Here is a 72,089-nt window from a genome sequence, read left to right on the forward strand (position 1 = left end):
ATGGAGGGACGGGTACAGGAACAGTAAGCAGGTATATGGGGGGGATGGGTACAGGAACAGTAAGCCGGTATATGGGGGGATGGGTACAGGAACAGTAAGCATGTACATGTGAGGATGTGTACAGGAACAGTAAGTCGGTATATGGGGGTTACAGGAACAGTAAGCAGGTATATGGGGGGATACAGAAACAGTAAGCAGGTATATGGGGGGATACAGAAACAGTAAGCAGGTATATGGGGGATGGGTACAGGAACAGTAAGCAGGTATATGGGGGGTACAGGAACAGTAAGCAGATATATGGGGGGACGAGTAAAGGAACAGTAAGCTGGTATATGGGGGGATGGGTACAGGAACAGTAAGTGGGTATATGGGGGTTACAGGAACAGTAAGCAGGTATATGGGGGGATACAGAAACAGTAAGCAGGTATATGGAGGGACGGGTACAGGAACAGTAAGCAGGTATATGGGGGGGATGGGTACAGGAACAGTAAGCCGGTATATGGGGGGATGGGTACAGGAACAGTAAGCATGTACATGTGAGGATGTGTACAGGAACAGGAAGTGGGTATATGGGGGTGTTACAGTAATAGTAAGCAGGTATATGGGGGGGTACAGGACCAGTAAGCAGGTTTATGGGGGGAACAGGAACAGTAAGCAGGTATATGGGAGGGTGTGTACAGGAACAGTAAGTGGGTATTTGGGCGGGTACAGGAACGGTGAGCAGGTATATGGGGGGACGGGTACAGGAACAGTAAGCATGTACATGGGAGGATGTGTACAGGAACAGTAAGTGGATAGAATGGGGGGTTACAGGAACAGTAAGCAGGGATACGGTGGGGTACAGGAACAGTAAGCAGGTGTATGGGTGGTATAGGAACAGTAGGCAGGTATATGGGGAGAACAGGACCAGTACGCAGGTTTATGGGGGAATCAGGAATAGTAAGCCAGTATATTGGGGGACAGGTACAGTAACAGTAAGCAAGTATATGGGAGGATGTGTACAGGAACAGTAAGTGGGTATATGGGGGGGGGGGGGGCACAGGAACAGTAAGCAGATATATGGGGGGACGAGTAAAGGAACAGTAAGCTGGTATATGGGGGGATGGGTACAGGAACAGTAAGTGGGTATATGGGGGTTACAGGAACAGTAAGCAGGTATATGGGGGGATACAGAAACAGTAAGCAGGTATATGGAGGGACGAGTACAGGAACAGTAAGCAGGTATATGGGGGGGATGGGTACAGGAACAGTAAGCCGGTATATGGGGGGATGGGTACAGGAACAGTAAGCATGTACATGGGAGGATGTGTACAGGAACAGTAAGTGGGTATATGGGGGTTACAGGAACAGTAAGCAGGTATATGGGGGGATACAGAAACAGTAAGCAGGTATATGGGGGGATACAGAAACAGTAAGCAGGTATATGGGGGATGGGTACAGGAACAGTAAGCAGGTATATGGGGGGTACAGGAATAGTAAGCAGGTATATGAGGGGTACAGGAATAGTAAGCAGGTATATGAGGGGTACAGGAATAGTAAGCAGGTATAAGGGTGGTTACAGAAACAGTAAACAGGTATATGGTGGGGGGGGACGGGTACAGGAAAAGTAAGCAGGTATATGGGGGGGTTACAGGAACAGTAAGCAGGTACATGGGGGGGGGTTACAGGAACAGTAAACAGGTATATGGAGAGTTACAGGAACAGTAAACAGGTTTATGGGGGGGTACAGGAACAGTAAGCAGGTATATGGGGGCTTACAGGAACAGTAAGCAGGTATATGGGGGGTTACAGGAACAGGAAACAGGTATATGGGGGTTACAGGAACAGTAAGCAGGTATATGGGGGGGTACAGGAACAGTAAGCAGGTATATGGGGGGGTACAGGAACAGTAAGCAGGTATATGGGGGGTTACAGGAACAGTAAGCAGGTATATGGGGGGTTACAGGAACAGTAAGCAGGTATATGGGGGGTTACAGGAACAGTAAAATGGCATATGGGGGTGGAATAGGAAGAGTAAGCAGTTATATGGGGGGATACAGGAACAATAAGCAGGTATATGGGAGTTACGGATGCAGGAACAGTAAGCAGGTTTCTGGGAGGATGTGTACAGGAACAGGAAGTGGGTATATGGGGTGTTACAGGAACTTTAAGCAGGTAAATGGGGGTGTTACAGTAACAGTAAGCAGGTATATGGGGGGTACAGGACCAGTAAGCAGGTTTATGGGGGGAACAGGATCAGTAAGCAGGTATATGGGAGGATGTGTACAGGAACAGTAAGTGGGTATTCGGGCGGATACAGGAATGGTGAGCAGGTATATGGGGGGGACGGGTACAGGAACAGTAAGCAGGTATATGGGGGGATGGGTACAGTAACAGTAAGCAGGAATAAGACGGGGTACAGGAACAGTAAGCAGGTATATGACAGGGTACAGGAAGAGGAAGAAGGTATATGGGGGGGGTACAGGAACAGTTAGCAGGTATATGGGGGGGGGGTCACAGGAACAGTAAGCAGGTATATGGGGGGGTCACAGGAACAGTAAGCAGGTATATGGGGGGGTCACAGGAACAGTAAGCAGGTATATGGGGGGGTCACAGGAACAGTAAGCAGGTATATGGGAGGTACAGGAACAGTAAGCAGGTACATGGGGGGTACAGGAACAGTAAGCAGGTATATGGGGGTGGTATAGGAAGAGTAAGCAGGTATATGGGGGGATACAGGAACAATAAGCAGGTATATGGCGGTTACGGATGCAGAACAGTAGGCAAGTTTCTGGGAGGATGTGTACAGGAACAGGAAGCGGGTATATGGGGGTGTTACAGTAACAGTAAGCAGGTATATGGGGGGTACAGGACCAGTAAGCAGGTTTATGGGGGGAACAGGAACAGTAAGCAGTATATGGGGGACGGGTACAGGAACAGTAAGCGGGTATATCGGGCGGTCGGGTACAGGAACACTAAGCGGGTATATCGGGGGGACGCGTACAGGAACCGTAAGCAGGTATATGGGGGGACGGGTACAGGTACATTAAGCAGGTATATGGGGGGACAGGAACAATAAACAGGCATATTGAGGGGGTACAGGAACATTAAACATGAATATGGGGGTACAGGTACAGTAAACAGGTATATCTGGGGAGTACAGGAACATTCATCAGTTATACTGGTGATACAGGAAAAGTAAGTAGGTATATGTAGGGGTACAGGAACAGTAAGCAGGTATACGGGCGGGTACAGGAACAGTAAGCAGGCGCATAGTGGAGTACAGAAACAGTCAGCAGGTATATAGGGGGGTACAGGAACAGTATGCAGGTATATCGGGGGGGGGCAGTACAGGAACAGTAACAGGTATATGAGGGGATACAGAAACAGTAAGCAGGTAAATGGGGAGTACAGGAACAGTACGCAGGTGTCTGGGGGGACGGGTACAGTAATAGTAAGCAGGTATATGGGTGGTATAGGAACAGTAGGCAGGTATATGGGAAGAACAGGAACAGTAAGCAGGTGTATGGGGGGACAGATACAGGAACAGTAAGCATGTACATGGGGTATGGGAACAGGAACAGTAAGCAAGTATATGGGAGGATGTGTACAGGAACAGGAAGTGGGTATATGAGGGTTACAGGAACAGTAAGCAGGTACATGGGGGCATACAGGAACAGTAAGCAGGTATATGGGGGTGTACAGGAACAGTAAGCAGGTACATGGGGGTGTACAGGAACAGTAAGCAGGTGTATGACGGGGTACAGGAACAGTAACCAGGCATATGGGGGGGGGTACAGAAACAGTAAGCAGATATATGGGGGGGGGGGGGGGGGGAGAACGAGTAATGGAGCAGTAAGCAGGTATATGGGGGGGTTACAGGAACAGTAAACAGGTATATGGGGGGGGGGTACAGGAACAGTAAGCAGGTATATGGGGGGGTTACAGGAACAGTAAACAGGTATATGGGAGGGTACAGGAACAGTAAACAGGTATATGAGGGGTTACAGGAACAGTAAGCAGGTATATAGGTGGGGGTACAGGAACAGTAAGCAAGTATATGGGGGGTTACAGGAACAGTAAGCAGATATATGGGGGGGACGGGTACAGGAACAGGAAGCAGGTATATGGGGGGACGTGTACAGGAACAGTAAATAGGTATCTGGGGGGGATAGGTACAGGAACAGCAAGCAGGTATATGGAGGGCTACAGGAATAGTAAGCCGGTATATGGGGGGTTACAGGAACAGTAAACAGGTGTATAGGGGGAGTACAGGTACAATAAGCAGGTATATGGGGAGTACCGGAACAGTAAGCAGGTAAATGGGGGGAACGGGTACAGGAAAAGTAAGCAGATATATGTGGGGGTACAGGAACAGTAAGCAGGTATACGGGCGGGTACAGGAACAGTAAGCTGGTATATGGGGGGACGGGTACAGGAACAGCAAGCTGGTATATGGGGGGAGGGGGGGTACAGGAACAGTAAGCCAGTATATGGGGGGTTATATGAACAGTAAGCAGGTATATCGGGGTGGTACAGGAGCAGGAAGCAGATGTATGGTGGGACGGGTACGGCAACAGTAAGCAGGTATACAGGGGGTACAGGAACAATAAGCAGGTATATGGGGACGCAGGTACTGGAACAGTAGCAGTTATATAGGGGAATACAGAAACAGTAAGCAGGTATATGGGGAGAACAGGAACAGTACGCAGGAATCTGGGGGGACAGGTACAGTAATAGTAAGCAGGTATATGACGGCGTACTGGAACAGTAAGCAGGTATATGACAGGGTACAGGAACTGTAAGCAGGTATATGGGTAGGGAACAGGAACAGTAAGCAGGTATATGGGGGGATGGGTACAGGAACAGTAAGCAGGTATATGGGGGGTTACAGGAACAGTAAATAGGTAACTTGGGGGGGACAGGTACAGTAAGCAGGTATATGGGGGCTACCGTAACAGTAAGCAGGTACATGGGGGAAAGGGTACAGGAAAAGTAAGCAGGTATATGTGGGGGTACAGGAACAGTAAGCAGGTAAACTGGCAGGTACAGGAACAGTAAGCAGGTATATGGGGGGACGGATACAGGAACAGCAAGCTGGTATATGGGGGGAGGGGGGGTACAGGAACAGTAAGCCAGTACATGGGGGGTTATATGAACAGTAAGCCAGTACATGGGGGGTTATATGAACAGTAAGCAGGTATATCGGGGTGGTACAGGAACAGTAAGCAGGTATATGGTGGGATGAGTACAGCAACAGTTAGCAGGTATACGGGGGGTACAGGAAGAATAAGCAGGTATATGGGGGCGCGGGTCCAGGAACAGTAGCAGTTATATGGGGGAATACAGAAACAGTATGCAGGTATATGGGGGTTACAGGAACAGTCAGCAAGTATATGGGGGGACAGGTACAGGAACAGTAAGCAGCTATATGGGGGGGTACAGGACTAGTAAGCAGGTACATGGGGGGGATGGGTACAGGAACAGTAAGCAGGTATTTGGGGGCACGGGTACAGGAACAGTAAAAAGGTATATGTCGGGTACAGGAACAGTCGGCAGGTATATGGGGGGGACGGGTACAGGAAGAGTAAGCAGGTATATGGGGGGAACGGGTACAGGAAAAGTAAGCAGGTATATGTGGGGGTACAGGAACAGTAAGCAGGTATACGGGCGGCTACAGGAACAGTAAGCAGGTATATGGGGGGACGGTACAGGAACAGCAAGCTGCTATATGGGGAGAGGGGGGTACAGGAACAGGAAGCAGGTAAATGGTGGGACGGGTACGGCAACAGTAAGCAGGTATACAGGGGGTACAGGAATAATAAGCAGGTATATGGGGACGCAGGTACAGGAACAGTAGCAGTTATATGGGGAGACACAGAAACAGTAAGCAGGTATATGGGGAGAACAGGAACAGTACGCAGGTATCTGGTGGGACAGGTACAGTAACAGTAAGCAGGTATATGACAGGGTACAGGAACTGTAATCAGGTATATGGGTAGGGAACAGGAACAGTAAGCAGGTATATGGGGGGTTACAGGAACAGTAAATAGGTAACTTGGGGGGGACAGGAACCGTAAGCAGGTATATGGGGGCTACCGTAACAGTAAGCAGGTACATGGGGGGAACGAGTACAGGAAAAGTAAGCAGGTATACGGGCAGGTACAGGAACAGTAAGCAGGTAAATGGGGGGATGGGTACAGGAACAGCAAGCTGGTATATGGGGGGAGGGGGGGGGGGGGTACAGGAACAGTAAGCCAGTACATGGGGGGTTATATGAACAGTAAGCAGGTATATGTGGGGGTACAGGAACAGTAATCAGGTATATGGTGGGACGAGTACAGCAACAGTTAGCAGGTATACGGGGAGTACAGGAAGAATAAGCAGGTATATGGGGGCGCGGGTCCAGGAACAGTAGCAGTTATATGGGGGAATACAGAAACAGTAAGCAGGTATATGGGGGGGCATGGGTACAGGAACAGTAAGCAGGTATATGGCAGGGTACAGGAACAGGTGGGGGGGGGGTACAGGAACAGTAAACAGGTATATGGGGGATGGGTACAGGAACAGTAAGCAGATATATGGATGGTTACAGGAGCAGTAAACAGGTATGTGTGGGGGACGGGTACAGGAAAGTAAGCAGGTATATGGGGTGATGGGTACAGGAACAGTAAGCAAGTATATGGGGCGTTACAGGAACAGTAAACATGTATATGGGGGGGTTACAGGAACAGTAAACAGGTTTCTGGGGGGTACAGGAACAGTAAGCAGGTATATGGGGGGACGGGTACAGGAAGAGTAAACAGGTATATGGGGGGTACAGGAACAGTAAGAAGGTATATGTGGGGTACAGGAACAGTATGCAGGTATATGGGGGGCGGGTACAGGAACAGTAGGCAGGTATATGGGGGGGGTACAGGAACAGTCAGCAGGTATATGGGGGGACAGGTACAGGAACAGTAGGCAGGTATATGGGGGCCGTGTACAGGAACAGTATGCAGGTATATGGGGGGGTACAGGAACAGTAAGCAGGTATATTGGGGGACGGGTACAGGAACAGTTAGCAGGTATATGGGGGTACAGGAGCAGTCAGCAGGTATATGGGGGACGGGTACAGGAACAGTATGCAGGTATATGGGGGTTACAGATACAGTTAGCAGGTATATGGGGGGACGGGTACAGGAACAGTAAGCAGCTATATGGGGGGGGGGTACAGGAACAGTAAGCAGGTATTTGGGGGCACAGGTACAGGAACAGTAAAAAGGTATATGTGGGGTACAGGAACATTGGGCAGGTATATGGGGGTGGACAGGTACAGGAAGAGTAAGCAGGTATATGGGGTGATGGGCACAGGAACATTAAGCGGGTATATGGGGGGACAGGTACAGGAACAGTAAGCAGGTATATGGGGAGACGGGTACAGGAAAAGTAAGCAGGTATTTGGGGGCGGACAGGAACAGTAAGCAGTTTTTTGGGGGGGCGGGTACAGCAACAGTAAACAGGCAGATGGGGGGTTATAGGAACAGTAAACAGGTATGTGGGGATTACAGGAACAGTAAACAGGTATATGGGTGGTACAGGAACAGTAAGCAAGTATATGGGGGGACGGGTACAGGAACAGTAAACAGGTATATGGGGGGACGGGTACAGGAACAGCAGGCAGGTATATGGGGGTTACAGGAACAGTAAGCAGGTATATGGGTGGTACAGGAACAGTAAACAAGTATATGGGGGGACGGGTACAGGAACAGTAAACAGGTATATGGGGGGACGAGTACAGGAACAGCAGGCAGGTATATGGGGGAGTACAGGAACAGTAAGCAGGTATATGGGTGGTACAGGAACAGTAAGCAAGTATATGGGGGGATGGGTACAGGAACAGTGAACAGGTATATGGGGGACGGGTACAGGTATATCCCGCTTCGGCGGGTCGGTGTGGACTTGTTGGGCCGAAGGGCCTGTTTCCACACTGTAATCTAATCTAATCTAATCTATATGGGGGGACGGGTACAGGAACAGTAAGCAGGTATATGGGGGGACGGGTACAGGAACAGTAAGCAGGTATATGGGGGGACGGGTACAGGAACAGCAGGCAGGTATATGGGGGGTTACAGGAACAGTAAGCAGGTATATGGGTGGTACAGGAACAGTAAGCAAGTATATGGGGGGATGGGTACAGGAACAGTGAACAGGTATATGGGGGACGGGTACAGGAACAGCAGGCAGGTATATGGGGGAGTACAGGAACAGTAAGGAGGTATATGGGCGGGACGGGTACAGGAACAGTAAGCAGGTATATGGGGGGACGGTACAGGAACAGTAAGCAGGTATATGGGGGTTACAGGAACAGGAAACAGGTATTTGGGGGGTTACAGGAACAGGAAACAGGTATCAGGGTGGTACAGGTACAGTAAGCAAGTATATGGGGGGATGGGTACAGGAACAGTAAACAGGTATATGGCGGGTACAGGAACAGCAGGCAGGTATATGTGGGAATGGGTACAGGAACAGTAAGCAGCTCTTTGGTGGGGGGGGGGTACAGGACTAGTAAGCAGGTACATGGGGTGGATGGGTACAGGAACAGTACGCAGGTGTCTGGGGGGACGGGTACAGGAACAGTAAGCAGGTATATGGGGGGACGGGTACAGTAACAGTAAGCAGCTCTTTGGTGGGGTGGGGGGGTACAGGACTAGTAAGCAGGTACATGGGGTGGATGGGTACAGGAACAGTTAGCAGGTACATGGGGTGGATGGGTACAGGAACAGTAAGCAGGTATATGGGGGATACAGGAACAGTAGGACTCTTTGACAAGGAGGTTGAGTGAAGTGATTACACCACAGTTGAAGAGGGTGAAGACATGACTGCCTAGCTGGTTCAGTGCGCTACGTGCTTGATGTGGGAGGTCAACGACTCTGGTGTGTCTGGCTCATATATGTGTGGAAAGTGTGTGCACATTCAGCAATTGACCGAGCATATTGCAGCGCTGACGAAAGAACTCGAAGACCTTAGGCTCATCCGAGACAACGAGATTTTTCTGGACAAGACCTTCAGCGATGTTATTACACCAATCATGCCAGAAGAGAGCAGAAGAGAGCAAATGATGAGGAAGGCAGAGAGGAGACAGGTGCAAGAGACCCCGGGAGAAGTACCTGTCAGGAACAAGTTGAAGCTTTTGGAAGCAGAGACTGATGACACTGCCAGTTCGCAAGGCGGCCACGTTTGTCAATCAAAAGTTGCCGCAGAGGCAGAGCGGAAGAGTCGGACATCGCACAGAGCCGTGGTAATAGGGGACTCCATCGTGAGAGGAAGTGACCGGGGTTTTTGTGGCAGCAGACGGGATTTAAGGATGGTGTGTTGCTTTCCTGGTGCTAGAGTGAAAGACATCGCAGACAGGGTGCAGGAAATCCTCAAGGATGAGGGTGAAGAGCCAGAGGTGGTGGTACATGTCGGCACAAATGATGTCGGGAAGAAGAGGAGGAACATACTACAGCGAGACTTCGGAGAACTAGGAAGAAGGCTGAAAAGCACGACGTCCAAGGTGGTTATCTCCGGTTTGCTTCCAGTTCCTCGGGCTAGTGTGGCCAGAAACAGGGAGATAATGGACTTGAACGTGTGGTTGGGGAACTGGTGCAGGAAGCAAGGATTCAAGTTCTTGGATCACTGGGGTATACTTTGAGGTAAACATAAATTCTACAAGAGAGACGGCTTGCACCTAAATAGGTTAGGGACCAGTATTCTGGCAGGCAGGTTTTCTACTGCAACACCGCTAGATTTAAACTAAGTAGCGGGGGGGAGGGGACAAGCTGGATGTTTAAAAAGGAAATTGAAGGGAAAGTTAGAACAAGAGAAGTCAAGAAAGACAACTGTATTAATGAGGCAGAAAACTCAGAAAGGCATCATGCTGTAAGGTTGAGTGAAATAAGGGTTGATGGGAAGGGTGAGAGCAGTAACAAATTAAAAATACTATACATGAATGCACGAAGCATTAGACATAAGATGGATGAGCTTGAGGCTCTTTTGGAAATTGGCAGATACGATATTGTGGGGATAACTGAGACGTGGCTTCAAGTGGACAGGGCCTGGGAAATGAATATTCAAGGATACACGTGTTATCGTAAGGACAGACTGACGGGCAAAGGGGGTGGGGTGGCCTTGTTAGTAAGGGATGATATTCATGTCCCTTGCGCGGGGGGGACCTAGAGTCAGGAGATGTAGAGTCAGTGTGGATAGAGCTTCGAAATACCAAGGGTAAAAAGACCCTCTTGGGAGTCATCTACAGGCCCCCAAACAGTAGTCTGGATGTCGGATGTAAGTTAAATCAGGAGTTGAAATTGGCCGGTCGCAAAGATGTCACTACAGTTGTTATGGGGGATTTTAACATCAGGTAGACTGGGAGAATCAGGATGGTATTGGGCCACAAGAAAGAGACTTTGTGGAGTGCCTCAGAGATGGATTCTTAGAGCAGCTGGTGCTGGAGCCGACCAGGAAGAAGGCAATTCTGGATCTGGTATTGTGTAACGAACCAGAATTGGTCAGAGACCTCGAAGTGAAGGAGCCATTGGGAAGTAGTGACCATAATACAATAAGCTTCAATCTGCAATTTGAGAGGGAGAGGGTACAGTCGGAAGTGACAGTACTTCTGTTGAATAAAGGGAATTATGGAGCTATGAGGGAGGAGCTGGCCAAAGTTCAATGGTGTAATACCTTAGCAGGGATGACCGTGGAGGAACAATGGCGGATATTTCTGTGTATAATGCAGAAGTTGCAGGATCAGTTCATTCCTAAAAGGAAGAAAGATCCCAGGAGGAGGCATGGGCGGCCGTGGCTGACAAGGGAAGTAAAGAAACATATAAAGTTAAAAGAGAAAAAGTATAACATAGCTAAGATAAGTGGGAAAACTGAGGACTGGGAAGCTTTTAAAGAGCAACAGAGGATTACTAAGAAGGAAATACGCAGAGGAAAAATGAGGTACAAAGGTAAACTGGCCAAGAATATTAAAGAGGATAGTAAAAGCTTTTTTAGGTATATGCAAGGCAAAAAAATGGTTAGGTCAAAAATTGGGCCCTTGAAGACAGAAACAGGGGAATATATTACGAGGAACAAAGAAATGGCAGAGGAATTAAATGGGTACTTCAGATCTGTGTTCACTTGGGAAGACACAAGCAATCTCCCTGAGGTAACAGTGGCTGAAGGACCTGAACTGAAGGGAATTTATATTTGCCAGGAATTGGTGTTGGAGAAGCTGTTAGGTCTGAAGGTTGATAAGTCTCCGGGGCCTGATGGTCTGCATCCCAGGGTACTGAAGGAGGTGGCTCGGGAAATCGTGGATGCGTTGGTGATTATTTTCCAGAGTTCAATAGATTCGGGGTCGGTTCCTGAGGATTAGAGGGTGGCAAATGTTATACCACTTTTTAAGAAAGGTGGGCGAGAGAAAGCAGGAAATTATAGACCAGTTAGTCTGACCTCAGTGGTGGGAAAGATGCTGGAGTCTATTATAAAGGATGAAATTACTGCACATCTGGATAGTAGCAACAGGATAGTAGTAACAGGATAGGACAGATAGGATTTATGAAGGGGAAATCATGCTTGACTAATCTTCTTGAATTTTTTGAGGATGTAACTATGAAGTTGGACGAGGGAAATCCAGTAGATATAGTGTACCTGGACTTTCAGAAAGCTTTTGATAAAATCCCACACAGGAGGTTAGTGAGTAAAATTAGGGTGCATGGTATTGGGGGCAAAGTACTAGATTGGATTGAAAATTGGTTGGCTAATAGGAAACAAAGGGTAGTGATAAACGGCTCCATTTCGGAATGGCAGGCAGTGACCAGTGGGGTACCGCAGGGATCCGTGCTGGGACCACAGCTTTTTACAATATATGTTAATGATATACAAGATGATATCGGCAATAACATTAGCAAATTTGCTGATGATACAAAGCTGGGTGGCAGGGTGAAAAGTGATGAGGATATTAGGAGATTACAGGGTGACCTGGACAAGTTAGGTGAGTGGGCAGATGCATGGCAGATGCAGTTTAATGTGGATAAATGTATGGTTATCCACTTTGTTAGCAAGAACAGGAAGGCAGACTACTACCTCAATGGAATCAAGTTATGTAAAGGGTCAGTACTGAGAGATCTGGGTGTTCTTGTACACCAGTCAATGAAGGTAAGCATGCAGGTACCACAGGTAATGAAGAAGGCTAATAGCATGCTGGCCTTCATAACAAGAGGAATTGAGTATAGAAGCAAAGAGGTGCTTCTGCAGCTGTACAGGGCCCTGGTGAGACCACACCTGGAGTACTGTGTGCAGATCTGGTCTCCAAATTTGAGAAAAGACATTCTGGCTATTGAGGGAGTGCAGCGTAGGTTCACGAGGTCAATTCCTGGAATGGCAGGATTACCTTACACTGAAAGACTGAAGCGACTGGGCTTGTATACCCTTGAGTTTCGAAGATTGAGAGGGGATCTGATTGAGACGTATAAGATTATGAAAGGATTGGACACTCTGGCAGTAGGAAACATATTTCCACTGATGGGTGAGTGCCGAACCAGAGGACACAGCTTAAAAATACGGGGTAGACCATTTAGGACAGAGATGAGGAGAAACTTCTTCACCCAGAGAGTGGTGGCTGTGTGGAATGCTCTGCCCCAGGGGGCAGCGGAGGCCCACTCTCTGGATTCATTTAAGAATGAGTTGGATAGAGCTCTCAAAGATAGTGGAATCAAGGGTTATGGAGATAAGGCACGAACAGGATACTGATTAGGAATGATCAGCCATGATTATATTGAATGGTGGTGCTGGCTCGAAGGGCTGAATGGCCTACTCCTGCACCTATTGTCTATTGTCTATTGTATATGGGGGGAACAGGTACAGGAACAGTAAGCAGGTATATGGGGGGGTACAGGAACAGTAGCAGGTATATGGGGGGACGGGTACAGAAACAGTAAGCAGGTATATGGGGGGACGGGTACAGGAACAGTAAGCAGGTATATGGGGGGACGGGTACAGGAACAGTAAGCAGGTATATGGGGGGATGGGTACAGGAACAGTAAGCAGGTATATGGGGGGTTACAGGAACAGTAAGCAGGTATATGGGGGGTTACAGGAACAGTAAGCAGGTATATGGGGGGTTACAGGAACAGGAAACAGGTATCGGGGGGGGGGGGATACAGGAACAGTAAGCAGGTATATGGAGGGACGGGTACAGGAACAGTAAGCAGGTATATGGGGGGTTACAGGAACAGTAAGCAGGTATATGGGGGGTTACAGGAACAGGAAACAGGTATATGGGGGGTTACAGGAACAGGAAACATGTATCGGGGGGTACAGGAACAGAAAGCAGGTATATGGAGGGATGGGTACAGGAACAGTAAGCAGGTATATGGGGGGATGGGTACAGGAACAGTAAGCAGGTATATGGGGGGTTGGGTACAGGAACAGTAAACAGGTATATGGGGGGGTACAGGAAGAGTAAGCAGGTATATGGGGGGCGGGTACAGGAACAGTAAACAGGTATATGGGGGGGTACAGGAACAGTAAGCAGGTATATGGGGGGGTACAGGAAGAGTAAGCAGGTATATGGTGCGACGGGTACAGGAACAGTAAACAGGTATATGGGGGGGGGGTACAGGAACAGTAAACAGGTATATGGGGGTGTACAGGAACAGTAAGCAGGTATATTGGGGGACGGGTACAGGAACAGTAAACAGGTATATGGGGGGTACAGGAACAGTAAGCAGGTATATGGGGGTGTACAGGAACAGTAGGCAGGTATATGGGGGGACGGGTACAGGAATATTAAACAGGTATATGGGGGGTACAGGAACAGTAAACAGGTATATGGGGGAACGGGTACAGGAACACTAAGCAGGTATATGGGGGGACGCTGACAGGAACAGTAAGCAGGTATATGCGGGGTTACATGAACAGTAAACAGGTATATGGAGTGTTACAGGAACAGTAAACAGGTATATGGGGGGGTACAGGAAGAGTAAGCAGGTATATGGTGCGACGGGTACAGGAACAGTAAACAGGTATATGGGGGGGGGTACAGGAACTGTAAGCAGGTATATGGGGGTGTACAGGAACAGTAAGCAGGTATATGGGGGGACGGGTACAGGACCAGTAAACAGGTATATGGGGGGTACAGGAACAGTAAACAGGTATATGGGGGAACGGGTACAGGAACACTAAGCAGGTATATGGGGGGACGCTGACAGGAACAGTAAGCAGGTATATGCGGGGTTACAGGAACAGTAAACAGGTATCTGGGGGGTACAGGAATAGTAAGCAAGTATATGGGGGGGATGGGTACAGGAACATTAAGCAGGTATATGGGGGAATGGGTACAGGAACATTAAGCAGGTATATGGGGGAATGGGTACAGGAACACTAAGCAGGTATATGGGAGTACAGGGACAGTAAGCAAGTATATGGGGGGCGGGTACAGGAACAGTAAGCAGGTATTTGGGGGGACTGGTACAGGATCGGGAAGCAGGTATATGGGAGGTACAGGAACAGTTAGCAGGTATATGGGGGTGGTACAGGAACAGTAAGCAGGTATATGGCGGTGGTACAGGAGCAGTAAGCAGGTATATGGGTGTGGTATAGGAAGAGTAAGCAGGTATATGGGGGGTTACAGGAACAGTAAGCAGGTATATGGGGGGATACAGGAACAATAAGCAGGTATATTGGGGTTACGGATGCAGGAACAGTAAGCAGGTTTCTAGGAGGATGTGTACAGGAACAGGAAGCGGGTATATGGGGTGTTACAGGAACTGTAAGCAGGTATATGGAGGTGTTACAGTAACAGTAAGCAGGTATATGGGGGGTACAGGAACAGTAAGCAGGTATATGGGGGGAACAGGAACAGTAAGCAGGTATATGGGAGGATGTGTACAGGAACAGTAAGTGGGTATTCGGGCGGGTACAGGAACAGTGAGCAGGTATATGGGGGGGACGGGTACAGGAACAGTAAACACGTGTATGGGGGGGATGGATACAAGAACAGTAAGCATGTACATGGGGTACGGGTACAGGAACAGTAAGCAGGTATATGGGAGGATGTGTACAGGAACAGTAAGTGGGTAGAATGGGGGGTTACTGGAACAGTAAGCAAATATATGGGGGTTGTACAGGAACAGTAAGCAACTATATGGGAGGATGGGTGCAGAAACAGTAAGCAGGTATATGGGGGGCACAGGAACAGTAAGCAGATATATGGGGGTGGAACGATAAAAGGAGCAGTAAGCAGGTATATGGGGGGATGAGTACAGGAACAGTAAGCAGGGACATGGGAGGGTTACAGGAACAGTAAGCAGGTACATGGGGGGTGGTACAGGCACAATAACCAGGTATATGACAGCGTACTGGAACAGTAAGCAGGTATATGACAGGGTACAGGAGCAGTAAGCAGGTATACGGGGGGGGGGGGTACAGGAACAGTAAGCAGGTATATGGGGGATGGGTACAGGAACAGTAAACAGGTACATGGGGAGGTACAGGAACAGTAAGCAGGTATATAGGGGGTTACAGGAACAGTAAACAGGTACATGGGAGGGTTACAGGAACAGTAAGCAGGTATATGGGGGGGTACAGGAACAGTAAGCAGGTATATGGGGGGTTACAGGAACAGTAAACAGGTACATGGGGGGGTACAGGAACAGTAAGCAGGTATATGGGGGGGTACAGGAACAGTAAGCAGATATATGGGGGGTACAGGAACAGTAAGCAGGTATATGGGGGGTTACAGGAACAGTAAGCAGGTATATGGGGAGGTACAGGCACAGTATGCAGGTATATGACAGCGTACTGGAACAGTAAGCAGATATATGGGGGGTTACAGGAACAGTAAACAGGTACATGGGGGGGTACAGGAACAGTAAGCAGGTATATGGAGGGTTACAGGAACAGGAAGCAGGTAAATGGGGGGATACAGGAACACTAAGCAGGTATATGGGGGGGGGGGTACAGGAACAGTAGCTGGTATTTGGGGGGTACAGGAACAGTAAGCAAATATATGGGGGGAGTACAGGAACAGTAGCTGGTATATGGGGGGGTACAGGAACAGTAAGCAGGTATATGGGGGGGGTGTACAGGAACAGTAAGCAGGTATATGGGGGGAGGGGTACAGGAACAGTAAGCAGGTATATGGGGGCATACAGGAACAGTATTCCAGTATATGGGGGGGGGTAGAGGAACAGTAAGAGCAAATATATGGGGGCCAATGTTCCTCATTGTTCAGAGACTGTGGAGTGCAGCTTCTCTGCGGAGACTCTGCCACGTCAACCCTCACAGCTGGCTGCCCTCAAACTCCATAATGCGACTCCTGACTCTCCTACCCACAGCAGCTACCCGACTCCCATCCCCCTGCCTCCCACACCTTCCTTTCCCCTGTGTTTCTGTGCACAGTCTGACAGAGTGGCCATTTGTCACCCCTTAAAAGACTCCATAACCGGACAATGCCAGGCAAGAGTTGCCCAGAACCTTGACTGTACCTCTCCCCAGCTATGTTCATACGTCCCTCTCTGGACTGACTGCTAATGGAGTTATCGACTGATCGTGAAGCCTCTCCCAGGGCACCATAGACATGCACTCCCTGACCAAAAATACCTCAAGTGGATTCCTGACTGCATCCTGAACCAATAACATTGAAACTCAGAAACCCAATTCAAGAATCAGTGGACAGATTATTTTCTGTGATTATTCTCACAACCTACCCCACTTCTCTAGTTTGTAACAGCCTGGGCTGCTATTGCAGGCTGCCCTATACGCGCTCTGCTGAAACCTCTGACTGACAACTCCACTCAGATGGAGACCTGGCTTTCTGCTTACTGCACACTCAGTGTGTAAGCTGCTGGCCCTGGGGCAGGTGTGAGATTGATGCAGCACACTGCTGTACAGCAAGATGCACAGCCCTTAGACTGAGGATTGCTGGCCACCAAGATAAGCTGACTGATTGCCTGAGTGCTCTGTGAATCAAGACAATGTCTGTTCACAGTGTGCATCCAGGGTAGGTGAGTGAGTGAGTGCTGAGAGAACATGCAAACAGCCCAGATACAACGTGTGAGCCTCTGCAGGCAAAGTCCTTGTTGCAGCCTTTCAATGCAAGTTCCTGGTGTACCTTGCAATGCAACCCTGCGCTTCCTAATTCTCCTGGATTGGAGGATCTTGAGGGGTTTCCCGGTATCAGATGCCACTGTCCATGGATGAGGGGTGTGTGCAGCCTGGTGTCTGTGGAGTATACCCTAAGACACTGTGTTTGGTGACCAATATTGGAGGCTCTTTGCAGCCAATAGTGAGCTGATGTAATCAGGCTCTCGCTATAACTGAATTTATTTACAGGGTATTCATTTAATAAGGAAAATAACAGTACAATTGGAATGCACACATTTTAAATGGCTTGGCCATCTTGGGTGATATTTTCCAATGATGTTGACAGGGAAAGGACCAGTTCTGCAGTCAAGATTTGAACAGTGAGACAGGAGTCTCACAGGTGAGCAACAAGAGGCCTGTTTGCCTCTATTTGCCTGTGTTAGAATAGTATTACTCCCTAATCTGGCTTTATTGAAGTGCAGTTTCCCATTCTCACAGCTGCTGGACACAAATCAGACTGTGAACATTCTCATGGAGGTCAGAGTGGCTACATCGTAACTCCAGCTCTCTGCTTGGCTCTCCAGGCTTCACCTAGGTTAGCTGATCCCAACATCTCAGGGCACACGCCATGGGCAGTGATTCCTGGTGCTCCTCTTCCAAGACATTGGCATCAGACACATGCCAGCCGCTCTGCACCCTCATGACACGTCTCCAATCTGCATGGCATACGGTGCTGCACTTACATTGCACATTGGAGCTAATTGGCATCTTGCAGTGTAATGTTGCTGCCAGGGCACTTTGAGCATTGGGACGGGCACCCAGATCCTCAATTGCACCAGGAAGTGCCTCAGGTTCATTGCATGCTGTCTTGGTGCTCACTCACTTCATGCTAAATTAAATGTTCATAGCATTTTGCCACAAGCCTTTTTGTACTTTGACCCCTCAGCCAGATCTTAAAGGTTCAGAATTCTTCCATCTTTCTGTGCTGTTTGGTTCAGCCAGAGAGCCAGGCTGATGGTTGTGGTTGACATGGTGATCAGTCAATGGAGTGAACATGTTGTTGGAGGGCACCATTAATCTCACACCTCCACTCTAAGACAGAGGAGCAAAGATTAGGCCATTCAGCCCATCGAGACTACTTCACCATTCAATCATGGCTGATAAGTTTCTCAACCTCATTCTCCTGCTTTCTCCCTGTAACCCTTGATCCCCTTAATACTCAAGAACTTATCTATCTCAGTCTTAAACATTTATTGACCTGGCTTCCACAGCCTTGTGGCAATGAATTCCATAGATTCACCATTTTCTGGCTGAAGAGGTTTCTCCTTATCTCCATTCTAAAAGGTTTCCCTTTACTCTAAGGCTGTGCCCTCGGGTCCTAATCTCTCCTACCAATGGAAACGTTTTCCCATCATCCAGTCTGTCCAGGCCATTCAATATTCTGTATGTATCAATTAGATTCCCCCTTCATCCTTCTAAACTCCATCCAGAGTCCTCAAACGTGCCTCATATGTTACGTGCCAGCAACGCCCACAGCAAACCCCCTGCATCTGCTTCAACTGAATGGTCACGTCTCAAAGTCTACAGGGAGTCATCCTCAGTCAGGCCAAGGCAGACAGCCTTCAGACAGGGGGTCCCAGCACAGTCCGGGTGGGGGGTGGGGGCTGAACCTGTACAGGGTGTGGGCCACACTTAGTTCTGCAGGACCAATCTACAGAGTTACTCAGGTACATCACTCAGGGAGCTACACAGAGAGCAGTAAGGGATCCAGTTAGTTATCAGACAGACCCCTGTCCATCCTAGTCTGCCCAACCCAGGGAGTTGGGGCATGGTCAGCTCTGGGAGTCAGCTCAATCAAAGCTAATGAGTGGTTATCTGAGACCACTGCCCCTGGTGGGGAAGTTATTTCCTGATGAAGAGTTTATGCTGCCTGACCTGCTGTGCTTTTCCAGCACCACACTTTTTGACTCTGATCTCCAGCATCTGCAGTTCTTACTTTCTCCTAGGGATGTTAGGGAGTCAATTCTGATGTCTTCAAGCAGCATGCTGGGGTGCAAAGTGAATAATACTTGTGAACAGGGCAAGTCAACAGATAAATGGGGGGGGGGGGGGGCGAGATGATAATGCATTGGAAAGAATGGGTTACTACAGAAAGTGGAGTCACTAATGGTCACAAACACTCTGGCTCCAATGGGTAAGTGCAGCACAATGGTGGGCAGATCCAAGATATAGCCTACACTGGGTAAAGAGTAGCACTTCCTTAGACAGGGTATGAAGATGGATAACACTAAGGCCAGGTAACCTGTGTAGCTTGGTCCTTAAATAGAAACACTTTTGTGAATTTGCTGTTGTATGTACACTAAATGTCAGCTGTGCCATCTATGTGCCCTGAAAAGTGTATCTTTTTGGTTGCCCTCTCACAATGGTGAAGGACACCTCTTGACTGGCAATGTTTGACTGGGCACATGGCAGCGGCACTGGGAATCCTAGGAGGTCTGGGCCAGGGGGAAGATCAGGCTGTCAGAGAGACATAGTACATAAAGTGATGAGGCAAATTTGGACAATAACTCGATAAATCATGCTGAGGCTGAGAGAGAGAAAACCCGTCCATGAAACTCGTCAAAATGGACTCTTTACTGATTCTGGTCAAATGTAGAACCTTGTTTCTTGATATGAATGCATGGGCACTGCCAACAACCCTGTACCACCCTCCCTACCTCTAGGTGTCCACTTGGATCATTTAGTATCATGGTCCTTTCTGAGGTCAAAGGTTATAGGTTTCATCACTGTTCAAGATGGTGACTATGTAGTACCTCCACATTAAAGTGTTAAACCAAGAGGTTGACTGAACAGAATCACACAGTCATACAGCACGGAAACATACCGTTCAGTCCAACCCCTCCAAGATTCCCAAACCAAACCAGCCCCATTTGCCCGAGTTTAGCCCATATCCCTCTAAACCTTTCCGATCCATGATACCTGTCCAAATATCTTTGAAATGTTGTAACAGTTCCTGCATCTACCACTTCTGCCAGTTCATTCCACACCCTCTGTGTTAAAAAGCTGCCCCCCAGGTCCCTTTTAAATCTTTCCCCTCTCACCTTAAATCTATGTCCTCTAATTTTGAATTTGCTTACCCTATGGAAAAGATCTTCGTATTCACCTTATCCATGCCCCTCATGATTTTATTAACCTTTATAAGTTAACCCCTCAACTTCCTGCATTCCAAGGGGAAATATCCCAGCCTTTCCAGCCTCTCCCTATAACTCAAACTCTCCAGTCTCGGTAACATCCTAGTAAATCATTTCTACACCCTTTTCAATTTAATAATATCTTCCAATAGCAGAACTGTATACAATGCTCTAAAAGTGGACATTCCCCTCAAGCACTGACCAACATCCCACACCAACCCCATCCAACACCCCTCATCCTGATTGACCTTGTTGTATGGAAGAGGTCAGCGATGTTAATCCATGACAATGACTACACATCAAAGAACTCCATACAAGACATGGTGGGGTTCTGGTATCAGCTCCCATGTGATTCTGGACAGTGACTATGGTGGTGGGGCCGTCTTTATGTGGCGGTCACTTATACATACAATCAGTTCTGATATAACATGGTAGTTCCATTCTTGTGTAACCCCACGTTTGAATAAAACCATGTAATAGCTATGCCATTTAAACTAATGGGGCTGGAATCGCATTCTAGCCAATACAGGTAAGTATGGTTCCACAAATAACATTCTAAATTCCTCAATCACATTAAAGCCAAATTGTGCTGAAAAACATCCATTTACAGCAGAACCAACTGTACTGTCCAGCAGGACTCTCTGGTTTCCAATCAGGAACCCAACCCAGCTTGACTTTTCTTTCCCATCACTGAGCTACAGGCGCTGAGGCCAATTCTGGCTTCACCAATGAGGCTGGCTAACTCAATCCACATTCTCCAAGGTCCAAACTGAGGACGCGCAGCCACAGAAGATGTTCGAAGGAACTTATAGTTGATAATTGCTTCATCCATCCTTCCAACCCTCACCCCCAACCTGTCCAATGTGCGCACACCTTACTTACCCTGCCTGAGCCAGGTTAAACCGGGCGGGGCATGTGATTTGGTGAAAGGCCCTATACAAATGGCACGGCAGGCAGTGACTTGGATAGGTTTTGTTTTGGATTGGCTTTTTGTTTCTCTCCTAGCCCGCCCCCCAGCGGAAGTAGGTTGAACGCCTCCTTGTCACATTGCTGTTTGTGGGATCTCGGTGTGCGCGCGTCGCATATCCCCCATACACACGGGTGGCCAGGACGCGTTGGGGAGGGAATCCCCGGACGGTGGAAAAGGCGCTAGAAGAATGCAACTCGACCACGTCCAGAAAACATGTCCCTTTTGTCCGATCTCTGTAAATATTGTTGGTTGGTTGTGTTTCGACCCACTGTCGGAGGGGAATTTAAAACCCTGCGGTAGATATGATCCCTTATCAATGCAATCTATCACCTAAAGCTGTGTGTGTATGTGTAAATGTGGGAAGGTTGTGGAACGGGACTGACTTTCTCTTCTCCCCCGTGTCCTGCTGGATTTACTGTTCCCAGTTGTCCTGAAGGTGCCTCGCAGTTCCCTCCTCTAGTCATCTCTCTCTCTGACTGCCTGCTATCTCTCTCTCTCACTGCCTGCTATCTCTTTCTCTCTCTCTCTCTGACTGCCTGCTATCTCTCTCTCTGACTGACTGCTATCTCTCTCTCTCTCACTGCCTGCTATCTCTCTCTCTCTCTCTGACTGCCTGCTATCTCTCTCTCTGACTGACTGCTATCTCTCTCTCTCTGACTGACTGCTATCTCTGTCTCTCTCTCTCTGACTGCCTGCTATCTCTCTCTCTGACTGCCTGCTATCTCTCTCTCTCTCTGACTGCCTGCTATCTCTCTCTCTGACTGCCTGCTATCTCTGTCTCTCTCTCTGACTGACTGCTAGCTCTCTCTGCCTGCTAGCTCTCTCTCTGACTGCCTGCTATCTCTGTTTCTCTCTCTGACTGCCTGCTATCTCTCTCTCTCTGACTGCCTGCTAGCTCTCTCTCTGACTGCCTGCTAGCTCTCTCTCTGACTGCCTGCTATCTCTGTTTCTCTCTCTGACTGCCTGCTATCTCTCTCTCTCTCTCTCTGACTGCCTGCTATCTCTCTCTGTCTCTCTCTGACTACCTGCTATCTCTCTCTGTTTCTCTCTGACTGCCTGCTATCTCTCTCTCTCTGACTGCCTGCTATCTCTGTCTCTCTCTCTGACTGCCTGCTGTCTCTCTGACTGCCTGCTATCTCTCTCTCTGACTGCCTGCTATCTCTCTCTCTGACTGCCTGCTATCTCCCTCTCTCTCTGACTGCCTATCTCTGTCTCTGTCTCTCTGACCCTGCTATCTCTCTCTCTCTGACTGCCTGCTATCTCTGTCTCTCTCTCTCTGACTGCCTGCTATCTCTGTCTCTCTCTCTCTCTCTGACTGCCTGCTAGCTCTCTCTCTCTGACTACCTGCTATCTCTGTTTCTCTCTCTGACTGCCTGCTATCTCTCTCTCTGACTGCCTGCTATCTCTCTCTCTCTGACTGCCTGCTATCTCTCTCTCTCTCTCTCTGACTGCCGGCTATCTCTCTCTCTCTGACTGCCTGCTATCTCTCTCTCTCTGATCCAATCTCTCGCTATTTGATCTGACCATGCAGAGTGCAGCACTGCCTGCACTCCCTCAGCATGACCCAGGCGCTGCCAGTGCTGTGTGCCACCCTGCCATGCCTTCATGCCTTGCTTTGTACCTGCTGCCCCTCCTCTTGCTGTGTTTGCCCGTGGTCAGGGGCTGCCCAGGGGGCTGTGTTTGCAGGGATAGCCACACCATAGACTGCAGAGACCTGGGACTCTCGGAGCTTCCAGGAGGCGCCTTCCCGCTGGTGATCAGGAAGATCCTGATGAGCAACAACCGGATTCGGGAGATCCCCACCGACTTCTTCATGTATCACCGGGACCTGGTCTACCTGGACCTCAGCAACAACTCGCTGTCGAGTATCTCCCAGGGCACCTTCAGCAGCACCAACCTCATCTACCTGGACCTCAGCTACAACAACTTCGCTCAGCTAGCGCCGGGAGCGTTCAGCTCGGCGCAGCGCCTCATCATGCTGCGCCTGGGCAACAACCCCGGCCTGAGGAAGGTCGAAGACGGAGCCTTCCTCCACCTCAACCTGCTGCAGGTGCTGGAGCTGAACGACAACGCGCTGGAGGCCCTGAGTGTGGCCACCCTCCGCTCCCTCCCCTCCCTCCGCACCGTCCGCCTGGAGGGCAACCCCTGGCTCTGCAATTGCACCTTCGCCCAGCTCTTCCTGTGGCTCAGGGCGAACGCTGAAATCCTCGCCACCGGTGAGTGCCGTCTGACTGTCCTCTTCCCCCCCAGGTGCCCCTCCTTCCTTCCCAGGAATGCCCATGATCCAAAGCAAGGAAGTGGAGGAATCCACTGGGAATGCACCCTTCCTGGATCACAAGGCTGGAGCGTTTTCTTTGTTTGAGGTTAGATCAGGGTAGATACCAGCCCCAAGATTCCTAATGAAGGGCTTTTGCCCAAAACGTTGGTTTTCCTGCTCCTCAGATGCTGCCTGACCTGCTGTGCTTTTCCAGCACCACTCTAATCTTGACTCTAATCTCCAGCATCTGCAGTCCTCACTTTCGCCTAGATACCAGCCCCAGGCTCCTGGTCTACCGGCAGCCCATGCACATGTGCTTGGACAGGGCAGAGGGCCTTCTCCTGCCTCTGCTCCTGGGCTTGGTCATACACAGGTCTAGGCAGTGGGTAGTGGAGGGGGTCACTGTATCTGACTGTCTGCCCCTCTTTCATGGTTACGTCTGTGCTCAGGTGTCCCTGGAAAGTTCACTGGCCCGGTAAAGACCTTTCGAGACCGGTGGGTACCGCAGGGGCTGGAGTGCATCATCACCTGGCACGGTGGCTCAGTGGTTAGCACTGCTGCCTCCCAGCACCAGAGACCCGGGTTCAGTTCCCGCCTCGGGCAACTGTCTGTGTGGAGTTTGCACATTCTCCCCGTGTCTGCGTGGGTTTCCTCCGGGTGCTTCAGTTTCCTCCCACAGTCCAAAAAAAAATGTGCAGGTCAGGTGAATTGGCTATGCTAAATTGCCCATAGTGTTAGGTGAAGGGGTAAATGGGTGAGTTGCCGTTCAGAGGGTCGGTATGGACTTGTTGGGCCGAAGGGCCAATTTCCACACTGTAAGTAATCTAAAAAAACCCAGACTGCTTACTTCAATGTTGTACATTTCCACTTCCTGATGTAAGTTTCTGTTCAACTTATTTCATTATAGTGCCCCATCTGCACAACAGGGCAGGGAAGGCCATTTAGTGGCTCAGTGTCCATTCCTCTCAGTTAGCTCAGTTGGCTGGAAGGCTGGTTTGTGATGCCAACAGCGCGGGTTCAATTCCCAGCCCAGCTGAGGTCACCCACGAAGGGTCAACATAGTGACCCTCAGGTTAAAGTCATCTGTCTCTGATGAGAGCGTGGGACTATATCGACTTCACGTTTTATTCCTGGGCCAGGAGCTTTGAGTTCGATTCAGTCACATTAAGGCAGGACAGGTTTTAAACCTATCTCTCAGAAGGCAGAGGTCACACTCACTGGACAGGTAGGGTCCTCAGCTTAGGATGAATTAGAACTTGAATTTGAATTGAATTTATTGTCACGTGTACTGAGGCACAGTGAAAAGCTTTGTCTTGTGAGCAATACAGGCAGATCACAGAGTTAAGTAGCATAGATAGTAAATAATAGGTAAACAGCGGCAAAAACAACAATACAAGTACAGGCGAATGTTAAGAGTTTGTGAGTCCATTCAGTATTCTAACACAGTCGGGTTGAAGCTGTTTCGAAACTGGCTGGTGTGTGTGTGTGTGTGTGTGTGTTCAGGCTTCTGTACCTTCTCCCCGATGGTAGAGGTTGTAGAAAAACATTGCCAGGGTGGGATGGATCTTTGAGAATGCTGGCGGCCTTTCCCTGACAGCGGGCCTGGTAGATGGATTCTACAGATGGGAGGTTGGCCTTTGTGATTGTCCGGGCCGAGTTCACCACTCTCTGTGAAATAGATGCCCTTTAGTTCCCCCTGGAACAAGAAGGCGCAAATGAGAACGCATGCTGCATTCCACAAGTCCATTGGAAGAAGTTTAACAATTATAGATAGTCCTTGATTAATCTGACAGTTAAATTCCTGAAAATCGTTGTGTTAATTGAAACTGCACTATTCTCATAGATAGCCCTGTAAATATTCAAGTTTACCAGAATATCAAATGAGTACAAGGATGTTGCCAGGGTTGGAGGATTTGAGGTACAGGGAGAGGCTGAATAGGCTGGGGCTGTTTTCCCTGGAGCGTCCGAGGCTGAGGGGTGACCTTATAGAGGCTTATAAAATCATGAGGGGCATGGATAGGATAAACAGGCAAGATCTTTTCCCTGGGGTGGGTGAGTCCAGAACTAGAGGGCATAGGTTTAGGGTGAGAGGGGAAAAATTTAAAAGGGACCAAAGGGGCAACTTTTTCACGCAGAGGGTGGTGCATGTATGGAATGAGCTGCCAGAGGAAGTGGTGGAGGCTGGTACGATTACAACATTTAAGAGGCATCTGGTTGGGTATATGAATAGGAAGGGTTTATAGGGATATGGACCGGGTGCTGGCAGGTGGGACTAGATTGGGTTGGGATATCTGGTCGGCATGGACTGGTTGGACCGAAGGGTCTGCTTCCGTGCTGTACATCTCTATGACTCTATGACTCTATGACTCTAAATCCTTGTAAGTTGAAGACTACTTACAGAAACATCAATTCATAGATGTCCCCATCAGCAACATTGGGATCAGTAGTATAACTAAAAAAATCAATCTTAATGAACTAATATTCACTAAACCATTAGAGGTTGGGAATTCACCAGAGGTGCTGGGGAAAATCAGGTTATTATTAAATGCTTATTAAATATTGAAGGCAATGTCACCTGTGTCCACCTGTTTTAGCTAGGTGAGGATTAAGGAGACAAATCTGACCTGCCACTCACTTCACCTGTCTGAGTTCTTGATATGTTCTTTGGAGATTCCCAGATGGTTTGATTGCAGTACAAGGTTCAGTGGCTCAGTGGAAGGTTAGGTCTCAATTCTCTTGCCGCGCTACCTAATTTGGAGACAAGAATGGGAGTAGGGTTATTTACTTTGGACTCAGCACCTTTGGTTTGAGAGGTGGTGAGGGCACATGGGTGGTAACCAGGGTTCATGGTGACCACCTCCAACCCCACTGAGTGCATGCACATATGCATGTGTATATGTGTGTAGGTCTCTGTTTGTGTGTGTGTATGTGTGTACATACGTGTACTTCGAGTGAGGACATGGTCAGATTCAACTATGGTACTTCCCAGAGCTACCTAGCCTGCTTGTTCTTACTGGCAAAATTCACAGAATGGCTTCAGGCACTTGACCAGTTTCAATAAGACAATAAGATAAAGGAGCAGAATTAGGTTGTTCGGTCCATTGAATCTGCTCCACCATTCGATCATGGCTGGTATGTTTCTCAATCCCATTCTCCTGCCTTCTCCCCATAACCCGTGATCCCCTTACTGATTAAGAACCTGTCCATCTCTGTCTTTAATATACTCAGTGACTTGTCTCTGCAGCTTTCTAGGCAAAAGTGAGGACTGCAGATGCTGGAGATTGGAGTTGAGAGTGTAGTGCTGGAAAAGCACAGCAGGTCAGGCAGCATCCGAGGCGCAGGAGAATCGATGTTTCGGGCAAACGCCCTTTATCAGGAATGAAGAGTTTATGCCTGAAATGTTGATTCTCCTGCTCATCGGATGCTACCTGACCTGCTGTGCTTTTCCAGCACCACACTCTTGACTCTGCAGCTTTCTGCCATGGAAATGTATCTCAGCAGCTTCAAGCTTTGAACCGGGTTCCTGTTTGACTGCAAAACACATTCAGCCAACTGAACAATGTGGCCATTGGCTTACCCTGAACTTTCTGACCCAGCCCTTCAACCCATTTCGGGAAATAAATGCCCAGGTCTCCAATACTGCCGAGGGCACCAAGATAAAAGGTTTCTACAGGTTTGTCCAGGTACTTTGAAAGAATGAGGCACAGGGTTAAAACCGAATGCTTTACAGGATTTGGATAATATTTCCGGTCAAAGTGCAGAGTAATGGGAATGTTATTGGACTAGTAATCCAGAAAAAGGCAGTGGAAATTAATTTCAGTCAATAAATCAAGAATTATAAGATGAGTCTCAGTAAAAGTAGCCATCAAACTATGATCCATTGTCACAAATATCCAGTCACTGATGTCCTTTTAGGGAAGGAAATCTGCCATCCTTACCTGTTCTGTCCTATGTGTGACTCCAAATTCACACCAATCTGCTTCACCCTTACGTGCCCTCTGAAAAGGTCTGGAGAGCCATTCAGTTCAAGGGCAATTAGGGATGGACAACAAATGCTGGCCTTGTCAATGACACCTACATCCCATGAAAGGGTTTTTAAAAATGAGTTGGAGTTCTAGGATGTTAATCTGGTGTTAACATTTTTTCCCCTCGTTCTTGCTCTTTACTAACTATAGTGGCAGTGCACATATATGTTAACATGGCTATTCTTTCCCCCATTCACCCTTCTTAGGGGGAGGGTAAAATGCTAGTGCGCAGTTACTTATCCATGTGAGGCAGGAGGGTTGCTATCAGCCTTATTGGATTCAGGAAATCAGCCAGAGTTCTTGTTCCTGATTGTTAACTAGTGATCAGCTGGAAAGTGATTGTGTGTGTGGGTATGGAGCAAGAACAGGATCAGGCTCAATGTGATGCAGTCCCCAGGTGACCATCCTGTTGATGTTCACGGCCTAGACACATATGCAAAGATTAGACATTTGGCTAAGATAACCCTATACACCAGCAAGTTTCCAGCTTCTCACACAGTGAGACACCCACCAACCATTGGCTAAATGCTGTAATAGTGGAATGAGTCCCTTGGTATGTGTTTGGTCCACTCACCGCATTGCTAGCTGGGCCAGCATTTATTATCCATTCCTATTTGCCTTTGAGAAGGTGGTGGTGAGCTGTTTTCTCGAACTACTGCAGTCCACCTGCTGTGGGTTGACAAACAATGCCCTGAGGGAGGGAATTCCAGAATTTTGACCCAATGACACTGAAAGAACGACAGAATATTTTCAGGTCAGGATGGTGAGTGGCTTGGAGGGGAATTTGCAGTTAGTGGTGTTCCCATGTACATGCCGCCATTGTCCTTTGAGATGGAAGTGGAAATAGGTCTGGAAGGTGCTGTGTGAGCAGCCTGGGTAAATTTCTGCAGTACATCTTGCAGATAGTACACGCTGCTGCTACTGAACCTCAGTGGGAGTTGGAATGGATGTTTGTGGATGTGGAGGCAATCAAGCGGGCTGCTTTGTCCTGGATGGTGTCAAGCCTCCTGAGTGTTATTGAAGCTGCATGCATCGAAGGAGGTGGGGATTTTTTAATCACAGTCCTCAACTTGAGCCCTGTAGATGGTGGACAGGCTTTGGTGGGTAAGGGAGGTGAGTTACTCACTGCAACTTTCATAGCCTCTGACCTGCTCTTGCAGCCACTGTGTTTATATAGTGAGTCCAGTTCAGTTACTGTTCAATGGTAACCCCCAGGATGTTGATAGTGGGGGGGATTCAGTGATGATAATACCACTGAATGTCAAGGAGTGACAGTTAGATTGTCTCTTCTTGGAGATGGTCAATGCCAGGCAGTTGCTTGGTGTGAATGTTACATTCATTGCTCTCTTGGGATGCTAAATTGACAGGGAGATGGGAAGGCTGGCCCTGAGTCATCCCATAGACTAAATAAAGGCAGAGGAGGGGAGGTAGCAGGGTCATCATCCATAATCTCCCCCCCCCCAGTCTTCCCCCACCTAATTAAATACCCCTACCAAAACCTGTCTCAAAGGGAGGGCTTTAGATTCCATCCCATGCTCATTTTGGATGTTCTGAGATGGGCTAAAATTGGAGCAATTCCTAAAATAACATTGTACGGATTGCAGTCTTCTTAGAGTGAAAGGAATTTGTTAATGGTTATTAATGAAGGAACTCCAGAATTAGAAGAGAGAGCTGGGGTGAAGGGTGGTGTGTGTATTCCAAACCAGGTTTTTAGTGAATGAGTCACCCAGCTTACACGGTTCCTGAATTCACTGGAAAGGGGGAACAGGTTAAGTATACAAGGGGCTCACCAGCACTTTGATCAAAGACTAACTGCAGCCCCCAAGTGCAGGCAGAAATGAAAGGAGCCACCGTAATGCAATCCAGCCTTTGCTCACCATCTATATTTTTGAGCAGAAGTCCGAGGATACTGAGACCTTCTTCAGTGGTCTTGCTGCTGTCCTGAATGAGACAACTCAACTCAAATCAATGGGGAGCAAACTCCACACTCTGTCCTGTGTGGCCCGGTGACTTACCCTTCTGAACAGCTGACATCCTGAGTGGACGTTTGCTCAGCACTTTGCAAGCACTCACACACTATATGTAGCTCCAGGGAAAAAAGAAAGGTAATAGTAGAAAATGTGTGGACTGTCATTTAATATTTTCAATAACAAAGCACAGTAATGGATGCAAGAGAACATTTATCTTGTCTAGACAACGACCTGAATGAATAATGAGACATTAAACAGCAACATTTAGTGGAGCAGTTAATGGATTGATGCTTGGATGAGTGAAATGAGAGTCAATTAACTGGATGAGAGTCCACAAGGGTATACACATTCTAACAGGATAATCAATAAGGAGATAAATGACTTTATCATTACCATTTTACATTGATCAAGGTGAAGAAGGGTGTCAGTCCTGGGGACATGAGGATTTCCAATTTAAGACACACTCTTTAAAATAAGCACATCAAAACAACAACTTGCAATTATGTAGAGTATTTAATAGAATAAAGCATTCCAAGGCGTCTCAGAAGCACTGTAAAACAACTTTTGACTCTAAATCATTTAAGGAGTTATTAGGACCAGTGACCAAAAGCTCCATTAGGTGGTCTTCAGGTGTCGTTAAAGAAAGACAAAGACAGAACCCCAGATGTTAGTGTTCTGGGAGCTGAAGACATGGCCATTACTGTTTGAGCAATTAAGATCAAGGATGTTCAGGCAGATGTAACTGAATGATTGTAGGTGCCTCCGGGATATTGCAGGGCTGGAGGAGGTTACAATGATAGTGACAGGTGGGACAGTGGAGAGCCTTTAGAATGAGAGTGACAATTTTAAAATCGGGACATTACCAGGCAGGGAGCCTGTGGGTCAGTGAGCACAGGGGTGAGGGATCTCTGGGACTTGCTCTAAGTTAGAAGCTGCAGAGTTCTGTAAGAGCTCATGAAGGTGAGAGGCCAATCAGAACCACATTGAAACAATCAGGTGGGATCTTGTGGAGGTGACAGAGTGAGCTGCCATCTGGGAAACTGTTGAGAGACTCACATTACTGCCTTTGGGGAAGACCTTCCAGAACCACAATCCAATCAGGCAGTAGAGAGGCCGCCCTTGACCCTGTAGGGGATGGGGGTTGGGGGGAGTGGAGTAGGGAAGGGGGTAGTGTGCTGCAGAGGTAACCCCCAACTGAGAGCTTTAGGCCAATTAGAAGCCAGAGCTGCAGAGGTGCTGGTGGCTGGTGCTGGAATGTCAACCACGTCCAATATACCTGAAATTTAGACTTAGACTGGACAGGCACAATTTCAGGAGGCAGCCCCTCATGTACGGAGGATTTTACAGAGCCCGCTGTCTCTGAGAAATGGTCAGGTGCGAGCACTCCCATGATTCTAATGGCCCCCCTGCAGCAATTTGATGCTGGACCCAATGTTAATTGCTTTAGCCTTTTGCCTTCACTCATGTCAAATGTGCCCCAAGTAACCATTCTCTTGTGTGATGTTTAGAAAATAAACATCCCTCAGCTGCTTGGTCATGGTGGGAGTGGGGGGTTGGGTCACATGTAATACCCACTGATTGGGCAAAGGGGGCTGGTTAGCAATGTTGGGTGTGTGGTTGGCTTGTGATACAGAGCAATCCCAACAGCTTGGGTTCAATTCCTGCATTGGCTGAGAGTACCAGGAAGGAATCTCCCTCTCCCCTCACCAGAGGTGTGGTAGCCCTCACCACCAGTTGATTCTTTTTCCTCCATTGTGTACAATTTTGGTACAAGAAGAATGTGGAAGCTACATAAACAACTTACCAGTATGTTGCCTGACTTGGAGGGTATTAGCTGTGAGGAGAGCTTGGTTGGTTTTCACTTGAAGGGTGATAACTGATAGAATTTTACAAAATTATGAGAGGCCTGGATAGACAGAGAGTCTTTTTCCCAGGGTGAAAAAGTCGATTACTATGGGGGCATAGGTTTAAGGTAAAAGGGAGTAAGTTTAAAGGAGATGTGAGAGGCAAGTTTTTTGCCCAGAGGGTGGTAAGTGCCCAGAATATGGTGCCAGAGGAGGTGGTGGAGGTGGAATCAATGTCAATGTTTCAGAGGCATCTTGACAGATACATGAATAGGCAGGGAATAGAGGGATATAGATTGTGTGGAGGCAAAAAGCTTTTCGTTTAGAAAGGCATCATGGGTCAGCACTGTCTTGGTGGGCCGAAGGGCCTATTCCTGTGCTGTATTGTTCTTTGTTCTTTTCTTTAGTTACTGAATGAAAAAAAGCCTCTATCCTGTTGCCATGTCCAGGTGTTTAGAGTATCTGATGGTGGGAACAATGCACTGGTTTGTTTTTCCATTGAATGTGATTCTCCTAACCTGACACTTTGTGTGTTCACATTGGAAAATGTCAGAATTAGACTCAATTAAGAGTCAGTCAACACTTGTTGGCAGATCAGCTTTCACTGAAGCGATGCCTTTAACCTCTTCAGATACAGGCGCAATTGAGAAAGGTTTTCCCAGTACCCTGTCCCACATTTTCCACTTAACTTTCTCATTTTTTTAATATGCTCCATAAACAATCAAATTTGCAAATATAAATATTTACCCAGAAAATTAACTTTCTGATCACTTTAATGATGATGTAATGCAATTGATGTGAGAGAGAGGTACCTCCCATGGGCAGCACGGTAGCTCAGTGGGGTTAGCACTGCTGCCTCACAGCGCCAGCGACTTGGGTTCAATTCCAGCTTGGGCGACTGTCTGTGTGGAGTTTGCACATTCTCCCCGTGTTTGCGTGGGATTCCTCTGGGTGCTCTGGTTTCCTCCCACAATCCAAAGATGTACAGGCCAGGTGAATTGGCCATGCTAAAATTGCCCATATTGTTTTCAGGGATATGTAGGTTAGGTGCATTAATCAGGGGTAAATACGGAATAATTGGGGAATGAGTCTGGGTGGGATACTCTTCGGTGGGTCGGTGTGGACTTGTTCGGACGAAAGGTCTATCGTGCAGGGTTCCCTGATTTGAGTAATATACTCAGTGCCATATTACTAGCATTGAGCAATAAAAGATCGTAGAAAACTGCCCAGACCTGTCTCTATAGACCCAAGACAATGGAGAATGGCTTGGATACAAATCAAACTTACTACCTTTATGAGCCTTCATGAGGAAATATCTCCCTCCCCTTCCTGGACCTCCCTGTCTCCATTTCCGGTGACTGACTCTACACGGACATCTACTTCAAACCCACCTCTGCCCACACCCTTTCTGTAAAAACACTATTCCTTACTCCCAATTCCTCCACCTCCGCCGTATTTGCTCCCAGGAGTAGCAATTCCACTCCAGAACTTCCCAGATGGCCTCCTATTTCAAGGACTGTAATTTCCCCTCCCATGTGGTCAACAATGCCCTCCACTTCCCACACCTCCACCCTTGAACCCCACCCCTCCAACTACAACGAGGATAGAATTCCCCGGTTCTCACCTTCCACCAAACCAATCTCCAGATACAGCACATCATCCTCTGCCATTTCTGCCACCTACAGTCAGATCCCACCACCAGAGATATATTTCCCTCCCCACCCCTATCTGCATTCCGCAGAGACCATTCCCTCCACAACACCGTTAGGTCCACGCCCCCCCACCAACCCACCCTCCACTCCCGACACCTTCTCTTGCTGCTGCAAGAGGTGTAAAAACTGCGCCCACCACCTCCCTCCTCCCCACCTCCGTCCAAGGCCCCAAAGGAATTTTCCACATCCAACAGAGATTTTCCAGCACATCTAAACACCTCATCGACTGTGTCGGTTGCTCTTGATGTGGTCTCCTCTATATTGGGGAGACAAGACACCTACACACGGAATGTTTCAGGGAACATCTCTGGGACGCACACACCCAACAACCCTAACGCCCTGTGGCTGTCCACTTCAACTCCCTCTCCCGCTCCACCAAGGACATGCAAGTCCTGGCCCTTCTCCACCACCAAATCCAAGTCACCCGATGTCTGGAGGAAGAACACCTCATCTTCCGCCATGGGACTCTTGAACCATATAGTGTCAACATCAATTTCACCAGTTTCATCTCCCATCCACTCACCTCATCCAAGATCCAACTGTCCAACTCGGCACCACCCTCTTGAACTGTCCTACCTGCCCATCTTCCTTCCCACCTATCCGCTCTACCCTCCGCTCCAACTTACCACCATCAGCCCCCACCTGCATCTATCTATCGCCTTCCAAGCTACCTTCCTCCCAGCCCCACTCTCCCTTCCTATAAATCTCTCAGCCCCCCTCACTCCCCACATTCCTGGTGAAAGGCTTATGCCCAAAAAACGATTCTCCTGCTCCTCGGATGCTGCCTGACCTGCTGTGCTTTTCCAGCACCACACGTTTCGACTCTGATCTCCAGCATCTGCAGTCCTCACTTTCTCCTGAGTATTAATGCAGTTAGATGAGAGTGGGTGAACCATCCCCCATTCTATCCTTCTCTGAGATGGTTTCACACGTACTTGGAAATTTAAAAGTCACAAGTGCCAATTTGCTATCTTTTGGATCAGGTCCTAATTTCCTGTTCTCAAGAAGCCATGAAGGTGGGAGTTTTGAGCTTTGTTATTGACACAATAATAAAGTTAGTGTGTTTGGGAGGGAGGAGGTATTAGAAATGAGGGCTGTTAGTGAACATCTGGTGTGGGAGAGTCAGGAGCCAGGGAGTGGGTGGGCTCAGATACACTCCCTGGGCAATTCTCGGGACACAAGGGATTGAGGGCAGATTTGCTGCGTTGCTGACATTTTGCTTGCTATATAAAAAATATCTATATTCATTTCTTCAAGGCTTTGATGCAATCCAATGTTCCTTGCCCAGGGATATGAGGAAGATTACACTCAACGAGTTATCCGACAACAGTTTCACAGAGTGCGAGTTCTCACTGACTCTGACAGACTACTTGATTATCTTTTTCTCTGGAGTTTGTGTCTCCATCACTGCCATTACAACGAGCTTCTTCTTGGCCAATATTGTTCAATGCTTCCAGAGACTGGGATTATTCAAGGAAAGTGATGATGAAGAAGAGGATCATTAATAGAAAGAAACAGACACCAAATGAACACTCATCATTTTATTCCTACGTTTTTCATTTGCAAAGGAATTGTGATTTTACTTAAATATACAGTTGCACATTATATAATGCATTGATTAGTAAGATATATGCATCTGTTGATAAAGATGAAAATATTAAAATGAATTTGTTTTTCTAGTTGAGGTTGCCCTCCATATATTTGAATGTAGGAACAAGATTAGGCTATTCAGCTTCTTAAGCCAGTTCCTCTAACAGATTAATGGAATAATGGCCTTTATTATCTACAAGACTAGACAACAAGGGAATAAAAGTCATGTTTCCACCAAGCAGACCCCTAGTATGTTGATACATGGAGTACCATGAACAACTCCGAGTGCTACATTTAGGAAGGACTATATTGTCCATGACAGATTGGTCCTGACTGGGTCAGGAACACAAACGTGGAATATTTCCTGGCTCCACCTGACAACAAATTTCCTGGGAGGTTGGATTTAGGGTGCCCTGGGAGACAGATTAGGTAACCTCAGGGTGGAAGCTGCTGACTGTGGGTGGTGGTTGGGCACAGGATCTGCCTGTATGCACTGGTACTAGCTAGAAGATTACCCGAAAAAACCTGATGAAACCAAAATCTTCCCTCCAGTCCTGATTTCTAATATCTCCTCCCTCCCAAACACACTCCACACTCTTGCTAACCCCTATACCCTTCTACTCTCTCGCATGTTACCTCATAACTGCAATACTGTATTGACCATTGTCTTTTATAACCCTTATGCCAAAAGTGGCAACTTGTGCTAAACCACATCCCTTCACCTACTACTATTGGACCTTTCACATCCCATGCCAAGTCACCTAATGTCTCCAATGGCAGCCATACAGAGCTGACAAAAAAAAACACACTGATTCATCAAACATATTTACCACATTTAAATCCTTACTTAAATAAAATCTTTAAACAAAATTTTCTTGCAACAAGCATTGACATTCAAAGTCCTATATGCAAGAATCAGAAACCATTTGTGTCTGTCAATCAAACTGTAAAATGGAAGGCACCCCACTCAGATAATAGATTCTTGTGAAATTGATCTTGCTGCAGTCGTCCAGTAATGGAAATCCTCAAGATAATGGCAAAAGACAGACAAAATGGAAAGCAATCATGCTTTTTTAACTCTCCACACTTTCTTTTCAAATATGGAAAGGCTTGGAGGTTTATATGCTTTGATAGCCCTGACAAGTCCCTTTCACATTTGACAAGGTTTTGAAACTTTTGATAACTTGACAGTTCTTTGACAGCTCTTTAGAAGTTCTTTGTCAGCTTGACATTCCAATGCATTTGTAGGTACATTCCACTCTACTTGTAAAGATACCAAAAAGTATCAGACGCCTAAAACAAAAGCACCTGTTCCCCCTTCACCACACCTTCCCCCTCCCCAAGGACTCCTGATTTCCCTTCACCACAAAGACCATATTAGAAGGTGTACTTTACTTTTCCAAAGGGGTACCCTGGCTATCCCAGTGAATATACAACATTCAGAGCTGCTCTTCGTAAGTCCAGTATGCACACTACAGGAACTTCAATATCCCACTTCAGGAGAGGCAGCTGATGATGTAAATGACCAGCTAACTCCATAAATGTGAATGGGTATAACTCAGTCTGAATCTACTCACCCCCACATGAAATTGGGAAGTGCTGTATTCAGAGGCAAGACTTGCAAAATTTTGGCCTCTAATGCCAGAGATAATTTCTGTCAAGCAGAAAGATTAGGCCATTGTTGTGTAGATTTACTCAGAACGTGTAGCATTGTGTTTCCCCGAATTTAGAAGGTCAGGAGTTGATTGGTCAATGTTTCCAAGATGTTAAAAATAGATAGGATTGATAGTGAAACTGTTTCTATCAGCCAGCAGTATTTTGTCTTTTCAGTGAAACTAAACCATCCAGGATTGACATTAGGAAACACTTCAATACGTAAAGATATTTGGAGCTCTCTTTAATAAATCTCTTTAGTATCAGTTGTTAATTTGAAGCCTAAGATTAATAGATTAGTTCAACCAAAGGAATGAAGGGATATTAGACAAAAGTGGGTTTATACAATTAGGATGTAGATCAACCATGGTCTTACTGAATGTTGGAGCAGGCTGAAGGTGCTACATGCCTCCCCCTGCTCCTGTATTTCCATTTAATTGTGTTATGGCTGATCTATAGCTGAACCCCACATACTCACCCTGATTCTTGGTAATCTGGGACTAAGACTAGTTGAAGCTGGGTCTTTCACTTTAAGGATGTTATACAGTAATCAACATATGCTATGGCACTGTAAGGCAGTAGTATTGAAGGGCAACTGAGATCTTAAGTCTGTTTCAGATGGGCACAATTTCCTGGTGTTTCTCAGGTCAAAGACTGCAGTATACTGTGCTCTAAGAAGGCACCTTTCTGAGTGCTGTCCTCTCGTTAATTTTCACCTCTGTTGCAGGTCAGTTGGGTGATGGGCAGTATCAGTTCCACTCCATCCCGGACTCAGTGACACCAGCAGGAGGCTTGATCAATCTCAGTTGTCAGGCTTCACTTAAGTGCAAGTGACGAGCTGCCAGCACTAATCAGCTAATGTGGAGCGACAAAAGAAGCTAGTGTTGATCTCATGACAGCAGAGAAGGTTAGGGGGGACATTCACAGATGATTTGAAAATCACAAAGAGTTTTGATAGAATTTTTAGAAGATGAAGGTTCTGCCAAAGGTGACATGAGGAAGTGAACAGTGTTTCTTGTTGAGATAACTTCAAGGAGGCTGGAATCCTGTCACTAAGCTACTCTTTATTTACACATACATGTAACACAGGGTTACAGGTCAATGCCAGCAGCTTAGTTCCCAGCAACTGCCTCCAACTAAAGATAAAATGTAATGTTCTTACCAGGCCAGCCAATGTTAGATTCCTTGTTATACTTCTCATTCTCCGTATAGTGCTGAAATATCAAACCTCAGCCCCAGTGCTTTTGGGCTCTGTCTCCCCCACTTCCTCAGCCCCTCCCAGAAACACAATGTGACACAGTACGAACCCTTTCTCAGCTTCCACTTCTGCTGCCCTTGCGACTACTCTGTTTGGCCAATGTTGGTGTTTCTCTCAGTCAGCACTCACACCCCAATGAACTGTTTCAAACATCTTCACTCTGCAACTTATTCAAAATCTCCTTGCAAACTGGCTCATGGAGACTGTGAGCTACCTCATCTTTTCCACTTTGGGCAGTCATGAGATCCAGTGAGAGGGACCTAAACTTAGGTCTCAAAGTCTACAGAGTGATACTTCACTGATCAGGGCACTGCCACTTGATAACATAGGGATGGCTTACAACAGGAATGGATTATCCTACAGCACGTCCACACTTTCACGACTCCCTCAGTGTTGCTGAATAACAATAATTATGATTGCTGGTGTCAGGTTAGATGCTTCTTCAGAGGATGGTCAGTATATCAGTTGAATGAGGTTAGATATCACAAAGTTATCTTGGCTCAGTGAGTTAGACTCTCCATCATCTTTGAGTCAGAAGGGTAAGGGTTTGCACTGCACTCTAAGCTAATCAGATCAGACAGCCATTTCACGTCCCATCAGATTTGACCTTCCTTGCCTTCAGTGGAAAGCACTATCAGCAGAGAGTAAGAACATAGGTCGCTCCATTCCATCAGCTTCACTGGGTTAAAGTAACCCCCTTAAATTCATAATACAGACCAACACTTTATGTTGGGAATAAAGAAGTGTTGCACCATCAGGAGTCCTATTTTTCAGATCAGATGCTAAACCAAGATCTCATCTGTCTTCTTAGACAAATCAAAAACATTCAAAGGAGTATTGCACACTTGCCCGGGTATCGATATAAATATATAAATGCCTAACATTCATCCCTCTCATTACTGATTGGGGGTCTTGCTCCTTACAAATTGGTTGCTACAATCCTTAGTTGACAGTTCATTGATTACTGAACACTTTGTACAGGCTGAAGTCACAAAAGAATGATTCTGTGGGTAACATAGAATCCCTACAGTGTGGAATCAGACCATTCGGCCGATTGAGGCCACACTGACTCTCTGAAGAGCATCGCACACAGAACCACCCCCATCCCTGTAACCTTGCATTTCCCATGTCTAATCCACCTAACCTGCACATCCCTGGTCCCTATGAGCAATTCAGCATGGCAAATGCACCTAACCTACACATCTTTGGACTGTGGGAGGAAACTGGAGCACCCGGAGGAAACCTACGCAGACACGGGGAGAATGTGCAAACTCCACACAGCCACCTGAGGTTGGATTTGAACTTCAGTCCCTGGCGCTGTGAGGCAGCAGTGCTAGCAATGAAGCCACCGTGCCACCCATTTTAACCTGAGAATTGATTCAAAATTTTTATTGTATTCCATGACTTCATTTCTGCAAATGTTTCTCTTCCTCCTCTCCAGAATGTGTTCAGCCATATTAGAATGGTCAAGTCTGGAAATTCCATCGATCTCCCCAAGCTGATGACCACAGAGATTGTGGGAGTATCTTGAATCAGGCTGACTAGCTAGCATTTAAATGGCCACTTGGTTCATTAATGAGATGAAAAGGAACCAACCTAAATTCAAATTCACAGGTCAAAATATTCTAATCGTTCCAATCAGTAGAAAGTCAAACAGTGAACCTTTATGGTTTCATTGGTTTAGCCATAAAAATCTTAAAAGTACGAAGTTTACAGTACTTATTCATAAAGGATCTCCAATTAAGGCATGACTGGTTTTGTGACAAGGAATATGTCATCAATTATTTAACACAATAAACATTTAACTTGGGAGTGTTTTGTTATGATAGCAATTGCTTAGTGATAAGGTGACTTCTGTTATGACATAACTGGTTAAATTGTCAAGTATTCCATAATGATATCACTGGCAAGTTATTCTGCAATGATATTAGTGTTATTGCTATTCTAAATAAGATCATTTAGATAGCTCTATGACCGAGCATGCTCACTAAACAGGTTGAAATTAGAATAATCTAATTGTTTATTTGGGCTCAGAACAAGCACCAGATACTTCAACCAGATACAGGGGTACGGTGGCTCAGTGGTTAGCACTGCTGCCTCATAGCACCAGGGTCCCAGGTTCAGTTCCAGCCTTGGGTGACTGTGTGGAGTTTGCATATGCTCCCCGTGTCTGCATGGGTTTCCACTGGGTGCTCTGGTTTCCCCCCGCAGGCCAGATGAATTGGGCATGCTTAAATTTGCCCATAGTGCTAGGTACATTACTTAGAGGGAAATGGGTCTGGGTGGGTTACTCTTCGGAGGGTTGGTGTGGACTGGTTGGGCCGAAGGGCCTGTTTCCACACTGTTAAAACAAACATGACAGAATACTTACCGTTGTTCAATGGGTGGGGGGAGCAGAATTAATTATAACTTTAAAAAGGGGATGGGATATTTACTTGAAGCAATTGAAAGTGCAGGACTTTGAGAGAAGAGCAGTGTAATGGAACAAATTAGACAGCTCTTTCAACAGCTGGCTCAACTATGATGTACTGGATACTTTGTTTCTGTGGTTGTCAATTCTATGATTTTGTTACTTACATACAGCAAAATTAATCATGGAGAAAGACAACTTAAATGCTGATTTTTCCACTCTGTTGGTCGAGGCTGTAATTAAGTGAGAGGAGACGACTGGGAACACGATCTCACTGAGATGCCACATAAATAATTTCACCGATCGGCACGGAGTTCATTTACCCCTGATTGCTTCTGAAATTCAAGAAAAGATCTGGGTGCATTTTCCTGTATGATCGAGGATTGCAAGCCTAACATTGCTGGTCAGCATGCTCATATAGTAATCCTAGCTTCACATTTACTCCTGTCTGGGTCAGAGATATTAACGCTGTGTTTAAGTACCAGGGCACAACATGCAAAACAGTTGTAAGTGAGACAAGGTCACTCAAACAGCAGGAAACTGAACAAGAAAAGTTTATATGTTGTGTGTAATTAGTCACACTGCCACTTCATGCTGAGAAAACAAAGTGATTGGATATTAAACTAAAATACTGCAGATGCTGGGAATCTAAAATAAAAATTTTAAATGTTGGCAATACTCAACACGGGTCTGGCAGTATCTGTGGACGGCACGGTGGCTCAGTGGTTAGCACTGCTGCCTCACAGCACCAGGGGCCTGGGTTCGATTCCAGCCTTGGGCAACCGTCTGTGTAGAGCTTGCACATTCTCCCAGTGTCTGCGTGGGTTTCCTCTGGTTTCCTCCCACACTCACAAAGATGTGTAGGTCAGGTGAATTGGCCATGCTAAATTGCACATAGTGTTAGGTGCATTAGTCAGAGGGGAAATGGGTCTGGGTGGGTTACTCTTCAGAGAGGGTCAGTGTGGATTGGTTGGGCCGAAGGGCCTGTTTCCACACTGTAGGGAATCTAATCTAATCTCAGAATCAGAGTAATATTTCAGGCCAATGGATTTTCCTCAATACTGGAAGAAGTTGGGGTTCGACAGTTTATGACAATAACCAAAGCAGGGAAAGGAAATTAGCAAATAAAGATGATCAGTGAAGGGTAGGCCTGCTTAATAGGCCTTAGTTGCAAGGGGAAGTGGAGTGGAGGATAAGTGGTATGTTATCATGAATAGGGAATTGGTGTCAGGAATGAGTTCAGTAATGGTTTCCTTTTTTTTAAAGGAAGGACTTGCTTTGGAAACAGTTCAGAAACATCTCACTAGGTTGACACCTGCATTGAAGGTGATTGTCTTATGTGGAAAGATTGAGCAGTCTGAGTCTAACTTCATAAGAATTTAAAAGAATGAAACGTGGTCTTATTGAAACATAAAGGTTTATAAAATTATGAGGAGCACGGATCAGGTAAATTGACAAAGTCTTTTCCATGGGGGGGGGGGAGTCCAAATCTAGAGGGCATAAGTTTAGGGTGAGAGGGGAAAGATTTAAGAGGGACCTAAGGGGCAACATTTTCACTCAGAGGATAGTGTGAGTATGGAATGCGCTGCTGCAGGAAGTGGTGGAGACTGGTATAATTACAACATTTAAAAGATATTGGGATGCATACATGAATAGGAAGGGTTTAGAGGGTTATGGGCCAAATGTTGCCAAATGGGACTAGATTAATTTAGAATATCTGGTTGGCATAGATGAGTAGGACCAAAGGGTCTGTTTCCATGCTGCCCCGATCTATGACTCTACAAGTTCAGCCAAGACCATGGGCAACAAAAGAGTAAAAACACTTCATTCATTTCCCTGTTCCAATAGCTCATTCCTGGGTGTCCATTATTCTATATATAAACCACACAACCCTTCCACAGACTCAAATCTGTAACTCACACCTGCGTTTCCATTACTCCAATATTATCTTCCCTATTGCTTTGACTTGGTTACTGTCTGTAACTCACTGCCTGTGATTCATTAGTCTAAATCCAAGTTGCCTGCTTATGTTGATCTCAGAGACTGCCTACAGTTAATCTAAAAACCTTGTTAGCAGGGTAGAAATTCCCCTGAGGATCTCCTAAGTGCTGGCCAGCAACCCTTTTTAGAGAATATGCATGTGCATGGTCTGGCTTCGAGCTGAACTGAACATCGGAAGGATGTCGTGAAACTTGAAAGGGTTCAGAAAAAAATTGCAAGGATGTTGCCAGGGTTGGAGCATTTGAACGATAGGGAGACGTAGAATAGGCTGTTTTCCCTTGAGTGTTGGAGGCTGAGGGGTGACTTTAGAGCTTTATAAAATTACGTGGGGCATGGATAAGATAAATAGACAAAGTCTCTCCCTGGGGTTGGGGAGTCCAGAACTAGAGGGCATAAAATTAGGGTGAGGGGGGAAGATATAAAAGAGACCTAAGGGGCAACTTTTTCACACAGAAGGTGGTACGTGTATGGAATGAGCTGCCAAAGGAAGTGGTGGAGGCTGGTACAATTGCAACATTTAAAAGGCATTTGGTTGGGTATATGAATAGGAAGGGTTTGGAGGGATATGGGCCGTGTGCTGGCAGGTGGGACTAGATTGGGTTGGGGTAGCGGGTCGGCATGGACGGGTTGGACCGAAGGTTCTGTTTCCATGCTGTACATCTCTATGACCCTATGACTCTGTGTGTAGAGGTTAAAACAAGCACTTGATTGTGATGTTCACCACGGTCCAATAGTTTACCATCACTGAGTATCTTGAGTCATATATGAAGAGTGAAAATCTCTACCATGGTTCCAGACTATTCCCATGCCTGTAGACCCTAACCCCAGGAAAGGGGAGAGAAGGAGCGGAATGCAACTTTTTTTTATTTGTTCACACAATTCGAGGCCAGCATATATTGTCTGTCCCAAGTTGCTCTTGAGAAGGTGGTGGTGAGCTGCCTTCTTGAACTGCTGCAGTCCATGTGCTGTAGGATCACCCATGATGGCATTAGGGAGGGAATTCTAAGATTTTGACCCAGCGACAGTGAAGGAATAGGTCAGGATGGTGAATGATTTGGAAGGGAACTTGCAGGGGGTAGTGTTCCCATGTACCTGCTGCCCTTGTCCTTCTAGATGGAAGTGGTCGTGGGTTTGGAAGATGTCGCTGAAGGAAAGGAAATGAGCAGTTACAGGAGATGTACGTAACAAATAAATGAGCAAACTGCTACACATTTCAACGGTCTGTCGGGAGCGAACAAGTTAATTCTTTTTAATGACAGCAGCGTGTGGACAGTCTCTATCGCAGAAAGAACTGAGGGCATCTCGATGGCACATATGAAGGGCACAGTGACACAAGTACTGTCTGTGCCAAAGCCAAGCATTTGATAAACCTTTTCACGTCAAGCACGGCAAATTACTCATTCCCTGAAAGCTGAGTGGATTTGAGGGCAGAGTGACTTTCAGCAAAGATCATAAACATCAACAGAGCAGTGAAGCTGGAGGTGGAGTGTCTCTCTGTTCTAGGAGAAAGTGAGGTCTGCAGATGCTGGAGAAGGCAGCATCCGAGGAGCAGGAGAGTCAATGTTTCTGGCAAGAGCCCTTCATCAGGAATGAGGCTTGTGAGCCGAGGGGGTGGAGAAATAAACAAGGAGGGGGTGGGGCTGGGGATAATGTGGCTGAGAGTGCGATAGGTAGATGGAGGTGGGGTAATGGTGATAGGTCAGAGTGGAGGGTGGTGCGGATAGCTGGGAAGGAAGATGGACAGGTAGGACTGGTCATGAGGGCGGTGCTGAGCTGGAAGGTTGAAACTGATATAAAGTGGGGGGGGAGGGGAAATGAGGAAACTGGTGAAGTCCACATCGATGCCATGTGGTTGGAGGGGCCCAACGTGGAAGATGAGTTGATCTTCCTCCAGGCGTTGGGTGGTTAGGATGTCGCGATGGAGGAGGCCCAGGACCTGCATGTCCTTGGTGGAGTGGGAGGGGGAGTTGAAGTGTTCAGCCACAGGGCGGCAGTGGGGTTGATTGGTGCGGGTGTCCCGGAGATGTTCTCTGAAGCGTTCTGCGATTAGACGTCCTGTCTCCCCAGTGTAGTGGAAACTACACTGGCAGCAACAGATACAGTGAATGCCATCTGAGGAAGTGCAGGTAAAATTCATCTGGGGCCTTGGACGGAGGTGAGGAGGGAGGTGTGTGCAATTCCTGTGGTGGTAGGGGACGATCCAGGAGGGGAGGTTGGATTGGTGGGGGATGTGGACCTGACAAGGGAGTCACAGAAGGAATGGTCTTTACAGAAAGCAGATGGGGGTGGGGAGGGAAATTTATCACTGGTGGTGGGGTCCATTTGTAGGTTCTTTACTCAATGTCCTGTTTGTCCAGGCTGGCGTTGTTGAATTAACGGAATATTGCAAACATGCACATGGACTCCAGTTAGCCCAGCTGAGAAGACCAGTTCACACATAGAGTTATACAGCCATGAAACAGACCCTTTGGTCCAACCAGTTTATGCCAACCATAGTCCCAAACTAAACTAGTCCCACCTGCCTGCGCTTGGCCCATACCCTTCCAAACCTCTCTTATTCATGAACTTAATCAAATGTCTTTTAAACATTATAACTGTATCTGCATCCATCACTTCCTCTGGCAGTTCATTCTACATACGAACCAATCTCTGTGCAAAAAAGGTTGCCCATCTTGTCTTTTTTTGAAATCACCCACCATAAGGAAAAGAAACCCGCCATTCAGCTTATCTATACCCCTCATAATTTACACATCTCCAAAAGGCTTCAACAAGACCCGAAGGTTCTGACCGGGTTCACCTCAGTGGGGTAGGAGCAGTTGAGACATTGACCTCTGTCTGAGATAAGTGACAGACTTCAAGCACATCAGAATGAACAGAAGAGTGAAGAGAGGATGCTGCTTAAAACTACATCAGAACAATTCCAGGTTCAACTTGTAATCTTAGCTCAAGTGAGGGCGAGGGGTGGGTGGCTTGTCATCTGGGGTCCCCACTTCACTCGCTCTCTCTCTCTCTCTCTCTCACACACACACAGTCAAATACATACACACACACACGCACACACACACACAGACACAGACACACGCACACAGACACACACACACATACACACAGTCAAATACATACACACACACGCACACACACACAGGCACAGACACACGCACACAGACACACACACATACACACACACAGTCAAATACATACACGCACACACACACACAGACACACACACAGACACATACACACAGACACACACACAGACACACACACACACAAACATAGACGCACAGACACGCACACACAGAGTCGCTAGCTCAGTCACTGACACACTTACACTCATGGATATGCACACACACAGATGAAGGGTCTTCTCCTTGATAGCCTAGACAGACCCTAAAACAGATTTAATTATAATCACATTGCTCATAAGAAACAAGAGCAGGAGTAGCCTTTGAGCTAATCCAGCCTGCTCCACCATTTAATAACAGTATGCGGATTAATCGTGGCCTTCGCTTTCTTGCCAGTCCCTCCCATCAATAACCCTCGACTCCCCTGTCGATCGAAAATCTATGCAGCTCAGCTTTGCTATCTAATGACTGAGCCACCACTCCTCTCTGACAAAGAAGAATTTCTATCTCATCTCCATCTTCAGTGGGACTCCTGCCTATTTAAACTGCTCCCCCCAATTCTACACTCCCTTATGACAGGAAACATCTTGAGATCCTCTCAGCATTTACCTGTCCTGTATTCATCTGAAAGAATCGGAAAGAGTTCATATTGAGGAATGTTCCACCTCTGCTCTACGGGGCATGCCCACTCAGTATGCTGAGGTCTAATGTGCTGAAATGATCAGACATCACTACCCAACAATCCCCCTCAGAGTCTAAATTGTTTCAATAAGATCACCTCTCATTTTTGTAAACTCCAAAGTGTATATGTTTTCCTCATAAGACAACTCCTTTATCCCAGTTATCAGCCTATCATGCACTTTCTCTAAACTGTTTCTCGCACAAGTATATCCTTCTTTAACTAATGAAACTAAAACCATACACAAGACTCTAGGTGTGGCTTCACTAATATACTGTCCAGTTCCAGTAAGAGTTCCCACCTGTTGTACTTTATCCCCTTCTCAATGATGCCCAACATCCATTTGCCTTCCTAATTACTCATCATACATGCATACTAACTTTCCGTAATTCAAGGGAGACCTATATGTTACCCACTGAGCTCTGCAAACACTCCCTTCATTTAAGTAATATTCTACTTTTCCATTCTATTCTGCTGCCAATTCGTTTGCCCTTCTCTTGCTCCTTGGCAGACTGTATGTGTTCATCTCACAACTTGTTTTCCTATTTATCTTTGTATCGTCAGCAAATTTGGCTACAACATAGTCAGTTCCTTTATCCAAGTCATTAGTATGCTTCATAAATAATTGAAGACCTAGCTCTGATCCCTGTGGCAGTTTTCCCCAATCCATTTGTCTAATTCTCTGTTTTCTCTCCATTATTCAATCCTCTATCCATGCCATTTATCATCCCTACATAGTAACTTTTACATAGCGCCTTATCAAATGCCTTTTGGAAATCTAGAGACATTACACTTACTGCACCTGTTTTTCTAACCTGCTTGTTACATCCTTGAAGAACTCTGATACATTTGTCAAACACAACATCCCTTTCACAAAACCATGTTGACTCTGCCATATTGTATTGTGATTTTCTACATATCCTGCTACTATTTCCCGAGCAATGGACTCCAGCACTCCATGACGATAGTGCTGTTTTTATATGCTTTAAGAATGAACAGCTGGCTACATTACAACCATGACTACACTTTCACTGATTGTAGGGTGCTCTAGGGCATCTAAGATTATGAAAGACAATATAAGTAGAAATATGTTGCATTTATTATTGGGTACGAATGGGATAGGGCTCAGCTATGATGCATTTCTCATGACTGGTCAGCTTTCTAAAGATTACTACCTAGGATCATGTGGAAGGCTTGGCCCTTTAGTAAGGTATAGCCATATTCGATTAAGGGTAACCCACTTCAGGAGAAGACAGAAGAAATTTAAGAGATGAGTCACAGTGTCATTGAGATGTACAGCATGGAAACAGACTCTTCACCCAACTCGTCCATGCTGACCAGATTTCCTAAATTAATCTAGTCCCATTTGCCAGCATTTGGCACATATCTCTCCAAACCCTTCTTATTCATACACCAATCCAGATGCCTTTTAAATGTTGCAATTGTACCAGCCTCCACCACTTCCTCTGGCAGTTCATTCCATACACACACCATCCTCTGTGTGAAAAAGTTGCCCCGTAGGTCCCTTTTAAATCTTTCCCCTCTCACCTTAAACTTATGCCCTCTAGTTCTGGACTCCCCTGGGGAAAATACTTGACGTTCACCCTATCCATGCCCTTTATGATTTTATAAACCTCTATAGCCCTCAGCCCTCAGCCTCCAATGCTCCAGGGAAAACAGCCCCAGCCTATTCAGCATCTCCCTATAACTCAAACCCTGAAAACCTGGCAACATCCTTGTAAATCTTTTCTGAACCCTTTCAAGTTTCACAACATCTTTCCTGTAGCAGGGAGACCAGAACTGAACTCAGTATTCCGAAAGTCGCCTAACCAATAACTGAACAAAGAAGAAAACTTGTGCATGAGATTCCAAATTGCTGTTTTCCCTTGAAGGCACAAAGGTGAATTATTGCCTCCAGCTAACTTTTTTTTCCCAACTTTTATCATTAAAACAAGTGCTTTTCAAAACCAGTCAAACAAAAACGCCAAACACTGCAGAATGACAGTAATTGAAAGAGAAAGAATTTGTGCACTTTTGACAGTTCTGATGGAAATCAAAGTTTGAGTTGGATCTGCAAGAGATCAATTAGCTCATCACAGAGCAAGCACACAGATTCTACAACTCCTGGTCTGCACTGCTCACTGCCACATTGGAAGTTACAGTCAAATCATTACTTAAACTGGAAGGCCATCACTATCTCCTTCCAAAGGGTCTCCCATCTATATTTGATCTGTGGATGCTACACTGTAAATTAATCTACCTCAGATGGAGTTTCTTCAGTAAGTGAATCCAATGGACACCTGTTGTGACAGGAAGTATGAGCCTTTTGTTAAGACTGAATTTCAACAGGATTACACAGCCAGATATCATCACATGTTGAAATATTTAGGACTGGTTCATACTGAGTCAGCGTTTCATTTCTGAAGTAGCTTTCCTGACCATGATTTGGAGGAGCCGGTGTTGGACTAGGGTGGACAAAGTTAAAAATCACACAACACCAGGTTATAGTCCAGCAGGTTTATTTGGAAGCACGCTAGCTTTCAGAATGATACTCTTTCATCAGGTAGCTAGTGGGGCAGGATCATAGGACACAGAATTTATAGTAAAATATCAAAGTGTCATACAACTGAGGTGATGTAGGAGACAAATCTAGATGGCTGTGAAATCTTTAATCACCTGGAATGGAGATGCAGATTTCAATTGAATAATATGACACACACAATTACCCTCTCTCCCTCACACACATGTACATGTACACACACACATAAGTCTACGGGCTGAATTTGCATTTACAGATACATTCTACTTTGTTCAAAGAGCCCCAACAAGAGAAATGGAGATTGACTCCATTCACACCTTCAACGCTTTAAAGGGAGATGATAGTGATAATGCTGTGAGACTGCTCATCCAGAAACCCAGGTGTTGTTCCAGGGACCTGGGTTTGAACCCTCCCAAGGCAGAATGTGAAATGTGGAATTAAGAATCTAGTGATGGCCATTAAACTATTATTGATTGTCAATAAAACCCCACCTGATTCACTGATGCGCCTTAAGGAAGGAAACTATTAACTGGTCAGGCCTACATGTGACTCCAGACCCACAGCAATGTGGTTTGCCCCTAACAATTAGGAATGGGCAATAAATGTTGACCTAGCTGGTAATACTCACATGCCATGAATGCATTATGAAGAGCAGGGTTTTATTTAATTTGTTTGTAGTTTAGTTTAAGTTAAGTAGATACGTTTGTTCTGGTAGAATACTAGGTCGTTCATTAATAATAATGTTGCGTTATGACTTTGTTGTGCAGCCTCTACTCTTCTGTTTCTTTGTTTTTTTTTGTATACAGGTGTTTTGTAAAAGGTTTAAAAAGGTCTTTAATAAAAATATTTTTCAAAAAAAGAGAAGGATGGTTGGGTTGGGAGATTGGAGCTAATGATGATGAAATGCTCTAAACAAGAGTCCCTTTCCAGTGATGCAGTTGAGGCTGTCTCAAAGAACAAAGAACAAAGAAAATTTACAGCCCAGGAACAGGCCCTTCGGCCCTCCAAGCCTGAGCCGAACCAAATGTACTGTTTAAACCTGTCGGTCAATTCCTAAGCATCTGTATCCCTCTACTCCCCACCTACTCATGTATTTATCCAGACACATCTTAAATGAATCTACCGTGCCTGCCTCTACCACCTCTGCTGGCAACACGTTCCAAATGCCCACATCTCATTCAATGTTTTTAAGGCAAAGAACAGATAGATTTTTGAACAGTAAATGAATTAAGGGTTATGGTGAACATGTGAGTAAGTGGAGCTGAGTCCACAACACGATCAGCCATGATCTTATTGATGGCCTACTCCTGCTCCTAGTACTTATGGTCTTAGAATTCTTTGGGAACTCTTTTAGGAGAATGTCACTTATTGGAGGCAGCAGGTTCACTCTGAAAATGGAATTGAGGATGGGAATATGTTCTGCAGTTTTGTTTGATTCTCACTGGGAACGCTGGAAAACATCCAAAAGAGATTCACAAGAATGTTATCAAAAAGAAATCTGATGGCCCGTCACAAAAGGAAATGGCAGGATAAGTGACCAAAACTTTGTACAAAGAGATCGGCTTTAAAGATCACCTCCAAAGGGATGGAGCAGTTTGAGAGGCAGGCAGGAAGGCTGGAGGACAGAATTGCAGAGCTAACAGGACATACGGCGGCACGGTGGCACAGTGGTTAGCACTGCTGCCTCACAGCGCCAGAGACCCAGGTTCAATTCCCGCCTCAGGCGACTCACTGTGTGGAGTTTGCACGTTCTCCCCGTGTCTGCGTGGGTTTCCTCCGGGTGCTCCGGTTTCCTCCCACAGTCACAAAAGATGTGCAGGTCAGGTGAATTGGCCATGCTAAATTGCCCGTAGTGTTAGGTAAGGGGTAAATGTAGGGGTATGGGTGGGTTGCGCTTCGGCGGGTCGGTATGGACTTGTTGGGCCAAAGGGCCTGTTTCCACACTGTAAAGTAATCTAATCTAAAAAAGAAAGGACCAGGGTGCAGTTGGGAATGTACAACGTGTGGTTTAGTAAAGGACAGAGAAGCAGATTAATGAGTGAGCTCCTGATTGTTTGGGTTGAGTATGATTTCCATGGACATGGCCATTTCACATGTTCAGAAATCCTTAATCTTGTCACAGTCATGTCATCCTCGGGCTATATTGCATGCTCACAGGGCTGTGTGAACCTATTATACCTTCACAGACATAAAGCTGACGCTAGAGATAGTGTGCTTTGACACTGTTCCTAATCTTCTCACATTAGATATTGAACTCTCTTTAAACGGTGACAGTTTATAGGAAGCAAAGTAGTTTCAGCCTCTCGTATCTTACGGCATCCCAACTTTCTTATTGGAGCTCATCCCTCTGCTATTCTAAATTGAATATTATCTCCAGAATCCTGCATTTCAAACATTTGTCACCCTTTCAGACACAGATCTGATCATCTAGTGAATCTGAGCTACCAGGCTAAAAATGTTCACTATTTCCTTGTAGGATTTGTCTTTATGGAAATTGGAAACTTCCTCTAATCCCAGGATTAGATTGAACAAGCGTAGGTGCTGCAGTTGAGCCATTAATACTATGACTGGGACTCATCACTTTGTCCTTTGATTCCCACAGAAGATTATTTCTGAAAAATATACAGCCTTTCTCAATGACGCACAAAATTAAACATGTTCTTTTCTCCAATTTCCTCCCTGCCACTGCTTGATTTTCTGATGCTTATGTCCCAGTATCTAGAAACAGATTCAGCACTGAAGACATCCAGAGCTCTACTACTGCCACCACTTACCATAAATTAAGATAAATTATACATATATATATATATCATTGGATGCAGATTTGGACTTCAGTGCAGAATGCAGTCTGACATTGGGAATGCAAAATTACACAGGAAAGAAATTTAAAGGGATGCGGCTATAACATGGAATGTCCTGAAAGGGTCACATCAGTTCTGTAAGAGCATTGCTGAAAAAAATTACATTTTGTCAAAGTTTTTTGTCTTGCTCTCATCAGGACAGAGTTAATCATATTGCTGTGGATTTGGGGTCACGTGTAGGCCAGATATATACAAATGCCCAATTTCCTTCCCCAAAGGACATTCATGAACCAGCTAGGTCTTGCAAAAAATGATCACCATTGTCACGGTCACCATTACTGAGACTAACGTTTTATTTCAGATTAATTTTCACTGAATTGAAAATCCATCAACCGCCCTAGTAATATTTGAACCTGTGTCCCCCGGGCCTGGGCCTATGGATTACTCAGCCAGTAACATTACTGGACTCGGAGAAGACTGTGCTCAATAGCAAGGTAGAGCATTATCTGTTGGAGGTTGGTTTGTCCTCTAGTATCTCACACAAGACACCATTTTTCATGTGAGTTCAAAGGACAAGAATTTTCATTTGAATACAGCCTTTCATGGAAAAAAAATGTTAATGGTACTTCATGGTTTGTGAGGTTCCTTTGAATATTAGATGGATCTCTCTTTGGGGAACTTGTGGTCTGTTGTGATTAGAAAGATATCCTTTAGTAATGTGAGACCTGGGTCTAACTCCAAAATGTTTCTTCAAAACTGTTTTGGTATATATACTTCTCAGTAAATATGTCTCTCTCTTGTCCGGACTATTCCATTTCTGCACATGACGGCTAATGTCACCAGGGCAAAAGCGAGGACTGCAGATGCTGGAAACCAGAGTAGAGATCAGAGTAGTGCTGGAAAAGCACAGCAGGTCAGGCAGCATCCGAGAAGTAGGAAAATCAATGTTTCGGCCAAAATCCCTTCATCACAATGGAGGCAGGGAGCCTCCGGGGTGGAGAGGTAATTGAGGGGGTCTGGGGAGAAGGTAGCAAAGAGTACAATAGGTGAATGGGGGTGGGGATGGAGGTGATAGGTCAGAGGGGAGGGTGGAGCAGGTAGGTGGGAAGGGAGATTGGCAGGTAGGATGGGTCATGAGGACAGTGCTTAGCTAATGTCACCACAACACCAGTAATATGCAATAGATTTCACTATCATGACCAATTAACCTATTACGCTACTCTTCACTGAGGTGGATAAGAGAGGGAGGGAGATACAAGTCAGAGAGTGAGGAGACAAGAGTCTTAAAGGAGGAGAGTGAATTGAAATTGATGGGAGTAATGGGGTAAGGGATGATTGATAAGTGCAACTTGGAGCAGGTTAGAATATGAGCCAATGTTAATGAAGTGGAAGTGGAGGGAGGGCAGGCTGGAAGGTGAACAAAGTCAACATTGCAGCAATCAGTGATACGAGAAGTCAGCAACACTTCTAGTATCCAGGACCACATTGGCCTGTGTGATTCTGCCATGTTATGTAGTACAGTCATTGAGCTTTTTTTTAAGCAGGAGAGCCAACCTATTTCTTTCCAGAGGCTCTCCTAACAATATTGGATTTCTGCCTGAATGCAGCAACTTCATCAATGTGAGAAGGGGCGTCTCCAGTCAGCTGGCTTTTGTGACCAATGGCAGACCTTTAGCTCAAAATGTTCAACACAGTTTTGGCGAGAACGTGCTTGTACATCATTAACTGGTTCACACACAAAATGAATCCAGATTTATAATTGACGTTAGATCAGACTCTAAACAGGAACAATGCAGACATGAATGACAACCACTCCTACAAAGCACCTGGAGAAATTCACATCTTACTTGAAGGACACTTCAGGAGCACTGTAACATTAAATAGCAGGGGATGGGCCTACGTTAGTGACTCCCCATACAGTCAGCTGCAAGTTTTGCCTCAGTCTTTCAAAATATTTAGTTATTAATTGTAGGCGACAGAGTCACTCTGACAGGCTAACCACACCAACTTCTTTTTCTGACAATAATATGCACTATGTACAAATAACGTGTTATCCTTAGTCCCCAGGCTGGAGCTAGTTGCATCATCGAACCAGGGTCCCAGTGTATTTCTGGATCAGTGGTGCTGGAAGAGCACAGCACTTCAGGCAGCATCCGAGGACAGGCAAAATCGACGTTTCGGGCAAAAGTCCTTCATCAGGAATAAAGCCAACGTGCCTAAAAAGCACAGCCTCCCTGTTAGGAATCTAGGAGAGTGAGGCATTGCATGTACAAACCAATGGACATTCAAAGGCATTGAATCATGAATACAAATGCTCACAGTCCTATCATTTATCATTCTGGTTGGAGACATTCCCCATCTTATGGGACAGATTGATACTGTGAATCACAATAACAAGTAGTTAGAACTCCTTAATGAGAAATAATGTAGTCCAGGTTTCCCCAAACAAGTCTATGAATGACCACTGATGACGTTAGTGGATGAATGTATTAATTTACCGATTGCTTTAACACAAGCATCAACAGGTTGAATGTAAAATTGCAGAGGAATCCATTACAAACACAATTACCATTCACTCTCTTAAAATCACCAACAGGAATTTCTAGCATTTGGTGCCTTTCACACCTTTCATTCTCATGTTTCAAAAAAGCCCAGTGCCTCTTTCATAAAGTAATACAGAATGGAGGATTTTCTACATTAGAAGCTGAACATATGGCCTATATTCATTGCACAGAGGTAACTCAGTGAGGGGACATTGCAAACTCTCCAAAAAAACTCAACAATTAACCTCTCCATACAAGCAATGAATTAAACCTTGGTACTATCAAGAAAAAACTCCAAGGAGTCCACAAAGCAGACAGAATGGAACCCAAAGATATCATCAGGAAGAAAACTGACGAGACTGGAGAATGAATTAATATCAACTTCCTCCATCACTCTGAATGGAAATGTAGCGATGTCTCTGCCTACAACTGGGAGCTCACTACCGACTTTAATTCAGAATAAAAACTTCAACCTTTCGTCAACAAACAGAGAGAGTTATTGGGTTACACACTTCACTGACTGCCATGAATTGTTCAGGATCATTCAATATGACGAAGTGCTGAGTGGTTGGATCAGAGCTTCATTTAGGATGAAGTTTACCTGAATGAGCCAGGTGTGTCAACTTAAAGATACCATCACCTGTTGAAATATGGGAAATGTCAAAAGAAATCAGTGAAGAGTATGTGTATACAATAACCTCCTTACAGCCAGCATTCCTAATCGGCAACATAGAGCATAATTGATTGCTTCAAGGTACGCTGCTCCATATCCTGCTTTGTTTATCTGTGTAAATTGCACTTGTTGGTGACAGACTTTGAAATAGAGGAGATTCATTCCAACTGGACATTGTCACCTTGGATTCCATCTAACAACTCGGTTGACAGTAAATCTGATGACCTAATGATTGAGTCACTTATCAGTAGCTGGCACCAGCAGTGCTGCGTCCTTTAAAAGTCTAACATCAAACAAGTAATAGCTTTATGCAAATGTTATGATAATTGTTTTCTATGCGTTTTCCAAAAGTCACATTCTTACCTCATGTCTTGCTTAGGAGTGGTGACCTTGGAAATGATAGGGACTGGGGGCAGGGAGACTTCCTTGCCCATGACTCCTAGCAGAATGTACATTGGTTCTGCAAACAGAAGGCCTAATACGGTCTCACAGTCACAGAAAGTAAATGATAGGAACGCCAGTTTTGTAGCTCTGTTTTGAAATGTGCTTACCGTATGGAAGTTGAAAAAAACTCATCTCCTAACAACGTTCCTTCACATTCCAGCACTGGAGAGATTGAAGAAGAGGTGGGGAAACAGGCCCAAATGTCAGCTCAGTCATCATCACAAACTGATGAGCAATGGAATTAGAGCGACGTGGAGTGAATCATCCTCAAAGTGAGAAGAACAGAAAATGAACAATGATTGGTCCCATGCTGTTCAGAACTCCACAGAGTTCACTCGTTCACAATGTAATGGCGCACTGCTGGCTGAAAGGTCAGTTAAAGTGGATTTTGGTGGATTAGTTTTCTGAACGCTTAGGCCAATTTGATACATCAAACCATCATCTGGGTTTAGAGAGATGCATTCCAAGGTGGGGGAACGGGAAAACATTGTGGCTTTAAGAGCTGCTCCTTTTTTGAGGTATTTTAGGTGTTGGAGGTGATTTCCTCGAATTCCAGGAGCAGCAATTACTGTTTTATAAGCTGTTGCATTGTTGTGGAACTTTGGGGATAAAAGGTCAAAACAACGGCACTTTTAAACGGAGGAAGACAGACAAAAGATAGTGAGCACATGGTCAGTGAGGGAGAGAGAGAAAGAAACCTACAATGCTAACTGACACAGCAGTGAATCTGCAAAGTTACTGCCTTTGCTGTCTCAGTTCATATATCTCTGGACATTGGAGTGCATCAAAGAAAGATTAACAAACAGCAAAATTCACAGCTAACCTTGGAGGGACCAGTGTGGGCGAGCTCACAGCACAAGAACAGATAAGTGCATAGTTTTTTTTAATATGTTATCTTGCTGTAAGTTTAAAATAGTGAGTAGAGTGGGTTCTTTCTTGATTTTCTGTTTTATTGAGATCTGTCCCTTGATTAAATTTTTAAAATATAAACCATAAATACTAAGTTAGCTGAAAGCACTGTTTTTAGAGCAATAAGACCGTGCTATTTTCTGGGTCTGTAGATTGTGAAGGAGAAAAGATGGCCTTTAGGAGAGGAATATGCTCTTTCTGTCGGATGTGGGAGTTTAGGGAGAGTTTCCATGTTACTGATGATTATGTCTGCAGGAAGTGTCTGCAAGAAGTGTCTTTGGTTGCGAATCCTATCAGATCGCATAGATCAGTTGGAGCGGCAGTTAGAGGCAATAAGGAATTTGTAAGAGCCAAGGGATGCGATGGATGGCAGTTATAGGAAGGGAGAAAAGCCGCAGATATAGTCAAGGAGATGGGTTAATTCCAGGAAGTGTAGAGGGGAGTAGGCAGGTAGTGCAGGAGTCTTCTGTGGCTATCCCCATTTAAAACAATTATGCTGCTTTGGAAAACGCAGGGGGTGATGGACTCTCAGGGGAATGTAGCACAAACAGCCAAGTTTCTGGTATCAAGACAGGCTCAAATGTAATGAGGGGTATGTTGGGTTCCAAACGATCAATTGTGATAGGGGACTTTCTAGTCAGAGGCACAGACAGATGTTTCTGCGGCCAGCAGTGAAAAATCAGAATGGTGTGTTGCCTCCCTGGTGCCAGGATCAACGATATCTCAGAGAGGGTGCAGAATGTTCTCAAAGGAAAGAGGGACCAGCAAGAGGTCATTGTACACATTGGGACCAATGACTTAGGAAGGGAAAAGGATGAAACTCTAAATGGAGATTACAAAAAGTTAGGCAGGAATTTAAAAAGGAGGTCCTCGAGGGTAGTGATATCTGGATTACTCCCGGTGCTATGAGCTAGTGAGGGCAGGAATAGGAGGATAGAGCAGATGAATGCATGGCTGAGGAGTTGGTGTATGGGAGAAGGATTCACATTTTTGGATCATTGGAATCTCTTTTGGGGTAGAAGTGACCTATACAAGTAGGACAGATTGCTCCTGAATTGGAAGGAGACTAATATACTGGCAGGGAGATTTGCTAGAGCTGCTCAAGAGGATTTAAACTAGTAAGGTGGGGGGGTGGGACCCAGGGAGATAGTGAGGAAAGAGATCGATCTGAGACTGGTACAGTTGAGAACAGAAGCGAGTCAAACAGTCAGGGCAGGCAGGGACAAGGTAGGACTAATAAATTAAACTGCATTAATTTCAATGCAAGGGGCCTAACAGGGAAGGCAGATGAACTCAGAGCATGTTAGGAACATGGGACTGAGATATCATAGCAATTACAGAAACATGGCTCAGGGATGGGCAGGACTGGCAGCTTAATGTTCCGGGATACAAATGCTACAGGAAGGATAGAAAGGGAGGCAGGAGAGGAGGGGGAGTGGCGTTCTTGATAAAGGATAGCATTACAGCTGTGCTGAGGGAGGATATTCCCGGAAATACATCCAGGGAAGTTATTTGGGTGGAACTGAGAAATAGGACAGGGATGATCACATTATTGGGATTGTATTATAGACCCGCTAATAGTCAGAGGGAAATTGAGAAACAAATTTGTAAGGAGATCTCAGTTATCTGTAAGAATAATAGGGCGGTTATGGTCGGAGATTTAACTTTCCAAACATCGACTGGGACTGCCATAGTGTTAAAGGTTTAGATGGAGAGGAACTTCTTAAGTGCGTACAAGACAATTTTCTGATTCAGTTGGTGGATGTACCTACTAGAGAAGGTGCAAAACTTGACCTTCTCTTGGGAAATAAGGCAGGGCAGGTGACTGAGGAGTCAGTGGGGAAGCACTTTGGAGCCAGTGACCATAATTCTATTAGTTTTAAAATAGTGATGGAAAAGGATAGACCAAATCGAAAAGTTGAAGTTCTAAACTGGAGGATGGCTAATTTTGACCAATGTTTAGGCAAGAACTTTCGAAAGCTGATTGGGGGCAGATGTTCGCAGGTAAAGGGACGGCTGGAAAATGGGAAGCCTTCAGAAATGAGATAACAAGAATCCAGAGAAAGTATGTTCCTGTCAGGGTGGAAGGAAAGGGATAGGTGTAGAGAATGCTGGATGACTAGAGGAACGAAGCATATGTCAGGTATAGACAGGACAGATCGAGTGAAGCCTTAGAAGAGTATAAAGGCAGTAGGAGTATACTTCAGAGGGAAATCAGGAGGGTAAAAAGGGGACCTGAGATAGCTTTGGCAAACAGGATTAAGGAGAATCCAAAGGGATTCTATAAATACATTAAGGACAAAAGGGTAACCAGGGAGAGAATAGATCAGCAAGACGGCCTTTATGTGGAGATGCAGGAGATGGGGAAGATACTAAATTAATATTTTTCATCAGTGTTTACTGTCGAGAAGGTATAGAATGTAGGGAAATAAATGGTGACAGCTTGAAAAATGTCCATATTACAGAGGAGCAAGTGCTGGATTACTTGAAATGCATAAAAGTGGATAAATTCCCAGGACCTGATCAGGTTATAGAGTTATATATATCCTATATAACTCTATAAGTGGGAAGCTAGGGAAGTGATTGCTGGGCCCCTTACTGAGATATTTGTATCATCGATAGTCACAGGTGAAGAAGTGGCAGAAGGGTGAGCAGCAACGTCTCCTTGAAGCACGGTTGAAGGCAGCCGAGAAGGCCTATTTTGACAGACCCTTGTTGGTCAAACTACAGAGAATTATGTCACTGCGGTCTGCACTAAATTCCATGCTCACGCAGACGACAAAGAAGGAGCTGGCTTTTGCAAAGCAATGGTTATACCAGCATGGTGACAAGCCAGGCAAATACTTAGCATACCTTGCCAGAAAAAGGAGTGCCCCACAAACCGTTACAGCGATTAGGGAAGGGTCCGGGAACCTAACATGTGATTCGAAAAAGATTAATGTGGCATTCCAGAGATTCTACTCTAAGTTATACCAGTCTGAGGATTGTGAGGAGGGGCAGGCCAAAATAGAATCCTTTTTTAGGGATCTGAAGCTCCCGGGTGTGAGTCCTGAACAACAGTTCTTTCTCAATGCCCCATTATCAGAGCAAGAAGTGCAGGAAGCTGTGAGGCAGCTTCAGAGTAGAAAGGCGCCTGGTCCTGATGGACTTCCCAGTGAATTCTATAAGGAATTTACAAGTATACTGTCAGGCCCGATGCTCAATATGTTTAATGATTCATACAGTTATGTTTGTCTCCCACCATCTCAGAGAGGCCAATCTTTCACTTATCCTTAAAAAAGGGAAGGATCCGGAAGACTATGCTTCGTACAGGCCCATTTCGCTCTTAAATGTGGACTTTAAAATCCTCTCTAAGACTTTCACGTTAAGGCTGGAGACTATTATTAAAGAGGATCAGACGGGCTTTATAAAGGGTCACAGATCCTCCAGTAACGTTAGGAGGCTGCTTAATGTAATTCAAGCATGCCAACAGCAGTCAATACAGGGATTGGTGATTTCTCTAAATCAGAGAAGGCATTTGACCGAGTTGAGTGGCCGTACCTTTTCTATACCCTAGACCGGTTTGGTCTGGGCGAAGTCTTTATAAGATGGGTAAAGGTTCTCTACGGTGACCCTCTCGCAGCAGTTATCACCAACGGGGTATGATCAAGCAATGTTAATATTTTTAGGGACAGTCAGCAGGGCTGTCTCCTTTTACCACTGCTTTTTACGTTGGTGATTGAACTATTGGCGGAGGCCATTCGTGGGGATCCCAATATATCAGCTCCAGAAGTGCGGTCAAATTTACATAAGATGTTGTATGCAGACAATGTACTAATTTTCTTGACAAATCCAGCAGTTTCAGTGCCTTTCCTGATACAATGCATTCAGCGTTTGCCACCTTTTTGGGGTACAAGATTAATTTTGCGAAATCAGAGGCTATGTCTATGGGTAGTCTTACGAAGGAGCTAGGGGTGACTATAGATTCCCACTGAGGTGGTCACTGGGGGGTTTTGTATGTTTGGGCATATTCATTACTCCAGTTCTGGATCGGCTGTTCAAAGCCAGTTTTATCCAATTATTTGGAAAAATTAAACAAGATCTTCAAAGATGGGAGGCACTTCCAGCCTCATGGTTGGGTTGGATAGCACTTATTAAGATGAATATTCTCCCTCGTTTGCTACACCCTATACGGATGCTCCCCCTGATTTTCAATAAGCAAACTCTGGTTCAGCCCCTTTATTTGGCATCGTAAGCGGCCCCTCATTAAATTCGCCAAACTGGATTTTCCAGACATTAAAAATTACCATCTAAGCTCACTTTTGACCGACGTGAGTGACTGGGTTTGTGGGGATCCTCTTTCAATATGGTTAGATATCGAAGCCTCCCAGCCCCCCTTACTAGTTTGCTGTTTTTGGATAAGATGAGGACAGTGAGGGAATATTGCCATAACCCAATAGTCATCAATACTGCAATTTGGCAGAGGGAAGGCAATATTGGCAAAACATCTTTGTTTACACCTTTAGTGGGTATGCCGAGTTTTCATAGGATGATAGATTCAGGATTTAAACGTTGGGCAGCTAGGGGTATATCTTGCATGGGTGATTTATTTGAGGGAGATGTAATGATGTCCTTCGATCAGTTAGTACGGAAGTACGAGTTACCTAATAGAGACCTCTTTCCTTTTTTAAAGTTAGGGATTTTATTCAAAAACAAACCACATTTTTGACTGATTCCTACAAATCTGACATAGAAAGAGGGGTGCTCAGTGCTAAGAGTACACTCTCTGTCAGTACTTTATATCACCAATTGGGGGGTGCTACCTCAGATGAGTCTAATCGACTCTGCAAGATGTGGGAAAGAGAGCTGGGTGTTGAAGTTTCTTCAGAGGCATGGGAAGATATTTGGGAGAATGCAAGGAAGATATCAATTTGCAATAGGACCCATACTTTACAGTTGAAGATTCTCCACAGGGTCCACTTAGCCCCAGACCGTTTGTCAAAATTTAAACCAGGGGTATCTTCAGCATGCCCCAAGTGCAAGGTCTGTACGGGTACTCTTACCCATTGTCTTTGGTCTTGTGACAGGCTTCAAACATATTGGAGCGCTGTGGTGGGTGCAATGGAGAGGATTTTGGTCGTAAGGGTGGAGAAGGACCCTATCTCTCTCCTTTTGGACCAGCCCACTATATTTCCTGCAGATGTGCATAAGAAAAAACTTTTCAATATTCTTACATTCTGTGCAAGGAAGAATATCTTGCTCGGTTGGATATCAGAAAACCCCCCAGGCCTGTCGGGTTGGCGGAAGATTGTTATGGAGCATATTCCCCTGGATTTTCTCACAAATATGGTACACCACAAAACTGAGAATTTTTACAAGACATGGCAACCCTTTTTGGAATACCTGGACACAGATTTATCTGCCACAACTAACAAGGGCTTTTATATAGCCATAATGATTGTGTTTCATGAGTCCAATATGCAAGGAAGAGGAACTGTGAACATATGAGCGTTTTGTTTGGTCGGGCTGAGTTATTACTATTTATTAGTTTGTTGTTGGTTATTTATTTATTTAGTTAAATAGCCAGTTGGGTTTTTTTAAATTCTATATTTTTCTATACATGTTAATACATTTGTATGAGGGTGGTTTGGAGATTTTTTTTATTTCGGGTGTTCTTTTGTACTGTTTTGAATTGTATTGTTTTGTACTTGTTGTAATATTAAAAAATCTATTTTTTCAATGAAAATATATTTTAAATAAATTGGAGGTGTAGTGGACAGTGAAGAAGGTTACCTCAGAGTACAATGGGATCTTGATCAGATGGTCCAATGGGCTGGGGAGTGGCAGATGGAGTTTAATTTAGATAAATGTGAGGTGTTGCATTTTGGGAAAGTAAATCTTAGCAGGACTGATACACTTAATGGTAAGGTCCTAGAGAGTGTTGCTGAACAAAGAGACCTTGGAGTGCAGGTTAGTTCCTTGAAAGTGGAGTCGCAGGTAGATAGGATAGTGAAGAAGGCATTTGGTATGCTTTCCTTTATTGGTCAGAGTATTGAGTACAGGAGTTGGGAGGTCATGTTGCAGCTGTATAAGACATTAGTTAAGCCACTTTTGGAATATTGTGTGCAATTCTAGTCTCCTTCCTATTGGAAGGATGTTGTGAAACTTGAAAGGGTTCAGAAAATATTTACGAGGATGTTGCCAGGGTTGCTGTTTTGAGCTATAGGGAGAGGCTGAATAGACTGGGGCTGTTTTCCCTGAAGCGTCAGAGGCTGAGGGGTGACATTATAGAGGTTTATAAATCCATGAGGGGCATGGATAGGGTAAATAGGCAGGGTCTTTTCCCTACAGTGGAGGAGTCCAGAACTAGAGGGCATAGGTTTAGAGTGAGAGATGAAAGATATAAAAGGGACCTAAGGGATAACTTTTTCACACAGAGGGAGGTGTGTGTATGGAATGAGCTGCCAGAGGAAGTGGTGGAGGCTGGTACAATTACAGCATTTAAAAGACATTGGGATGGGTTTATGAATAGGAAGGATTTAGAGGGATATGGGCCAAGAGCTGGCAAATGGGACTAGATTGGGTTGGGATATCTGGTCAGCATGGACAAGTTGAACCAAAGGGTCTGCTACTATGCGGAACAGCTCAATGACTCTGTGGCTCTAAGTTCTAAGCTTTGCCTATGTCCTCCACTCCTTGCAGTTCTTGGTGAATAATTCCTCCACCTGTCCCACACCAATTTTTGCTTTCTCCTGAAGGGTTGAATTTTGCTGCTTGCATTTCTGTTTGCACCTGCTCCCTTGACAGTGGAGTCGCAGGTAGATAGGATAGTGAAGAAAGTGTTTGGTATGCTTTCCTTTATTGGTCAGAATATTGAAGACAGGAGTTGGGAGGTCATGTTGCAGCTGTATAAGACATTAGTTAGGCCACTTTTGGAATATTATGTGCAATTCTGGTCTCCTTCCTATTGGAGCATGTTCCCTATTTAATCGTCATCATGATGGCCATCACCGAGCTCAATACATCTTGGCCCTAAGCTTTTCCAGTGGAGCCTTACTGTATAGCCGTCAGGACTGGGTACCCTTGCTGACTTCCTATCCCTTGGCCCAGTGGCAATGCTGTGCTCCAACTTCCAAACTACAAACAGTAAGAGCTAGAGATTAAAGTGGAGATCTGTCCCATTGGTCCTCACTGTTCAATGCAGTTACTAAAACGTTGGTGGTGTTCCTTTGTCAAACACTTATTTGATCTGGTTTTCTGTCTCATTCATTGTTTTGTTTTCCTTCTTGTCATATTTTTATGCTCTCTCTCCCTCAACCACTTCCATTTTGTTTTGTCTGTTCAATATTAGTTCCACATTCTGTCAACCCTTCCCTGCAGGAATTGTTGCACTTCCTTAGTTACACTGGATTTCCAATAGAATCACAGACTTTGTTTTTTCATTGCAGTCTGTGCCTCTCATATTTTCCTCTCTGAGTAATGTTGTAAGTCTATCAGACTTGAATCTCTCTCCATCCCCCCCATCCAACACCAGACGTAACTGAATTGGCAGCACCCCAGTACTCATATGCGTCTTCCTAGAAATCTTGATTCGAAGGGAAGCTATTTAATTTCAGGAACCTGAATTGCATCCTGCCTCAAACAGAAGAGATATAAGTATCCTCTCTCTCTCTCTCTTTCTCTCAGTGACGACAGTTGAGTCTCACAATCTGGGTTCTAGTAAAAGCTGCTGGTCATTAAAAAGTGAAGACAATGGAACTGAAGATATTAAAAATAAATAGGTGCATGGCTGGCTCCCTCTGGTGGGGGCATGTGTAATTACATATCAGTACAGTGACATCAGCCTTTGTAATGTTACCGAAAGATTAATGCACCCTACTCAAAAAACTTTCCTTTAATATCACTTAACACTTCTGTTAAATTGTAGATAAATCATTTCATATACTGAGGGATATCATCATGTTGTGTAGCTTCCGAGTAATGATCTTGAATACATTTGTCCTTTCCTTCAAATATCAGGGTTCTACAGGACAACAGTTCCTGCCTGGCAGGTTACCATGCATAGTTCCTAATTGACAGCAATAACTTGACTCAACTGGTACAAGTCAGAAGGTTCCATGTCAGGATTTGAACATACAACATAGTCTGACACTCTTGTACTAAGGACGGTGTTGCACCGTTAGCTGTGATGGCCCTCATTTAAGCTGATACACTGGAGTTCTAAAGTGGTCAGAAAGATTCCAGGCACTATTTGAAGGGAAGTTCTCCCTGTACCCTGGACTGCAATTCTCCATTAACTGACACCAAACTATCAAATATAGAATCATAGAATCCCTACAGTGTGGAAGCAGGCCATCGGCCCATTGAGTCGACACTGACCCTCCAAAGAGCATCCTACCCAGACCCACCCCCACACCGTACCTCTGTAACCCTGAATTTCCCATGGCCAATCCACCTAACCTGCACACCTTTGCACTGGGGTGACACAGTTATTGGTGACTGTGGTACATACAGAAAGTGCTGAAAAATCTCAGCAGTTTGGTAGCATCTATGGCGAGAGGAATAGAGATAATGCTTTGAGTCCAATGTGATTTTTTCAGAACTGCGGTTTTGAAGGAGTGTCACACTGGACTCAGAATGTAAACTGTTTCTCTCTCCACAGATGCTGCCAGATCTTCTGAGTTTCTCCAGCAATTTCTGTTTTTACTTCATATTTGCAGCATCTTCAGTATTTTACTTTTACTGATGACTGTGGGACATCTTGCCGCATGGCAATTATGTTTGCTGAGACAATAGTCAGTGCATTTCAAAACAAAACTGCATATGAAATGCTTTGTAACAAGTCTGCAGCATCCAGTAAGTTACTGCACAACTTATATGGCCACTGCAAACACCCAGTTACATTGGCAAATATCCAGCATACGGGCAATTCATTCCTTTTACATCGTAAGTGTCAAATGATTCTTATAAAAGCAGAGCAATTCAGAAAAGAACATTAACTACAGTAATTTTACATAGATTCACTAGCTTTGGTTTGGATCAACACTGCGTGAGGATGAGGATTTCTGTTACTGCAATGACTCGTCTTCATCAGTTGAAGAGTCTGAAAACCAACACAACATTTCACCTTGCTATTCCCTTTCTGTTATCTTCTCCTTATTCAAGATCCATTAGTCTACATTTTCTAGCAAGCCCCCAATGTAGTGACCAGATGCATAATGTGTCTCGAATTTGTGAATCCTTTGTTCTGATTGGCTAACACCAATCCTGCAGGATTAATTATCTGTCTGAAGTTGCGTTGTATCTTCAAAGCTCTTGGTGTCTCCAACAGTTCATTCATATTTGAATCCTTTTCTAACATCCTTGTTGCGAGTTTGTTGGAGTTGTTCCGAATTTGCTGTGTTTCCAACTGTTTTCCATGTCTATTCAGCTCCTCTCTTTTTACTCTCCTACATTGTGGGTACTCTTTGCTCCCCTTCCCATTGTAAAGTAATAGTAGAGCCATCTCCCCTTCCAGGCATCAACACCCCCAAATCCAATCAAGCTCAAGGATTTTGGCCAGAAACTCATACCATATGCAGGAGGTGAGGCGGACGATCCAGTTTACAATCTTCTGGTATCCCCTCTAAAACAGGGAGAGAGCTCGAAAAGCAAAGTGGGACAGCACAGGTTTCAAAAATCAACCATTTATTACTGAGAGTTTCTTGTTTAACATTAATTCTGTTGACAACTCCTCCAAAATTTTTTTGGTCATGATCAGATGTGCCTGAGACAGTGTTCCCAACATGTTCCAGGAAAATGAATGCACATTGCTGGACAGATTGCCATGCTCCCATTTTTGACATCAAATTAAGTCCAGTTAAGAAATACTGAAGCAATGAATGTCATTTTTCCCCGACAGGCTGGTGGTAGCTACTTATGGGCTCTTGTGGAATAAGGGATTTGGGACCATAGGAGAGAGTGTAGATAGTGTCATATGCCGCTGGCTGGTTCTCTTCTTTTCTCTTCAATTTAGCTAACTTCTCCTCCAAAAGGCCAAAATTTGTAGGAGGAGCTGAAAGTAAACAGATATAAAAGACATCTCTGAGTTCCAACTACAGCAGCTTATATTCACAGACATGTGGTAAAATATCCCATTGCGGTCTCCAATTAAAATGGGTGCCAAGCCATGTAACACAGAGCATGGTCAAAGAGGGAAGTCTTAAGGAGCATCTTAAACAGGGAAGTGAGGTAGAGAAGAAAAGGGGAGCGTGTCTTAGGAGGGATTAAAGATTTTAAGATCTCACCTCCGTTAGCTCAGTTGACTGGGCACCTGGTCTCTGATACAGAAAGATGCTAAAAGCATGGGTTCAATTCCCAAAGTGGCTGAGGTTACTCTAAAGGACTATCCTTCTCAACTGCTTTCTCTAGGGTGGTATGGTGGCTCAGTGGTTAGCACTGCTACCTCTTAGTGCCAGGGACCTGGGTTCGATTCCCACCTTGGGTGACTGTCTGTGTGGAGTTTGCACATTCTCTCCGTGTCTGTGTGGATTTCCTCCCACAGTCCAAAGATGTGCAGGTTAGGTGAATTGGCCATGCTAAATTGCCCATAGTGTTAGGTGCAATAGTCAGGGGTAAATGTAGGGGAATGCGTCTGAGTGGGTTACTCTTCGGAGGGTCGGTGTGGACTTGTTGGACTGAAGGGCCTGTTTCCATACTGTAGGCAATCTCCAACAGATATATAGGGCTGCCAGTAGGAAGAGTAATTACAGGCTTCATCCTTGTTCAGGACTGAACTAACTGATCTCAAAGGCCATAGCCAGGTGGGGCTTAGCAGCACAAACATTGCAACAGGGAAACAGCTCTGGATTCTTTAGCATTATCTGCTAGAAATCTCAGGCGTGAATAGCACATGCATGGGTCTTGAGAACCTCCCAGCCTCTTCAGTCCCCAGTACCACCTTTGGAGAAGTAAGCTGCCAAGACGTCTTACTGATGAATAACTGCCCGAGCAAAGGAGTTGCTAACACCCAGTCAACCATACTCTGCCAATCATCAGTCTCTTCACAGGAGGAAGAAGATACAGAAAGGGGAGAGAATAAGCACAATACGCTCTGTGATCCATACCTATTAATGGGAAGTCAGTACGCTCTGGGACCCAGGCTGAACGCCTCGCATTCCATTTACGAAGTGGAGGCAAACATGGGTTTGGACGCCGATTAATATGTTCATCGTAGTGAGTAACGTAGTACCAGGAGCATGGAACGTTGTGATGAGAGAATAATACTGTAATAGGTACACCCTGAAAAAAAACAAAGCAGCTCATTTAGAGTTTCTCCACTGACTTATCACTATCACCCCCCAACTACGTCCACCTATCACCTTCCCAGTTCTTCCCCCCACAGCCCACCCCCACTCCCCTATTCATCACTCATCCCCCTAACCCCTCCACATTCCTGATGAAGGGTTTATGCTTGAAACGTCGATTATCCTGCTCTTCGGATGCTGCCTGACTTGCTGTGCTTTGCCAGCACTATACTTTTCAACTTTGGCCCACTAGCATCTGCAGGCCTCACTTTCTCCTAGAGTCTCTTCCTGGTCAAGTACTGTCTGAGGAAGCGTTAATCATAAGGGTTCTCAAGGTGGCTCACAGCTCCAGTGACCCAGGTCCGATTCCACCTTTGGATGACTGTCTGTCTGGAGTTTGCACATTCTCCCTGAGTCTGCCTGGGTTTCCTTTGGGTGCTCCGGTTTCCTCCCACTGTCCAAAGATGTGCAGATTAGGTGGATTGGTAATACTAAATTACCCACGATATCCAGATATGTGCGGACCCTAATGGATTTGCCATGTGGAATGCAGGGTTACAGAGATGGGATAGTGGGTAGGTCTGAGTGGGATGCTCTTTGGAAGGCCAGTGTAGACTTGATGGGCTGAATAGCCTGCTGCTACACTGTAGGCTTCTATGATTCAAGGGCTCCTGATTTACAATGAATCAAATCCTGTCTTTTTTACCTGAGATTACAGGGTTGTTGAGATTAATGTTCAGAGAGACACACACCAATTGTTTTATTGTTGGCTAAACATCTGAATCCCCCAGACACTGAGAGGATTACGCCAGCCCATAGGAATTTCCCCAAACTTCATTACCAGTACAGAGCGGTACACACCTAGCAAAGCACTTTCCATCAGTTTCGTGCTGCTCAGACAGAGGGAGGTAGAGTTCTAGTGAAAACAGATCAAGATCACTTCTCAGCAAAGGTACCTGGAAGGAGCTGTGATGACCACTATCTCAGACTGAATCACCTTCAGAGGTATTTCAGCTCACTGATGGCTTCCAAATTCCACCTTGCAAATGGACTGACCCGAATGGGAAATGGAAGGAGAGTGGGTCAGTACTTGATGACTGACACTGACACAATGGGCCAAAGGGCCTTTTTCTAGGCTGTAATACTCTACCAGTCTATGACCAGATTGGCTAGTTACAATATCGGTGTGGTGAATACTATTGTAATAGGAAAGTCATCAACTCCTTGTTATTAAACTGATAAATCACTGCACAACGGCATATGTTAATGGAGGTGAATTTGAAGCTTACGAAAGCAATATGAGAGGTAGACAATGTTTGCTGTTGAAATAGAGCACCAAGGAGACATTCACTCCCAATTAGCACTCAGATGGCATCTTAGGATACAAGGGGAACCTGCAAACAGCAGTGGATGCTCAGACTTTGGGGTGTCATGGGTCCCTGACTCCTCAGCAGGATTCTGCATGACGGCCCACAGATCACTTTTCTTTGTGACCAAGATAATAGCGACAAGCAGGCAAGACAAATCAGCAAGAGCTCCTGTTTCAGGTTGCTTTCCATCCACCCTTGCTGCTAAGTGTGGGCAATACCCCTTATCCAAACAGATTCACTGACTGGACTCAGATATTTGGAGCAGGAACCAGACACCAGCTGGTGTCCACTGAAACAAACTCCAGCACACACTTCCTCCCCAACCAGCACTGTGACACGTACTCAAAATCATTTCGTATCTGTCTGATCGCCAGGGTTCAGAAAGCATTTTTCCCAAATGCTATTCAACATTCCTGGTTCGAAGAACCACTTATCTTACCCTCACCCCCACCCTTTGCCCCCTCTTCATCTCACCTGATGCTTTTTCTGGATTAGAACTTTCTCTCTGATATCTGGCATGGTGTATGGATAGCGCTTGTAGTCAGCTCGGTATGTGGTGGTCCCGAAGCAAGTCCCCTTGATGAACTGTATGAACCAAAAGAAAGAGTCTCTGGTGATCTACAGTAGAATTAAAAGCAGCCTGCTTGACTGATACCCCATCCGTTACCTTAACCATCCACTCACTGCACCACCAACCCATCACAGCGGCAATGTATACTGTCCACGAGATACACTGCAACAACTTGCCAAGACTCCTTCAACAACATCTCCCAAACCCACAACTTCAACCACCCAGAAAGAGCAGGACAGCGGACACATGCTTACACTGCCACCTGTCAGCCATCCTGCAAACTACATGCTTGGCAATACATTGCTGTGGAGGAGAAAGTGAGGTCTGCAGATGCTGGAGATCAGAGCTGAAAATGTGTTGCTGGAAAAGCGCAGCAGGTCAGGCAGCATCCAGGGAACAGGAGAATTGACGTTTCGGGCATAAGCCCTTCTTCAGGAATGAGGAAAGTTTGCTGTGTCTTCACTGTTACTGGGTCAAAATTCTGGAACTCCCTCCCTAAAAGCACCTCGATGTACTCTCACTGCAGATATTTCAGAGAAAGATCTCCAACAGCTCACAATCATTCAGTCATAGAGATGCACAGCATGAAAATAGACCCTTTAATCCAACTCGCCCATGACAACCAGATATCCTAACCTAATCTAGTCCTGTTTGCCCATATCCTCTAAACTCTTCCTATGCATATACCCATCCAGATGCCTTTTAAGTGTTATAATTGTACCAGCCTCCACCACTTCGTCTGGCAGCTCATTCCATACACACACCACCCTCTGCATGAAAACGTTGCACCTTATGTCCCCTTTAAATCTTTCCTCTCTCACCCTAAACCCTATGCCCTCTAGTTCTGGACGCCCCCACCCCACGGAAAAGACCTTCTCTATTTACCCTATCCATGCCCCTCATGATTTTATAAACCTCTGTAAGGTCACCCCTCAGCCTCTGACACTCCAGGGAAAACAGTCCCAGCCTGTTCAGTCTCTCCCTATAGCCTCTCCAAGATGGAGGAAGGGAAAAAAACTGAGGTTGTAAGAACTGCTCTTTTTTTGAGGCACTTTCAGTGTTGGAGCTGATTTCCTCGAATATCAGGAGCAATAATTACTGTTTTCATGGGATCCCTGCAGTATGGAAACAGGCCATTCAGCCCAATAATTCCACACCAACCCTCCAAAGAGTAACTCACCCAGACCCACTCCCCTACCCTATTACTCTACATTTACCCTTGACTATTGCATCTAATCGACACATCCCTGAACACTACGGGCAATTTAGCATGGTAGTTCACCTGACCTGCACATCTTTGGATTGTGGGAGGAAACCAGAGCACCCGGAGGAAACCCACAGACATGAGGAAAATGTACAAACTCCACACAGACAATCACCTGAGATTGAGATCAAACCCAGGTCCCTGGCACTGTGAGGCAGTAGTACTAACCATTGAGCCACAGTTTTATAAGCTGTTGCATTGTTTTGGAACTTTGGGGGAAAAGGAAATCAAGACAATGGCACTTTAAAAAGGTTGAAGTGAGACAAAGGCAGTGACCACATGGTCAGTGAATCAAGCTTCTTAAGGGCAACTCGAGTTGGGGAAATAAATACCAGCTTTTCCAGTAACCCCGAGCTCCTGAGAATAAATTTCACCTTGTTTTGAAACAGAATCAGAAATTGCTAGAAAATCTCAGCAGGTTTGGCAGAATCTGTGGTAGGAAAGCAGAGTTAATGTTTTGGGTCAAGTGACCCTTACTCAGAACTGGTTGTAGCTGGGAAAAGGTTGGTGTATCTGCTTTTGTTTTGAATGGTCCAGTTCCTCTAGCAGTTTAGTCAGTGATGGCAGGAGGATATCTGCAGAGCACAATAGCATTTTGGGTTGTTTTCTGATACCAGCCAGAGTGATAGGGGATGTTGTACAATTTCCCTCAATACCTAGTGGGCTGTGAAGGGTTAAAACCTTCTAACGGGTCCGTTTCAGGGGTTACAGGTATATGCTGAGTCAGTGCTGTATTCGGCTGACATAGCCAGCACATTGTGGAGTTTTACTGCACCGACCCAGCGCATTCAGCCCAATTTGTCCATGCTAGCATTTATACTGCTCTCAAGCCCCTTCCCATCCTACATCATCTCTCTCCATTGACATAACCAGTGCAAATAAGGATGGGCTAGTGAACAATGCCCACTATTATAATATAATAAATCATCCTCTTTTGTTCCCTGTATTTATTTGTGTTATTTGTCACAGTTATACACTGTTATAACAAGTTTGACATTCTAACTAGGTGAAGTCACCAGAGTGTAGGATTAGAAAGGGAGTGTGGTGGAAGTTTAACCTGAGGGTCACTATACCTCACGTGGGGAGAGGTTGAGAAGGACAGTCCTTCATGGTGAGCTCAGCTGGTGTGGGGACTGAACCCATGCTGTTGGCATCACTGACCAGCCAGCTAGCTGAGCTAACGAATCCCCACATTACTGATTCCCTTTATGGGTTTAGCCATCGCTATCTGGTGTTTACAATCCCTGTGATTGCATGGCTTATACAATTAATGGCAGGGCCTTGGGTAGTGTTGTAGAACAGAGGGACCTAGGGGTTCAGGTACATAATTCTTTGAAGTTTGCATCACATATAGACCGGGTGGTTAAGAAGGTGTTTAGCATGCTTGCCTTCATTGCTCTGACCTTTGAGTATAGGAATTGGGACGTCATGTTGAGGTTGTACAGAAAATTGGTGAGGCCTCTTCTGGAATATTGTGCCCAGTTTTGGTTGCCCAGTTATAGGAAGGATATTATTAAGCTGGAGAGGGTTCAGGAAAGATTTACCAGGATTTGCCTTGCCAGGTATGGAAGGTTTGAGTTATGAAGAAAGGCTGGGTAGACTGGGACTTTTTCACTAGAGCGTAGGAGGTTGAGAGACAACCTTATAGAAGTTTGTAAAATAATGAGGGGTGTAGATAGTGTTAATGGCAGTTGTCCTATCCCTAGGACTGAGGATTTCAAGACTAGAGGGTACATTTTAAAGCTGACAGGAGAGGGATTTAAAAAAGACATGAGCAATAATTTTGTTTTACATTGAGGTTGTACCAGTCATAATTTGGAGGTTAAAATCGCAATGTCCCTGTTTTTGTACATTTCAAACTGCTCACTCTTCATCTCCAGAGCTGGGGTAGACACATAATGTCACAGGACCAGTAATCCAGGCACCCTGGTGAATACACTGAAGATGAGG

The 72,089-nt window shown here is 45.6% G+C and overlaps 2 protein-coding genes across 3 annotated transcripts in view; one reads left to right on the plus strand and one right to left on the minus strand.

The window, feature by feature from the left end:
* The first annotated feature begins 21,962 nt into the window (after nucleotides 1-21,962).
* Nucleotides 21,963-40,241, plus strand: LOC122540133 (leucine-rich repeat-containing protein 38-like). Of its 2 annotated transcripts, none has more exons than XM_087980712.1 (2): nucleotides 21,963-23,453; nucleotides 40,130-40,241. In XM_087980712.1, the coding sequence occupies exons 1-2, from the start codon at nucleotides 22,763-22,765 to the stop codon at nucleotides 40,201-40,203; spliced, it is 765 nt and encodes a 254-aa protein (XP_087836838.1). In that variant the 5' UTR covers nucleotides 21,963-22,762; the 3' UTR covers nucleotides 40,204-40,241. The 2 variants fall into 2 exon arrangements, with proteins under 2 accessions (XP_087836838.1, XP_043531372.2); XM_043675437.2 differs by lacking the exon at nucleotides 40,130-40,241 and adding an exon at nucleotides 34,303-34,761 and having other exon boundaries at nucleotides 21,976-23,453.
* Nucleotides 40,242-65,526: 25,285 nt separating this feature from the next.
* cfap107 (cilia and flagella associated protein 107) overlaps nucleotides 65,527-72,089 on the minus strand; it is an 8,103-nt gene continuing 1,540 nt past the window's right edge. Inside the window, exons 2-4 of the mRNA XM_043675404.2 lie at nucleotides 68,779-68,889; nucleotides 66,755-66,929; nucleotides 65,527-65,703 (exon numbers count right to left, since the gene is read on the minus strand). Of these exons, the coding sequence (XP_043531339.1) occupies nucleotides 65,534-65,703; nucleotides 66,755-66,929; nucleotides 68,779-68,889 (456 nt within the window). The 3' untranslated portion in view covers nucleotides 65,527-65,533. The remainder of the gene's footprint in view (nucleotides 65,704-66,754; nucleotides 66,930-68,778; nucleotides 68,890-72,089) is intronic.

Source organism: Chiloscyllium plagiosum, unplaced genomic scaffold, assembly GCF_037043375.1.
Source record: "Chiloscyllium plagiosum isolate Xiang-an unplaced genomic scaffold, Cpla_swu_hap1 HiC_scaffold_37, whole genome shotgun sequence".
In the NCBI taxonomy this organism is placed as follows: domain Eukaryota; kingdom Metazoa; phylum Chordata; class Chondrichthyes; order Orectolobiformes; family Hemiscylliidae; genus Chiloscyllium; species Chiloscyllium plagiosum.

Coding starts and splice junctions, on each gene's coding strand:
- LOC122540133 (XM_043675437.2), top strand. CDS start 22,763: ATGCAGAGTGCAGCACTGCCTGCACTCCCTCAGCATGACCCAGGCGCT. Junction 23,454..34,302: donor CGCTGAAATCCTCGCCACCG/GTGAGTGCCGTC, acceptor CATTTCTTCAAG/GCTTTGATGCAATCCAATGT.